The 72,089-nt window shown below is 38.2% G+C and overlaps 2 protein-coding genes and 1 pseudogene across 4 annotated transcripts; all 3 read right to left on the bottom strand.

The window, feature by feature from the left end:
* Positions 1-23,966: 23,966 nt before the first annotated feature.
* VIP (vasoactive intestinal peptide) lies at positions 23,967-32,591 on the bottom strand. Of its 3 annotated transcripts, none has more exons than XM_006093865.3 (7): positions 32,361-32,591; positions 31,059-31,173; positions 29,270-29,392; positions 28,223-28,327; positions 27,353-27,484; positions 26,463-26,550; positions 23,967-24,797 (listed from the first exon to the last, which is right to left on the bottom strand). In XM_006093865.3, exons 2-6 carry the CDS (start codon positions 31,163-31,165, stop codon positions 26,505-26,507), a joined length of 513 nt encoding a protein of 170 aa, XP_006093927.1. In that variant the 5' UTR covers positions 31,166-31,173; positions 32,361-32,591; the 3' UTR covers positions 23,967-24,797; positions 26,463-26,504. The 3 variants fall into 3 exon arrangements, with proteins under 3 accessions (XP_006093927.1, XP_014315589.1, XP_023613971.1); XM_014460103.2 differs by having other exon boundaries at positions 31,059-31,167; XM_023758203.1 differs by lacking the exon at positions 32,361-32,591 and adding an exon at positions 32,214-32,233 and having other exon boundaries at positions 31,059-31,167.
* An 8,768-nt stretch (positions 32,592-41,359) lies between these two features.
* On the bottom strand, positions 41,360-44,068 carry LOC111827060 (annotated as a pseudogene).
* A 5,121-nt stretch (positions 44,069-49,189) lies between these two features.
* On the bottom strand, positions 49,190-62,722 carry MYCT1 (MYC target 1). The gene is made up of 2 exons (XM_023758216.1): positions 62,488-62,722; positions 49,190-50,813 (listed from the first exon to the last, which is right to left on the bottom strand). The coding sequence occupies exons 1-2, from the start codon at positions 62,720-62,722 to the stop codon at positions 50,302-50,304; spliced, it is 747 nt and encodes a 248-aa protein (XP_023613984.1). The 3' UTR covers positions 49,190-50,301.
* Positions 62,723-72,089: the final 9,367 nt, after the last annotated feature.

Here is a 72,089-nt window from a genome sequence, read left to right as displayed (position 1 = left end):
CACAGATAGATTTAACTATGAACAGGAAGGACACCCCTCCTACTGAAATGATTGCTGTGACTTTAATTATGTTCAGTGGGAAGAGCTAGAAGTTAAGGACATTTCCCTGAAAAATACAAGATAACATTGTCTCTGAAAAAAACAAGGACAGAGGTAGAATTGATGGCTTGAGAATGGCTGTGTAGATATTATTCACTCTTGAGGGCTCAGTGAAAGGAGTTGGGAAGTAACTTAATTTGAGCCTATGATTGGAAACCATGATACTCCATTTGCACTATGTCAATGTGTTGCCCTATCATTTTCATCAGTCTGAGTGTAGAAGCAGAACTGATGGAGAGCAGGACTGGTCCAGATATTATGGTCTGGAGAGCAAGCAACGTGGGAAGGAGTTCAGGGAGAAGAGGGAGAAGACATTGATCAGAGAATGTCCGAGTGATTCAATATAGGTCCAGCTCAACCAGGGAGGATGTGAAATGGGAAAAGATTGATAAACTTCACGAAAAAGAGAAATTGACAATAATCAGTATACTTAAAATGGAAATGGGAGGACAGAAAGTTTGCATTAAGAGAATGATATATTGGAATTTAAAATTTCAGGTGAATAGAATTAGGTGATAATGCTATAGTCATGTAAGAGACTGTGTTCACTGAACATAAAAACATTTATAGTTAAAGAAATCAAGAATTAAACCATGCTTCTATTTCTAGAAATAGAAACCATGTTTCATTAATTTCCACCGCCCCCCCTCCCCAAAAAAGAAAGAAAAAACTAAAATGGAGTAATAAATCACCCAAGGTAAAAAATCTACATGATGAAAAGAAAGTAATGGAAGCAAATGAAGCAGTGAAGTCAGCTTCTGCCTTGAGGACATTTGCTAACCTGGGTTAAAAAGAACTTTGGATTTCATGAGTTATAGATACATGGGGTACTGTATATATGCAACTAAAATTTGTGAAACTATAAGGAGAAACAGTGAAAAATAATATTAAACTACAAGGATTGCAAATATTTTATGAAGATGAATAAGAAATTGACCCACTGCACTGAAGGGATCTGGAAAAAACAAGTATTTTCTAGACCCTTGCTATATTGGGAAGAGAAGTCAACTCTCATGGAGAGTTCATGCAGCCTGAATTCACCACACATGGGAGATGCAAACATTTAAGGTGGCCCCAGGTGCTTATTGCCTCTTAAGTCATCCAAAAGTAAATGCAAATGCTCTTGGGTTGAACCCTACCTTACCCCAAGCCTATAAGAGTTCTCACATATAGAAATTCAAGAAATAATATCATATAGTTTTTTAAAAAATGACCAGATCACAAGGTGATCTACACTAATAAAAGACAAAGATGCTAATTGACTTTACCTTCGCTACACCCAAAGCCATGCCCACCAGCCAATCAGAGCGACTATATGCAAATTCACCCAACCAAGATGGTGGCCGGCAGCCACGGAGCTGAAGCAAGCAGGAGGCTTGGTTGCCCAGGCGATGGAGGAAGCCAAACTTCCTGCCTGCCCTGAGCTGGCTGTGGCCTCTGCTCATGGCAACAAAGTTTCAATTATAGAAGACATATAAATCCCAGATATCTGCTTCCAGCCAGCCTCCACTGGGAGCTTGGGTGGCTGGGGGTTGTGGCCAGCCTGCAAACAGCTATCAGCCCCTCACCCAGGCTGGCCACAACCTCATGGGGTGAGGGTCCCCGCTGGGGGGCTTAGCCAGCCTGAAAATGTCCCTCAGCCCCTCACCCAGACTGGCCAGGCACCCCAGCAGGACCCCCCACCCTGAAGGGGCTGTGGACAGCCTGCAAACAGCCATCAGCCCCTCACCCAGGCTGGCCAGGCACCCCAACAGGACCCCACCACCCTGAAGGGGGTGTAGCCAGCCTAAAAATAGCCCTCAGCCACTCACCCAGGCTGGCCAGGCACTCCTATATAATAAAAGGGTAATATGCAAATTGACCCTAACAGCAGAGCAACTGGGAATGACTGGTCACTATGACACACATTGATCACCAGCGGGCAGATGCTCAATGAAGGAGCTGCCCCCTGGTGGTCAGTGCACTCCCACAGGGGGAGCTCTGCTCAGCCACAAGCTAGGCTGATGGCTTCCAGTATAGCGGTAGTTGTGGGAGCCTCTCCTGCCTCCTTAGCAGCACTAAGGGTGTCCAACTGCTGCTTAGGCCTGCTCCCTGCTGGCAAGTGGACATCCCCTGAGGGCTCACGGGCTGCCAGAGGGATGTCTGACTGCCAGCTTAGGCCCAATCCCCCAGGGAGCAGGCTTAAGCCAGCAGTTGTTCATCCCCTGAGGGGTCCCAGACTGTGAGAGAGCCCAGGCTGGGCTGGGGGATGCCCACCACCCCCCGCCCCAGTGCACAAATTTTTGTGCACCGGGCCTCTAATAGGAAATAAAAGACCTGAAAGATAAGCCTTTCAGTGGTTCTCAACCTTCTGGCCCTTTCAATACAGTTCCTCATGTTGTGACCCAACCATAAAATGATTTTCGTTGCTACTTCATAATTGTAATGGTGCTACTGTTATGAATTGTAATGTAAGTATCTGATATGCAGGATGGTCTTAGGCGACCCCTGTGAAAGGGTTGTTTGACCGGCAAAGGGGTCGCGACCCACAGGTTGAGAACCACTGCTTTAAATATTGGTTTATCTGATAAAGAACATAATATAGAAACAGTTAATTTGTTTTTTTAATAAAATATGAATAGGAGTAGAGAACAATAAAAAATTTCTACAACGGGAAAGAATAAAATCTCTTTAAAGGAATAACAGCCATTCAACGAGTGATTTCTTAATAGAACAATGAAAGCCAGATGACAGTGAAAGATATACCAAACTCTACATCTTTAATTATTCAGTAGGTACTTCCAGGTTTCACATGAGATCATCTATCTTTTAAGCTTTTAAGTGCCTAGAAAAAAAATCTAGTAAAATATGTAATGTGTGGATTCAGTACTCATGGTCATGCTTTTAGCCTTTTATTAAAAAAGAAGTTAAAAACTACAGGGAAGATCTTTATCATCAATTTCATAAACCTAATTCACTGGCAGCAGTATTGAGAGCAATAGGAAACTCAGTTTTCTCTTGGCTGTAATGAAATTTTGAATTTTGATAGACAAATCAATGTATAATGTCTTCCTCTAATGCAGTAAAATTCTGGGTCTTCTGCGGTTCTTTGTGCAAAAGACATTAACATTTGATTAAGACTATTCTCCTTGGTGTCATCTTATATTTATGATGGAAGAACTAATTCAGGGATGATACCAAATCCTTTGTTTATTTTTTTTAGAAATATACTTAATAGTGGTCTTTTTCTTTGATACAGTTTTACTAAGTATTGCTTTGTTTTGGGGGTTTAAAAAGAGCTGAATTACTCAAAGAAATCATCAACAAAGTATTCAGCAATCCACGATTTAGAACTTCTAGCTTTATATCCTGACTGTTCAGATTCATGGCAAGCATTTCTGCTGAAATGATGGGCCAGAGTTTCCAAGTTCTTAGTTTGGATCTATAACCAATTCTCCAATTCCCATACCTGTCAAATAGGTATCAGCAGCTCAACAGACAGGAAGGCTCTAGAATTATTTTGTTCCCTGTGACTCAAGCCAAAACTAGAGTCAAAAGAAGCAGCTCCCAAGAGCAGTAGGTCTGTTTATATTAAATAACATGTAGTTTTTCAGGGGGAAATGATGCAATATAAGCAGTAAAATGGGTCAAGACAATGGTGACTACACTTATTCAGAAACAATCTCAAGATTCTACCAGCAAATTAAGATGTAATATTTTCAAACCCTTAAAATTAAGAGTAATTTCCATTGCAAATATGTTCAATATAACCTAATGAGATTAGAAAATAGCAGAAATTAAAATCTCAATGAGTCTACTATAGCTTAAAATAATTTCAAGTGTTATTATTGAATAGAAAAAAATAAAAGAGGTAATCATCAAGTGAATGAGCAATAATGACTGACTGTATTTATAAGTAAGCTGATGAGAAAATATTACTTGTCTTATCTCATGAAAATCAAGTGTTATGTGATATTGAACTTTGTAATGATATTACATATAATTTTTCATTTTCCATTTCCTTTAGTATATTATATCACAAACAGCTTTCCAAGTTACTGCAAAGCCCTGAGTATGGTTCCACATATGATTCCACCTGGTGGACACACAATGTTTAGGTTGTTTCAGTTTATCATTGTAAATACTATGGTTTTCTTTGTGATTATTATATTTTACTTCCCTTAATTTGTTTCTTTGGACTAGAATCAGGAGTGGTATTCCTGAGCTAAAGATCATGGGAAAGGTCTCTTTTGTTTCCAAATTTTGCTTAAGAAAATAAGCATAAGAGAGTAGAAACATGTGGATGAGGGAAGGAGGGGGTAGAAGAGTGCTCATTGAGTTCATATGAACTGGGAAAGGGCAAAAAAAGGAGAGGCCCACATACAAGCATTAAAAGGAGAAATGAAAGCCCAGTCAGCATGGCTCAGTGGTTGTGTTAATCTGTGAGCCAAGAGGTCACAGTTTGATTCCCTGTCAGGGCACATGCCTGGGTTGTGGGCTCAATCCCCAGGATGAGGCATGCAGGAGGCAGCTGGTCAGTGATTCTCTCTCATCATTGATGTTTCCATCTCTCTATGCCTCTCCCTTTCTCTTGGAAATCAATTGGAAATATATATATATAATTTTTTTAAGAGAGATGTGAAAGTCATCACAGGTTTGCTTTGGGCTAGTCTTGAGCTTTCTTGCTCCAGTGTATTAATTCATAACTTGAATTTACACCAGTAATAACACCAGGGTAACATCACTTTTTCAAACTTTTAGTTGAAAAAAAATGATCAAAGAAATTCAGAAAGCTTTGGAACATGTAGGAAGCAAAACAGATGTATAAAGCCTATTCATCCACTGATAAACGTTTAATAAAGAATGCAGCAAAATAAAAGCACATGGGGTGATAAGTTTTAATTAAAGGGAAGGGAAAGGTTAGACAGATGAACCATTATAAGGAGAGTTTTTGGACACGTGAGTCCATTCAATTAATGTTTTAAACCCTGGGGAAAGATTCTAGAAGAGCAACTTTTCTGCCTGGGTTGACAGGGTGATATGCCTGTGCTGTGGTGCCTTCCACAGAAGTCTGGACATGTCAGCTGACTCTCAGCAGGAAGAACCAGGGAAGGAGAGCCATCTAACTGATTTAAACATAAAAAACGTTGAGGCTCCTTCGTATCATCAGAGCCCTCAAGCAAAATTTTTCATGTGAAATATTTCAGGGGACTCATGAGGGAATTGGTTTGACTGGAGACCCAGGAAGTGTGAAGTATGAGCATCAAGAAAGACTTCCTGTGCCCTCTTAGCAATGTGCTTTATTTGTCTTTGTGTCTGAGATGAGATGTGACCTGCACATGGAAGGTGGTGAAAGTCCTTGTAGAAAACATCAAACAAAAGACTTACAAAAGCTCTTCTGTGCTCATGCTTGTTGGAGAGAGTGAGACATCTCTAGAAAGAAGAAATGAACCAAAGGGAAAACAGGAAATCAAAACCAGCTTCAAGAAATTGCCAGCTATAGAATATGAGAGAGGAGAGAGAAATCTCCTAGCTGGTTTTGGCTCAGTGGATAGAGCGTACTATGCAATGATGATTTTACTAGTTACTAACATGTTTACTAGTTATGAACATGTTTCACTGTGTGTGACCTCTCCTTTTTTTTATGTGATCAAGCATCCCTTATGGGATTAGAAATGAGGAAATTAAGATTCATGGGTATTAGTTAATACAAGATCAAGTGGCTATTGAGTGACCAAGAGAAGGCTTGAACTCAGACTGTTTTGATCTGAAGAGTCTATTTACCACTCCCATAAAATAGTGAAGTTTTTGAGGAAGAAGATAAAGTCCATGCAGTATGTAAAAAAATTATAATGACAATTAGAAAGTCAGGAACCCTTAATAAAAGAGCAGACATGTGATAATGTATTTTATATCTGACATCTGGTAGCAAGACAGGAAATAATATGAAAATCACCATTGTCTAAAGGCAGCAGAGTTTCAGAACTGTGCTCTGTTACAGAGTGAAGTCATCAATCAGGAAAGAATGACTGTGTTAGGGAAATTTCAGAGTAGATGACCTATCCAGTTCCTTCCACTCAGAAGATTTTCAGATTCTAATGTTCCTTGAGACATGATCCTTTATAGTGACTCCTTGGCTCAAGGGACAAACATCATTATCTCCGTCATTGTAAGCCTGGCACTGTTTACCAAACTGGCTAAGCAATTTGGGGCTTATCTAGAAAATGAAGGCAGTAAGATCAACAAAATGTAGATTTTTTTTTTTTGGAAAGTATTCTAAGAAAATAAGGAAAAAGCATTCGGAGGAATAATTAAAAATACTTCAATTGTAGTGGCATTATGAATTAGGCACTTTAGTGGTATAATTTTTATCATGTATATTTATTTGAATATACATAATGTAGATGGTATGACCCCTTAAATTCTTTCCTTTCCCAGGCTTCTGTGGGATTTCAGATAAAATAGCTATGACTTTCACTCTATCAAGGTCATGAAGGGAGAATCATTTAGCACAGGATACAAAGAAGAGAAGGTAGGATTTACATGTTGGAGGCTTTAGTTCCTCCTCCAGTTCTGCCACAAACTGTGACCATGGACAGGTCACTGAACTTCCATGAATCTCCGTTTCTATATATCAAGAATGGCCTAAGTAGTGTTCTTTTTCATTACTAATATCAAACCACTTTTAAAAATCCATATATTTAGCCCTAGCTGATTTGGCTCAGTAGATAGAGGATCAGCCTGCAGACCAGTGTCCCAAGTTTGATTTCAGTCAAGAGCACATACCTTAGTTGCAGGCTCCTCCTGGCCTGGGCCCCGGTCAGGGTGCGTCCAGGAGGCAACCAATCGATGTGTTTCTCTCACATTGATGTTTCTCTCTGGCTTCCCTCTCTCTCCTACTCTCCCTAAAAATCAATGCAAAAATATCCTCAGGTGAGGATTAACAATACAACAACATTAATAAAATTCATATATTTAAAGGACTAGAGGCCTGGTGTACAGATTCATGTACATTGAAAGTAAATTAATTAGAAGGTGGGCAGCGGGGTGGGACTGGGCAACACGGGCCAGACATGCCCTGGAACCAACCTCCCCTGGTCCCTACCTGGCCAGCTGCACTTTGGGCAGCACTGGGGCTCAAAGGGCGTCTACTAAGCGAGTGGGGTCCCTCCAGCAGGTAGAGTCCCTCAGCCTGGCCTGCAGGGATCAGGCTGAAACCGGCAGTCTGACATCCCCTGAGGGGTCTCTGAGTGTGAGAGGGCACTCGGCAAAGTTGCTGTCACTCAGCAGCTCCTGTGTTGAGCGTCTGCCCCCTGGTGGCCAGTGTGTGTCATAGCTACCGGCTGGTTGGCAGGTCACTTAGGCTTTTATACATATAGATATTAGACATCTATTTTGTTAGACAATGTACTATATATATTATAGGCTATATTGCGGCTAATTAGATATTGTTTTTGCCTCAATTGGCTGAAATTCAAAAGTAAAGACTCTCAAAAAAGACTAAGCACTAATAACTTTAGAAGTATGGAGAGGACATAGGAGAACAGTGACCCAGATTCCAATGAAAGAGGAGTTTGGAGAGAGTATGAGATTATTCAATGTCCTTCCTATGATAAGTGTGGTCAAGTAGGAGGCAGATGGATTTTCACTGAAGGATTTAGATTGCATTTCATTTTGGGCTGTCCATGGTCAATTGGAACAGGAGCAGTTTTTGTTGTTATGAAGGGGAAAAAGCAATACTTAAAAGACTAGAAGAATAAATGTGTTCAAAGAAGAGAGGAGAGAAGGTAGAGCTGACTCCTGACCTAAATTTACCCATGAAGGGAGGGAGGAAGTTAAGATTACTTACAGAAGGTTTGGGTTTCTTAAAGGATTTTTTTCACTGTACTTACTCTGTCAGTGATTGCCTCCCTCTTTGAGATTGTCAATGATTTTTACTAATGGCATAATTAAACAGAGGCATTGTTTTTTTTGCATGGAACATTATAGCCAGAGAGATTGTAGCACTGCTACATGGAGAAATGCTATAATCTCAAAAACAACTCTTTAATGAAATCATTGTAATGAGTGGGAGAATATTTGGAGAGCGAAGCCTATTCATAAGCCTGACACCACCACAGTTATCCATCTCTGTATTTTCTTACTTGCATTACCACATTTTTTACTGTTTCTCAAAACAAATGTAAATGTATAAAATCGCTATGTAGTAAGAATTTCTTCTGTGCTAAGGATTAAGCTTGGAACTCCAGTGGGGAAGTGGCAAAGGGGGAATTATGGAAGTTCAAGATGCTATTGTCTATCTCAGACAAGACACACAAAATTTTCAGAGCTTGGAAATGTAAAACATGGAAAACCACAGTGTTCAATAGAAATTATTTTAGTATTTATCCATAAACATATTTAGTTATCTGCAAGTGTTCAGAAAAAGGACCAAGAATAAAGGCTACAGCAATTATACAACTGAGTAAACACAGCAGCCCCTAGAAAGACAATCTAATTACAGAAATGTCAGAGAAATAGAAGAGAAAAACAGAATACAGAATATTAAATATTACTCATCTTTCAAGTATAGCTTTGAGTAAGTGAAAAGAGACACATCCTACATGGAAATGCATATATTTTAATGTATGATATCAAATAAAATATGTTGTTAATTTTCTAAGATCCTCGTGTGACAATTTGGTCCTTGACTGGAGAGCAAGATGATAAATTGATTTTCTCTAGGGATTAAACAGATGTAGACCAAACACAGAGTAATCTAAAAACAAAAACATCTTTCATGTGCAAATGACAGTGTCATCTTTTGGCTTCAGGTGTGTGGTTTAGGCTACCACCTGGGGGGGGACCGCTAGTTAAATTAAACAGCACGGGCAGCACCTTCTGAGTAAAAGGCTCCTCTGGGCTGAGGGGAGGGGGGTTTCTCTTCCCCAACGAGCAGGATGGAGCCAATACATCTCTTCTGCACACCAGGGAGCATGTTCCTAGCTTGGTGGGCAAAGGTGAACTCCTCATAAAGACCATGATGTCTCTCCAATTAATGTATCTCACATTTTCTATCCTAAATTCATAAATTCTTAAGACAGAAAAATACATACCGTGTGTTCTTGTTTCAACCACATTTGTTAGCATAATTTTCCAAATCACCCTAGGAAATCAGTGACACACACTACCGTTTGCTTGTGTCCTATTCAGATTTTTAACTTAGGTTTATAGATCCAAGATGCTGGTCTGAGGTGGTGGCATGGGTGGGGTGTCAGGTTAGTTTCATGTCAGGCTTCAGGAATGATGCATAGAAAAGAAAGCTCCCTAAGACCCCATAAACCCAGAGTGAATGATAAATAGAAATGCTTATCCTTTTTTATTCCCCCAGAGAACTGAAGAAATACAGATATAAGATTTGCTGTCATTTCTGAATCATCTAAGCCTGAGATGAAATAATGCCCTTTATCTTGAGAGCTTTTCTTTCAATATGGACCCATTTGGCATCTACAAAGTCTGCATCTCTGACTAATGCCACCATACTTCTTAGACAAGAGTAAAAATTGTTAAAAGGGAAAGCATTATTTGAAGAAATAATGTTTTTCTGGCCAGCAGAAACAAGTCCTCCTTAGGGGATAACAATGTTTGGTGCAAGAAATCATATATGGACTTCCTTTGGATTAAACAGACACTACTCTCAAATAAGGCCCAGGTTGAAAACTATGAGAAGATATCAGAGAAGTGATTTTCTGGGCCAGGGGATGACAAATGGACTGTGAACTCAACATTTTCCATAAGGCAACCTGTTTCCCACAATAAGACATAAAAGACAAATCAAGGAGAAACAAGACCACTGATACCAACAAAATGCAATAGATCGTCTCAGAAAGTTCACAGGAAATATCCTGTGTCTCCCTGAAAATGTCTAATTCTGAATAGAAATATGAAAATATGTTGGCTTTTTCAAGGATACTTGCTTATGAAACAGGGCCCAGGGTCTGCAGCAAGAATTCACTTCTTCACTAGTTCAACAGCCATCTCTAAGAAAATCAGATGAAAAGCAGAAATGAAAGCTCAGAAACTGTCCCTAAACTCCACATCCACCTCCACCATCCTGTCTTTGATTGTGGTTCACATCCAAACATCTTGAAAGTACATTTTGCCCTCACAATGTCTGGTATGTGCTCACAGCATTAGCAAGTTTGAGTAATAAGGTCTTCATTACTCTCATGCCTACCTTTACTCTAGATTTTGAAACCTATGAGGAATTCTTAAAAAATTTATTCTTTAGCAAAAAAAAAAAATGATATATGGCAACTTTTACTAATAGAGAATGCATTTTTAAGGCCAAAGACCAAAAGATGATGTAAATTAAAACTTTACTAGTATTTTTTAGAACAACAGAAATTCTCTATTTTGAGATTATCAAATTTTTCTGCCTTTGTTTTCCACTATGAACTGAAGAAGAGACAAAGGCTTCTGCTTATGGCTCTGTGTTTGCGAATTAGCTGGATTTAGGACGTAGCATTCATCTGTGAAAGAAGTCAGATACTACCAAATTAGTTCACTGACATTTGAGACAGGGATAGAGAATTTAAAATGGTTAACTTAACACGTTAGCCACAGAATCTGTGGAAGGAGCCTCAAATAGAAGAAATTTCATTGTGTTAGGTCAGAAAATCTGAATTTAAAAAAGATAAAATTGAAGTAACAAAATATGGAATAATTTTTTTCGTACAACATTTCTAAAGTAATTGCATCTAAAAGTCCTCGCTCTCAAATCAGAGTACTTTGGCTTTTCTATAATTGATTGGGATAATCACTACTCGTACTTTTTTCCAACTTGTTCATTATTCCAGGATTTTTTGACCAAAAAACAACAACACCATATTAAGTAATGAAAAAAATACATTTGCTGTATTCTTGAGCATTCAAATTACACAATTTCAATTATATTTGTTTTCTCTCTTTTTGGCAATTAAAAATATTGTAGAATATATTTAACATGTATTCTATGTTACGGTAAATACTGTACATTGATAAATCCATATTTAGATATAGGTTGATATATATATATATATATATATATATATATATATATATATATATATATGTTTATATTAGAGGCCTGTTGCACGAAAAGATTCGTGCAATAGGCTTTCCCTTCCCCTGGCTGCTGGCACCAGTTTTCCTCTGGCACCCGAGACCCAGACCTTCACTCTGGCCACCGCCTTCCATCTTTGCTCTGGACACAGTCTTCGCTGTGGCTGGAGCCTTCAGTCTTTGCTCCTCACTCCAGCGGGAGTCTTCAGTCTCCGGCCAGAGCTGCTCCTGTAGCTCCTTCCGCCCCCCACCCTCCCCCTCATAGCTTGATGGCTGCTTCGCCTGCAGACCTCGCCGACAGGCTCCTGGGTTCCAGGAGCCGCCTTACCTCTAGCCCGGCTTTCCGATCAAGATCAGGGCCGCAGGCAAGGCGGCTCCTGGGTCCCGGGGGTGCGGCCTTGCCTGCGGCCCGGCTTTCCGATCGCAATCACCGGCTGGGGGGCGGGCAAAGGCGGCCCCGGTTCTCCAATCCAGGCTCTTGCCTGCCGCCTGGGTTTCTGATCACCTTTCTTCTGTCCTTCCCCTTTCGCCTCCCATCATTGCACCTATGTATGCAAATTAACCGCCATCTTTGTTGGCGGTTAACCACCATCTTTCTTGGTAGTTAATTTGCATATTGCCCTGATTAGCCAATGGAAAGAGTAGCAAATATACGGTCAATTACCCTGTTTGTCTTTTATTAGATAGGATATATATATACATATATATATATATATATATATATATATAGAGAGAGAGAGAGAGAGAGAGAGAGAGAGAGCAATTATAATGAGCAATGTATAATGGACCTTATGAGCAGCTTTAGGAAACTTTTTGAGATTAATTTTGACTTAATACTATATTTAACTTATTTGCTAACTTTTAAAAATAATCCTTAAGTACAATATAACACTATAACAAATATATCCTTGCAATCAGTTTATGCAGTTTCTACCACAATGCTACATTTATAAGAGAGTTTCCTCTCTGCATCTATGTGTTCCATTTTTTTTAGATTCCACATATAAGTGAAATCATATAGTTTTTTCCTCTTTCTGTATCTGGCTTATTTCACTCAGCATGATGTCCTCCAGGTTTATCCATGTTGTTGCAAATGGCTGCATCTCTTTCTTTTTCAAGGCTGGATAATATTTCATTGGATATATCTACTCTAATTTCTTCATCCAGTCATCTGTCGACAGACACTTAGGTTGAATGATGCTTTTCTGTTTGAGAAGACCACACCATTGGAAAGGAAATGCTCTTCATTTTTTAGCAGAAGGATGCTAGTGTTGAGAGTAGTGAGGGTGATTTGGGGGTTATGGAGGCTATTAAATAAGATCCAATAGTAAAATAGTAATGTCAACTTTCATCATTGTATATTTACTATAGTCATTAGGTAAATGATCAAAAATGAGCCAGCACATTGACCAAATTTGCATTTGTTATTGTTTTTCAATTAAACACATACCCCCCCCCATTGTCCATTTTGACTATTCACTTAATGAGATGTCAGCTGATGACCCCCTAATCTTTGAAATACAGGTAAGGTTGCCTTGGCATTTCTTCCAACCCAGTGTATGCCCTTTAAAAGTCCAAATCTTCCGTAAAATTTCTACTAGATGGCAACAGGTAAAATATACATGCACCTTGAGCTTTAATCTCCTGCCCTGGTCAAATTAATTCAAATTATGAGTCATCTCATTATCTCACAATCTTTATCTATGGTTATTTACTTATTTTTATTTTGTTTTGTTAATCCTCATGCGGAGATATTTTTCCATTGATTTTTAGGAAGAGTGGAAGAGAGAGGGAAAGATAGAGAGAAACATCGATGTGAGAGAAACACATCGACTACTGGTTGCCTCCTGCATGAGCCCTGACCAGAGCCTGGGCCCAGGAGGAGCCTGCAAACAAGGTAGGTGTCCTTGACCAGAATCAAACCCAGGACTCTTTGGTCTATAGGTCAATGCTGTATCCACTGATCCAAACTGGCTAGGGCCAAGCTTTGTCTATGGACAACACATTGATTCAAACATGAAATTTATCTTGATACTGCTATCTACGACTCCTCCCTCCAAACTCTTCTGTGGACCTTTGGACATAGAATAGACACTATAATATTTGGTTGTGAGGACAGAGGAATGGTCAGCATTATGACACAGTTTCAATAGATATGTAGTCATTCCAATTCTTGAAAGTCCTTTAATTGCCCCAACTCTGAGATTCGTGTTCTGCTTGTTGCTCTCCAAATAGTGCCCAGAGTAATGACTTCTTTCTCTCCCTTCTGTTGCTTTTTTTTCCTTTCTTTCTCATTTTCTCCCTCTCTCAAAGCATCAAAACAAAAGCAAAAAATAAAATCACTCTGCTGGAAAGCAATTTTGCCCTTTCTCATACAGCCGTGATTCCTAATAATATCTGGATCTTGGAGTTCCAAACTTTTATAAAAGCTGCTTTGGGCATTTGCCTCTACGAAGAATGTTACTTCCCTTGAAATAATTCTTATGCCACCCGGTTGGCATGACTCAGTGGCTGAGCATCGATCTATGAGCTGGGAGGTCACGGTTGGATTCCCAGTTGGGGCACATGCCCAGGTTGCGGGCTCAGTCCCCAGTGTAAGGCATGCAGGAGGCAACTCATCAATGATTCGCTCTCATCATTGATGTTTCTGTCTCTTTCTCTCTCTTCCTTCCTCTTGTAAATCAATAAAAATATATTTAAAATAATAATATTAAATGGTAAAAATTTCACCAGTAAACCTCTTTACCCCTCCTGCTTCTTATAAGGATCAACCCTCTGGATAACATTAGAGAATTTTAGAATGAGATGGTGAGCATACAATTTTTCCATATCTTTTCATTTGTGAGCAAATGGATTGTTAGATAAGAGCCATTTCCTAACATTACCTGATGAAATGTATGACTGTTTTTTTTTTCCATTTGGATTTAACAATATATAGCAAATAGTAGTAATAGATGAAGGATTAGTTAAAAGGTAAAATATCTTACTACCCATCCTCATAAAGTGCATATATACAGAATTTATTCTTTACTCAATGTAATAACCTCTATTTACCAAGCCTATTTTCAATTATGACTCTGCCTCATGGGAGAAAATGACTGCTTACATACTCATATTATTTCCACACAGTCTACAACTATTCTTTTAGCTGGGTGTCAGCACACAGTTTGCACTAGAGCATTCATACAGGCAAGCCTGCAAGAAATTGTCTTATCTAGATACATAGGAAATGGTATTTTAATGTGTCTTTTTTATCATCATCAAAAAGAAGTAGTTGCTAGTGCTTTTCTGCCAGACGTAATAGAGAAAGCTGGCTGATGGTTAAAGGACTATGAAAGTCTTAACCGGTTTGGCTCAGTGGATAGAGCGTCAGCCCGTAGACTGAAGGGTCCCAGGTTCGATTCCAGTCAAGGCCATGTACCTTGGGTGTGGGCACATCCCCAGTAGGAGGTGTGCAGGAGGCAGTGATCGATGTTTCTCTCTCATCGATGTTTCTACCTCTCTATCCCTCTCCTTTCCTCTCTGTAAAAAATCAATAAAATATATAAAATATATTTTTTTAAAAAAGAGAACTATGAAAAAGGAACCAACAAGGCTGGGAGCAATAAAAAGAGGGTGTGGCTTTAAAGCAGAAATGATGCCTGAGTTGGTTCAACCTTAACACAAAGGAGCTGGCCTTTTGTCCTCTTGGATCAGTCAGTTATTAACCTCTGACTCTCCTCTGAGAGTAGGGAGTGATGAATGACCTGTTAGATGAGGCAGCATCCATTCAGCCCAGGGCAATTCTCAGGCAAAGGATGCAACTGTGAGGTAAGCAGCCAACCCTCACAGAGTAGCTTGGGGTTGGACTCTGCAGCGATGCTGTTAGGACCCACCCAGATCACCGGCACCAGCTCAGTGATCGCTACAGATTCCATGATGCCAACCCCAAGCTGCTCCAGTCTCCATGGGTTTTTCCCAGCTTATAACTCCTCTACTCATTCTTCACAGAGTGTTTCAATTGGTGCATTTCACTATGCATATTGACAATTTTACATATGATACTTTATCCCACTCTATTTCTTGGTGTTTGAACAATAAGAATTGGGTAACATTTATTTTTCTCACAGTTGAAGTCATGTTGAACTAAGGTGTTAAAATGTAATACACTCAGTAATTAGTGAAGTTAACAAAGAACCTATGGTATGTAACTACTAATATGATGCTTCTTTTAGTCTTATCATACATACTTTACTTATTATAGACCAAAAGAATTGGATGAAATAGAAATAAATTGAAAATTCAGATTCAACAGAAAAATATGAATGAATAATAGAAATTCCATATTGATAAAGATCAATTATTTCATGCAAAGTTAAAACATTTGAACAATTGACAGGGGAATCTATTTACTATTCTCCATTTGGTAAACTGTGAAAGATAAAAGACATTAAATTTTTTTAAAAAATTTTATTGATTTCAGAGAGGAAAGGAGAGGGAGAGGGAGAGAAATATCAATGATAAGAGAGAATCATTGATTGGCTGTCTCCTGCATGCCCCACACTGGGGATCAAGCCCGCAACCCGGGCATGTACCCCAACGGGGAATCGGATGTAACCCCTTAGTTCATAGGTTGACACTCAACCACTGAACCACACCAGCCAGCTGGGCAAAAGACATTACATTTTTAAAAATCTGAAAACACTGTATATTTTATAATTGTTTGTATTTGCTTAATACATCCATAGAATGTATTCTTGGATTGTTTTCTTGTGTTGAACAAAAGCTAGGAAAGTAATCAGAATTGATAACTGTATTTTTAAAGGAAGCAAATAGAACTGGATGATCATCAGAATATATGAGGCAATTTAGATAGAAAATGCTAATGTTCCAGAAGGCTCAGAAACTGGCACCCCTGTAGACTAGGAGGAATAGGTCTTTATTCACTATAATGGAACAGAGAATTGCAAATACAATCATGTAATTCATAAGTGCTTCCCACTTGACCTTTTAAACTGTTAAATATTTTAGACATTGAGGCAAACCTTCAATGAGACTCAAATGCATAATTTAGGTGAGCAGGTGTTTGTTTCTGTAGTGTCATTTCAAAACTTCTCAGTGTAGAATCAAAGGAAGTATGTTCCGCTCACAAAGAATAGTTTAACCACTGCCACCAAAGTGCAATCATGCAAAAAAACTTTTATTTAATTATTAGCTTCACAAGGCCCAGCTCCCATGGGATTCTGTCCTGGTCCTCAAGGTAAGAAGTTCAAGTGAAAATAGAAAGTGCTATTGTGTTTCGGTATCTCTGAAACGCTGGGGAAAGAGGTGACAAGTTCTTAAACTCACACAGCTGGACAGAGCTATCAGTAAAGAAAACAGCAAGACTTCAGTATCTGAAGGTCCCAGGGAGTCAGAGACAATTTTGTCACGTGAAGGGCAGCGGACAGTGGCTACACTTCCGTGGCTCCATCATGCCCAAGGCACCACTATAAAGTTAAGAGGGCTGAATGGTGAACACACATGAAATATTTCCCAGGGTTTTCATGAAAATATTGGAAGCAAGAATCTGCAAATAATGCCTAGAGACCCAGAGAGTTTAAAACATACTAGAGACTATCTCAGTTAGGATTTTCTGTTTGGAAACTACTTATAGTGACTCGGGTTATGCAACCGAAATGAAAACCATCAGAGGAGCAATGAGGCTGGAGAGGGGGATACCTCACAGAATAAAAGGAAGGCAGAAGTATTGGGCGGGAACTGGTATAGCTGTGGGCACCTATAGACGGCATTTAATAGGACATTAAATAGATTGTATTCAATGGACAAAGAAGATTCTCCCAAAGATGGAAAACGTAATACTTTCAACAATAAAGATAAATTAAAATAAGTAAATAAATAAATAAATAAATATCAACAGAAGTGCAACTCTAAACTTACAGGATAACAAAGTTAACTAATTCCTGCTTTATTTTATTGGAATAGGGAATTTGGGATTTGGAAGGGCATAGGTATGGTGATACTGATGAGAGCACTGGGATTTTACTATACTAGAGCATGGCTTTAAAATAGTTTTAATGTTCTATTTACCACATATTTTCTATCAAGTTTCTTCATTTTAATTTTAGCTCTAGTAACAAATTATGAACTGAATTGAGTTCATTAAAATGAAATAGAACAGGATGAATTCATGTGGACGAATCCAAAATTCCCAAACAATTTTCTGAGGTCTGAATCATGATTAGAATTTGAGATTGGAGTCCTTTTCATCTGGGCTGAATTATACATTTCACACACAAACTAATTTGCAGATCATTCTTTCCACCAAATTCTACTTTGTGATTTCCTTGCCAGCATTTCTGGCATAATAAGTGAGAAATAGCTTTAAAAAAATGTATAGGAAATCTAAGCATGGACCCCTAGAGACAACCACTTGTGTGAACCCATGTAGCTATGTTTTGGGAAAAAATAAGTGCCGAGGGTCAATATTCACTGTGTTTTAGTCAAACTGGAGCCAGGAAGAACTATTTCTGTCTCTGAGTTGAGCTACGTTGGAAATAGCAAACACCGATCTTTGCGGTTTGTCACAGGAACAGGAATGAATTGTTGACCAAGGCTGAGGCAGGCTCTTGAGACCAGAGGTGCTGGCCCAATGCTGGCAAAGGTCAACGCCAAGAGAGACCATGTGCGAGTCCTGATTCCGGGAGGTCCTGAGCTGCAGCCTGGCCCTGGGGAAGGAGCCCTGATGCTAGCAGGCTCCTGCTCTGATACCCTCAGTGTTTGATTCCTGGAAAAGTCAGCCTTGCTTCTGTGCCTGCCCGTGGATGCAGTTGTGCAGTACCCTGTCTAAGGATTCATTCGGTGTCCTGAAGCGAGTTATTCTTGAACATTCTAGGCAGCGAGGTTGATGTCCTCATGACTCCTTGATTCCGTGGGGGAAGCTGGCCTCTGTTCTTTTTTGTGATACCTCAAAACCATAAGCAGGCAAAAATAAGTAGGCACTAAGTAACGTTAGCCTATGACTATGTGCTTCAATGATGTGCTGTGAAGTTCACTGTGGTTCTGGAATAGGTTCTGGTCTCAGTTCTATTCTGATACTTCATTTTCATAGTCATAGACCGAGGCTTCCTTATCAAACCCAAGACTGGGTTTCTGGCTCCCATTGAGGATGTATAGTGACATCAGAAGAGAAGAGAGGTCCCTAAAGCATTCACCTTGGCATTCCAAAGCCACTCCAGTCCATGGGCCAGCTCCTTCCCAGCACTGGGAAAGCTGGAGAGCACGTGCATTGTTATTTGCTGGTCATTCTTCCTTTAGACTCATGTTTTCCGGCTCATAGTGGGTACGGGAAGGAAGAGGCAGCATTCAGCAATTCTTCTCATCACAAACACAGTGAGTAATGACACGAATTTTCTAGTTTATTAGCTAACATGTAGAAAGATTTGATCACCTGGACGTTATGCAATGAGAAATTTAGCCCCCACTATTAGTACCCTACTGAGACCCATGGAACACTGAAAAAAAATATGCTATTTCTGCTGTATTGTTTGTTCAAATATATTTTTAATTACTGATATATACGCATTACTTCCCCCCAAACGTGGGAACTTAGGCAAAAACTCAAATTTGCCTTTTCACCCACAATTCACTGAATTTATGTGATCCACATAATATTATTTTAACACAAATTAGTTGTATTGTTATTCAGTTTCTAAACACGTTTTCAGTTATAAGCAACTTAGCAGTTATATCCCAAAATTTGGTAAATAACATTTAATTTGGTACATAATATACTACTTATATTTTATTTTTAACTTATTATATAGTTTCTTCTTAATGTTTTATAATAACATTATTATGGCCCATACATGGGACCCAACTTGACTATCACCTATATTATTTACATTTTTTTATTAAAAATATTTTTTATTGATTTCAGAGAGGAAAGGAGAGGGTGGGAGAGAGAGATAGAAATATCAATGATGAGAGAGCATCATTGGTTGGCTGCTTCCTGCATGCCCCCTACTGGGGATGGGATCAAGCCCACAACCCAGGCATGTGCCCTTGACCGGAATCAAACTGGGGACCTTTCAGTCCACGGTCCGACACTCTATCCTCTGAGCCAAACCATCTAGGACTATTTATCATTTTGCTTTTACTTTGCAGGTATATTTTCAGCCTAATACCCCTCTAGTAAACTATTTAACAAGAGCTGAGAACTTTAAATGGAAATTTTCTCAGTTGTATTCCATTACTACCTGCACACTATTTCAGACTTTCTCTTTTATACTATATTCTCTTTTTTTTACCTATGCCTGCTGCTCTAAACTTTTATCTCATTAAGGATGAGATAACAAGGATATGACTAACGTTTCTTTATCTGTATCAAGGTAAGGAGAAAGTATCTTTGTAGTCTAGGTATTTTAACCAAAAAGATACATAAAATGTAAATTAGAAAATATTACCTAGCAAGGCCTCATGGAAAGAACATTTAAGAGACAAAAGGAAATCTCGGGAGATTTACATACATTTTCCGTCACTGGAACAAATGAGGTTAACATGTGGGTAGGAAAAGAAGCAGAGCAAGTGGCCCCAGTGCATGAAGCCACAGCTCTAGAAAACAGAAGAGCCAAAGAGAAAGAAGCAACATTATGAAGCCAAGGCGAGTTTCCAAGGAAGAGAAATAGAAAGAGCACAATTGTGTGGGGGAAAATGAGAAAAGTTAAAGTATGAAAGGAGACACATCTTGCAGGAGACCTGCAATTACAGGAAGCAAAAGAGAAGGACGGAGTGAATGTTTTCTCCCGATAGTAGGGAGAGAAAGCTGTGGGCAGAGGGTAGTGACAAGGCAGATGCTTTAAAGGTGCCTGTTCCCCTCCCTCCGTCAGACAATGGCAGCCGCTATCAGTTAACCACAGTGTGGAGCACCGAGCAAACAGGCAAATAAAACATCGGAGAGCATTTTTCTAAAATCTAGATCTAATAAAGTGTTCATCGCCAAGGGTTCTCAGTTATTCATAGACAGTATTGGAGAATTCTTAGTTTCTGTCTTCAAGAAAGCCCGTAGAATGGACTCTGTATCTGAAAATCAGAAACTGTGTGGTGTGTGTGTTAGTTTAATATTAAGGTAGCAAGCGGTAATGTTGATAGTATATAGTTTTTTTACATGGTAAACAAAAAATGTTCTTTTGCTGATAGCTCTTGTACTGCAGATACCTTAAAATAAAATTGAAAGGATATTGTGTTGGTAATTGTGCATTAGATATTAATTTATAAATGTAAGCCCAATTAAAAATGAAAGTTTTTTTTCCTGAGTTAGAATGTCAAAGCCACAGAAAGTATTCCACTCAATAACCAAAGCTCTGAGATGAATGCTGTTTAATACATTAAACCAAGACCTTTATAATTCAAGTCATTTGTGAATCAAGAGGCAACATCTTTAGATTGCCATTTTAGAAATTATTGCTAAAAAAGACCATTTGTATTCTTTTAGGCACAATGATCCGTTAAATGGTATGCATTTTTATGGCAAATCCAACCCTCCCCTCACCCCCCCAAAAAATTCTGCTTTACCTAACTCACAGGGAGCGTTAGGTTGCAGCTGGAAACAAACCCTCAGGGAGCAAAGACAGGACACATTGGAGAGAAGGAAGATTGGGAAGTGGGTTATCATGTGGGAGGGAAATAGCATAGAATGAGACCATCACCAGTGCAGTCTTTCTGACCCTTGGCAAATTCTGTCCAATTCCAGACAGAGATCAAGTTCCAGAGAGAGAGCTGGGACACAGAAGGAAAAAGAGGGGCTCCAACAGGTGGTCTTTGGGGCCAATTCAGTGCCAAAAGGAATCCACAGTTTGGGGTGCAGTGAAGAAAGACATTTATTCCATGCAAACAGCTCAAATGGGACATAGCAGGGCTGCGAAAGCAGCAAGGCCCTGGGCCAGGCCCCTCTCTAGACAGCTCTGCTCTGCTCTGAACTGTTCCAGCAAGACATCTTCCATGTTTCATTTTCAATGTTTCAGCTTTAGCCTGGGAAATGCAATCTTCAGTCTTTGCTGGAAAGGGCAAATATGTTCCCTCAGTCAGAGGGGAGGGGGCTTATAAGGCCAGAAGTCCCCTCCTCTGATTCCTCATGCAAATGAGAACTCCAAATATGCAGTTTGATTGGTCCAAAAGGCACTGTCCTAATTGGTTAGAATGGAACCACTCTGATTGGTCAGTGAAGATGCTGAGGGGGCTACAGCTGTGCTCCCACTAACAGGGGAATAGAACTCCAGGAACGCTGTGTGAGGTCTGGCTCAGATGGGCGGGACACAGTGCAGTTCAGTGCTGAGGCAGGTAGTTCAGTGCAGGCTTCTCCCTGAAGTGGTTTGTGTGTCAGGCCCCTGTGTAGAAATGGCTGCTGGAGTCTGTTTTTGTGTGTACCTGTTTTGTTTTGCGCAGTTTTAAAAATATATATTCTTACCAATTTCAGGAGAGAGAGAGAGAGAGAGAGAAACATCAATGGTGAGAGAGAATCACCAATCAGCTAGCTCCTGCATGCCCCACACTGGGAATCCAGCCCACAACCAGGGCATGTGCCCTGACCGGGAATCCAACCATGACCTTTTGGTTCATAGGTCTAAGCTAAACCACTGAGCCACGCCGGGTGGGCTTTTTGTTGTTTATAATTTGAGCCCAGTTAAGCCACCAGGAGCCCTTCTTGTCCTGTATCCTCTTTCTCAGGGTCTACAGGGGCAAAGGCCATGCTCACAGACAAGGTAAGGAAAAGCAAAATTCAGCTCAGGGGAAGGGTCTGTAGAACGCTCAGCAGTGGCTGGGTCTCAGAGCTAGAGTTTTGAAAGCCAGGAGATAGGGAGGATGTGAGTACTCAAGAGAGTGAGGCAGAATGGGACCTATGTGATCTATGTGGCCTACCTCTTCATAACCTCTCTGGCTTTCTCTCTTAGATTGTATCTTCATCATTCTTTGCACTTCAGCTAAATTAGCCTCTTCTCTGCTCCTTGAAAATATGAGGTAAGCCCCAAACCAAGGGCTTTTGCATCTGGAAATTCTGCTGTCTAGAATGATGTTTACATAGAGACTCCCAGCTCATTTCTTTCTGGGCTTTCCTCAAATTCATCTTCTCGTGAGGTCTTCTCTAGGAACCTCATCTAAAGTTCCAACCTTTCATTTCAACACTCAATATCCTCTTTCCCTGCATTAATTTTCCTTCTTAGCACTTATCCCTTTCTAATACAACATGTATTTTCCTTAACTATTTTGTTTATCATCTGTTTCCCTCAGTAGACTATAAGCTCTCTGGGGGCAGGAATTCCTGTATGCTTGGTTCACTGTTATATCATCAGAACTGAGAACAGTGCTGGGCACATAGCCGGTTCCTAATAAATACTAGTTGAAGAAACCAATAAGTGAGCATTATTTTACATAGCAGCTGCTATAAACCTCTTAAAGATGCCTTCTTCCTTGAAAGAACTACACACTTTCCTATTTTTCTGCTATGTTATTAGCTTCTTCTTTCACTCCCTTTTACCCCATTTGTTCCTCAACATACCAGATACTTAATGTTGGAGTGTCTCAGTGTTGTGGGTTGAATTATGTCCCCCCAATCCATATGTTGTAGTTCTAACCCTCAGTACCTCAAAATGTGACCTTGTTTAGAGATAGGGTCTCACAGAGGTAAAAACGATAAAATGAAGTAATTAGCATGGGCCTTAATCTAATACAGCTAGTATCTTTCTAAAAGGGAAAAATTGGGGGCACACACACACACACACACACACACACACAACACCATGTGAATGTCAACAAAGAAATCAAGGTAATTCCTCTATGAGCCAAACATGACTAGGAAACTATCAGAAATCAGAAAGATCAGATTCTCCCTCATAGTCCTCAGAAAGAACCAACTCTGCAAACCCCCTGAACTCAGACTTCTACCTCCAGAACTGAGATAATACATTTTTTGTTCTTCAATCCCTGAGTCTGGTATGTTGTCATAACAGTCCTGGTAAATGAACACACCAGGGATCCAGTGTTGAGATTCTTTTATAGTTACACTAGAGGCCCAGCACACGAAATAGTGCACGGGTAGGGTCCCTAGGCCTAGCCTGCGATGAGGGCCATCTTCTGCCCGTTCGCCAGTCCCCAGTCCCATCCCACTGCCGACACCAACCCCAGTAACCCATTCACCATCTGGTGATCTACCAGAGCCTGTGGGCTGGGGGGAGGGACCAAGATGTTGGCTATTCCACCCGCTCGCCATCCTGAGTCCCACCCCACCACCGACACCCACCCCAGTTCCCCACGGCTCCCCATTTGCCATCTGGTGATTGGAGCCTGAGGGCTGAGGGGAGGGACCGAGAGGTGGTCAATGAACCTCAAAACGACTGGTTGATCAGTCGTTATGGTTGTTATACCATTATGGCCGCTGGCCTTTTATTATATAGGATTTGGTCCTTGATCTCATGACCTGTGCCTTTAAATCTCTTTTATATACTGAAGTCTACCAACAGTTTACCTCTAGCCCAGCATCTCCTCAGGACTCCTAACATATATCTTTAAAATGCCTAAATCTAAACTCCTTTTGCTCTGGAACCTCCCTCCTCCCGTCTTTTTCATCTCAGTTAATAGCAACACCATCCTTCAAGTTGCTCAGGTGATCTACCTTGGGAACATTCTGGGCTTTTCTCTTTCATAGCTCATACAAAGTCAAACATAATTCTACCTCTAACATCACAAAAACGATCTGGCTGGCACTTCAGTGCTTAAATGAGCTACTACTACTATATCCTTTAAAGACTCAAAACGACAGAAATTGTTTGCAATGATAATCAGATACCTTTATTTTCTACGTTTAATTTCTTACAATCATTTTGGAAAAATAGTTGTGTCTCCAAATGTACTTTCACTGACAGAAGCTGGTATGACCAAAACATTCTTTGAAGGATTTTGGGGAAAAAGTACTTAGCACTGGAAAACAAGTTTACATTTTACACATACTTTACACGAGATTAAAGGCGAGGTCCAATGTCAGAAGTAGAGGCCATTCTCCTTCATTGAATCAATAGATCAGAAGAGAGCCTTTGGCATTAGAGATCCAAATTTATGAGATTTTAATCCAGTTTAAAATAAAGGTTGCCTAAAATATGAAAATGCATTACATTTTTAAAAACATCTGTTTTGAAGAATGACTTTTTAACTTGGTTGGTATCCTCTTAGACATTTTGAGGTTTACTTAGCATAGCGTTCTATCTGCTTACCATTCAAATTTGGACACAATGATTATCTGGTGTACTATGCGAATAGTTGAGGAGGCTCTATAAATAAATAGATCAATTTTGCTCAATTACTACCCTTCCATAAAGCCTCTTATAATTGGAATTAACCTACTATTTTCTTATCATTTAATATGTTTTTGTTAGAAAGGGTACACAGCATATGAAATTACAGGATTTCCAGGAGTTAACGACAAATTTAAGAACTCTTAAATAATATTTGCAATGTAAACAACACAGTTATTACATTAGCTTAAAATAAATCACAACATTCACAACACAGTATTTTATTTGGTCTCAATATTGAAGATGTTTTCTTGAATTACTACTTATGTAGAGCTCAAAATGTAATTATATCATCTATCATTTTTCTTCAAGAATCTGAAAAGGAAAGAATTGATATGTAAGCATAAAAGTATTCTCATTGACAGCATCTTAATTTCATTCCCTTATCTACTCATTTAATAAACATCTATTTCTCTTTGCCCCTTATCACTAGTCTGTGACAAGGGATCATGTTGTGGGAAATCAGGAGCACATCTTTCAAAGGACTGATTGTTAGAAATGGCACAGGGATGGGAAGGGGCCCTGTGGCCAGTCAATCATTTGTAATTTTCACCAATGGCTGACCCACAAGATTTGTTGTGAAAAAGAATTTGTCCAAAACTGCACATTTAAAAAAAAAGAATGGAAGATATAATCTCATCAATAATCTTACAATTTACAAAAGACACAGTGAATAGTCCTCTTCTATGTGTTAGTGCCTGCTGTGCTGTATAATGGAATGGAGAGGCCTGCTTCTTATCAACAGTTTTTCAAGAAGCCATATGGGATGACCTCCCTTTTTTGAGCAAAGGAACTCATTTCTCTGAACTATCCATCTATGACCATGAACAGACATGCGCCACACCCCTGACCATGCATGTCCCTTAGAAGTGAAGGGTAATCAATGGACAAAGTCACCAGTTGTGCAGGTGTCTTTGCAGACACCCTGCCCACTGCTGAGGACTCTTATGAAAACCAGGACTGAAATAAAACAATAAATTATAGTCATTCTGATCTTGGGTCTCCTTTAATCTCCTTGACCCCTCCAGGGTCGTAGTCTAGCCTACCTTCATGTTTTAGAAATAAAGCTTTATTGTAACCCAGATACTCCCATTCATTTTACATATTATCTGTGGACAATTTTCTGCTACAGTAACAGACATATTTTTGAAAGAAACTATATATACCACAAAACCAAAAATATTTACTCTATAGGCTTTAGTGAAAAATTTTGTTAATCTCAAATGCTGATGATGTAAAATTTCTTCAAGCACTTGCCAAATATTGTAAATACATTTTAGGAGCTAATATAAGCATTAATGTACTCAGGAAAAATGTATGCCTTGTATCTACGTGTACATAAAAGTATTTGTGTTAACAAGCTTTTTATATAGCAAAGAGAAAACCTATTTGTGTTTTCTCTACTCAAAAAATTATTTTACAGTGAATACTACTGGAGTCATAGTACACTTACTTTATAGGTAAAAGAAGCTGAACTTGACTTTTGCTGCCTGAAGCTGGCTATGTTTCAGGGAATACAATTAGACCCAAAGTGCATTGTATTTTCACAATAACAAACCTTGCTGTAATTTGGGGGCATCTCCCTGTCCTTAAATAAGATGCTAGCAGTCAATCGTGGAATGAAACCTTAAATTAATAACAGCAGCCTGGCTGGATGCTTGATAAGAACACCAGTTTTTCTCATTAGTGTGAGTCAGTCTCTGCTGTTTTAAATCTTGTCAGAGGGTAGGAATATGTCTGGGTAAACTAGAAGATACAAAACTGTTTACTTATTGTGATTTTTCTCTGTTATGCAATCAGAACCCTGCATGAATTTTAAGCTGATTACTGGCTCATGGTTCACTTCTGGTAGGAGTGTCATTCTTACAGGATGTCTCACTGGGAACAAGTCTAGGATATCTCTTACCAAGCGGCTCTTACCTCCTGAAATAGCTGGATAATTGCTATAAGAATATGATAAGAATGCACAGATATACGCACCATTTGGGACGTTTTCACCAGCTTTCCTAAAGACCTTTCCCATCAGTTTTCTAGCTCTTCAAAAAAGTCAGGGTATTCTCCCTCCGTGCTGTACAGCAGACATAGAAAATTGTGCATGTTAAGGCTCTTAGAGAAGAAAGCATCTAAATAAATGATATTGTGTAACCTATGCTATTCTCTGTCCCCTGTAAAGTGCTCTGGGGGCTCAATAATTACCATTCAGTTTAGTTCTTACCAGTGAATGATTTGTTTTAAAAGTGTCTAAAATCAATCCTACACAATTACAATCTGGTGGGCAAAGAAAGTCATCTTGTATGGCCTCATCCAGCCAGGGTCGTCCTTAATACTCACTTTCTAACCAAAAATAATTGGAATAAAAAGAGAGCACCCCATTCCCTGTGTACTGTGCTCCAATATCTACACACCCAGACAGTCTTGGGCTTCACTGAACGTCAGAAGACAAAATAACTCAGAGCTTCATTTGATAAAATAAGGGAGTTAAAATGCTCATACAGGGAGTTCCATGTGATGCCAAATTGCTAGAGGACTGGGATTTCCATAGTTTAAAACCAGCACTTTTGTTAAAACTTGCTTCCAGATTCAAAACAGATACCTCTATAGTCATCAGTTTTAAACCTGGAGACACAATAGAATCAACCAGGGAGCTCTGAAGAAATCCGTATATCTAGAGCTATATCCGTAAAGGCACTAATTCCTGGCAATGGGTTTGGGTAGGGCTGTGTCCAGGGTTGTCTGATGGCAGCCAAGGTTGAGAATTACTGCTTCAGAGTATAGATACTGAGACAGGGACAGGGAAGGCTCCCTTCTGTAGCTTCTATTCTAAAAGTCATTTATAAGTTCACGTTTTAGCAAGTTATCTGTTTCCTTACCTCCTCTTCCCATTCAGGATTGAGTTCAAGTATTTCTTCACAGCCATTTGTTTCCGGAGGCGGGTGTAGTTGTCAGTGAAGACGGCATCCGAGTGGCGTTTGATTGGCCCCTGGCCTTCCGAGATGTCACTGCTAAGAAATGTGATGGAAATAGAATCAAAGCTTTTTAGCAAGAAATGATAAATACACCACCGTTCCCATTTTTCTTGGTGTCAAATAAAAATGAATTCTAACACCCAATTCATTTTCTATGACAAAAAATACATAGAAAAAAATACACTTAAGCCTAAGGATAGGAGAGTGAGAAATAATCCAATACATGTTGGCACTTACTGGGAGTGTTTAAGACTAAGTGAGCAAACATTTTATCAAATCATAGAGGGATATTTAAAGTTGTTTTCTGCCACTGGGAGTAAATTAATGCTTCTTGAGGAGCTGTGTCATCTAAATAGCGCCATCTAAAGATTCAACTATTGGTCATTTAAAGAAAGAATCTTCCAATGCTTGGTTTGAGCAGGAAGTTAAAAAACAACTACTATGATTAACCTTAACATTTGCTTCAATTTATCCTATGTGTTATTTATTTTTTACCGTGTCTACTTCAATTTGATTGCAGATTTACAAATGTTTTCTCCTAAAGGAAAATAAGTGTGTCTAGAGCCAGTGAGAATTTTACTAGTAAGCCTTATTTCTTTAATCCATGGGACTGGTATAGTTTATTGAATAATATGAATTATTTTTCAATTAAATTAAATATGAACAAAGTTATAAATGTGCAACAAAATTAGTAAATTAACAGTGCAAATATAATTTGCAGATTTAAAAAATCATAATGCGTTTGATAAAATAGTAATAATAAATGATCCTTACCCAGCTAGTTTTCCAACAAGAGAATCAAGATATTTTTGGGCAGAAAGCTGACCCAAGAGTCTACGATAGTCACTGGTGAAAACTCCATCAGCATGTCTGTTATTCCTAAAACAAGGAAGAAAGGATAGCCATTATTTTAAAAATGAATGTCTAAAATATTATTTTGGCTCAATCAATAAAAAATAAATTCATAAACTTATGAAAGCTTCTTATAAAAACTTAAGTCCCAAAGGAGATTTTCTAATAATCGAATTAGATTTCCTAATTTCCTAATAACCTATATTTTTCAGCCCCAAATTTTGAAAAGCAAGGAAATTAGCTTTTGTAGAAGTATATCTCAACATTAAATAATGTTCCCTGATAGAATCTACAAAACAAATTCTTCTCTAAGAAATATTGGTAGGAAAAATATGACATTTAAATTAGTTTCCATTTATGGTGCTTTATTTCTCCTACCCTTAATAATGATAGATATAAGGGGAAACAATCCTGATCGTAACCCCTATTATGTCTTTTGTTATTTCTTCTGCCAATATTTGGAAACAAAATCCTTTGAAAGAGAGGAGCTTAGGGTCTAGCAACCAACTTTTCTGTTCAAATGAGGAAGCTTCTATTCTTTGTCTTTAGTAGAGATCTATACTGTCTATATTTCAATGCTGCTCTTGACAAGTGTCTCTGTGAATGTAGCTTTTACTATTAGACATCTTTTCTTTATGTAGACATGAAACTTTTGCCTTAGAAATTCCTCTAACCTGGAATCCTAAATGGGAAAGTTTTCCTAGAATCAGTGTAATATCTGATGTTGGCGTTTTGTGCAACAGAATGCAAGTGAGTGGTTAGTTCACCCTGGCTTGTTCCATGTTACAGCCTCTGCATGCAAGTCATGTACAGGGGCACACGCTGCCATAAATGTGGCTGGATGAAGCCCTGACACGAGGAAACATGCACTGTTACACTGCAGAAATAGCTTCATGGAGACACAAAAATAAAACACTTATAACTCAAAATTGTGTTTTCTAAAATACTGCTTCATGGAAGTGAACTCACCTGGACGCATCATAATAGGGTGTGTCATTTTCAGCTAATACATTTTGCAGGATGTCAGTGTCTGCTTTTAATGAAGCTTGGTCAGGTTCATTTTCTCCTTCATAGGGTATTCTGTCACCCAACCTATCAGGGGAAAGTACAATAGAAATATAATACATTATTTTATCAGAAGCTTATGCTTATACAATTATTTTAAAAAAGATACCCAAAATCTTGGGAAGTATTGCCTATTCACAAAATATGTATAGTATATCTGATTTAATGGCTTCAGTGGTTTATGAGAGTGTAAATAATAAAATTTTATTTATCCCATAAAATAAATACCATCCCACTTTTACAAGCTGTATGCATCAGGTGTGAGAGCTACTCAGTTCCATCCTATCAGAACATTAAGTAAAGTACACTTCCTTGGTAATAATATCTTCAGGTTGCAAAGTTAAATATCATAAGCACTTAGAAAAAAACTTAATATTCAGTATGAAAACAGGGAGCAAATTGTATGTTTATTGATGTTTAGTATCATTTCATGTGATATGTTTCTCTCTATTGATCACGTCCAAAGAATCTCTACATCTCTGAATACTTACTCAAATTTCATGAATTCTGTGGGGCCTCTGGTTTCTAATCTCATGTAGTAACGTGTTTTAATGAATGATGTAAAGTGCTTCACTGAAAAACTAAGGATAGCCATTCCTATACACGGAATATAACTACACTGCATAAATGCATACACATTTGGAACACCAGCACACTATTAAAATTCTATGTATGTATGTTTTCTCTATTAGGGTAAGACTCTAAGGAATTTGTTGGCTCCTGGGCACTTGTGTATCTTTTGGTGATGTGGTAGCTGGTAGTCAGGAACAAGCAGTCCTCTTTGAGAATGAAGCCTAGTAATCAATGCAGACTTCAGCATTCTTGCGATTGTTCATCTGTGGTGAAATAGCCACTCAGTCAGAATCATTCCATTTAGTTATCAAAGCAGCAGAGATCTGGCTTTAAGCAGACCTTGTGAAGAACAAGAGTTAGTGCCTGTATATAGTGCCTGTAGGTATAGGACCAGAGGAAAGTTTAAGCTAATGTAGTTTTAATTTACCATTTATTTCTTTAAACATAAATTTATTTTATTTCAGATAAAGCTTTAAATGAGCTGTCTTATAATCTATGAACTTAAAATATAAAATACCACAAAGAGAACAGTAAAAACTAAGGATTTTTAAACATCAAAACCACATATATTAAAATTTACTCATTGGGAAAGAGGGTCTCAATTATTCCACAATTCTTAATAATAGCAAATTAATTCTGCATAGATAGAGCTCTCCAACATGCTTCTATATATGTTTTTATAATCAACTACTAAACTTATGATTATTTACTGACTGATCTTAAAAATGAAATAAAATGAGGCATGCCACGAAAGTTCTATTTTCCCATCAGATACTGATCTGAACTGAGATGCTGTATGAAAGCTCATTCCTTATCTAAAGCTGTTTTTGAATGAATGGAAAGTCAAATTCTCCTTCCACCTCGTTTGGAAATGTGAACTATCCTATCCCTAAGACCAGCCCCTGACGCTCTCTCTCTCATGCCCTGAGAGTGCTGCTGGGGCTCAGACTAACCATGGGGACCCGATGTTGAAAAAGCTTGCTTGACACATCAGCCAGGTATTTACTCTTTAAATGAATAATATGTAATTTTTGAAAGTTTGAGTTGTCCAAAACCCCAGAGAGAAAGTTCCCATTTAGATGAAGGAATGTTCAACTGTCTGCACGGAAAGAGAACTTACCTCAGAGCAGAAGGTGCTCCATAAAGAGGCCACGCCAATGTTTGTGAGAAGAGCACGCTGAACAAGAGCAGGAGCAGGAGGAGCCGGGGCGCCCTTCTGGATTCCATCTCTGCACCTCGAAAGGGGGAGCACATCAGACTTCCCATCCACAGACCTCACCTGCTCGGTGATTCTGAGTGCCCAGCAAATGCTGAAGACTCTTGCACAGAGTTTGGAAAGTCTTTTTCATCTTATAGAAACCGTTAAACTGTAATAGTTATTACTTTTTAAATGAAGAGGATTTCTCTTGGTGATGGGCGCTTGAATAAAAATTAGGATCCTTTTGAACTACTGCCTATCTTTCATAGAATGGCCCACGTATACATTGATTGGCTCACTCTTATCCTGCTGGAAATAGCCCTGGGGACCATCTTCTATTACAAAATGGTAGCATCCGATTTTAGTATCCTCTCTAACTGCAAAAGGTGATTATTTTTTCCTACTTTAAGTTTCTGCATCTGATTAATATAAAACTAGGTTATTATACATTTAATAATGAACATGTACATATAAATGTGTATATATAACAGTATAAAATGATTTTGTATATACATATTTTCTTCTTTTAATTGTAGATGTTACCGGTCACGTACTTCCTTAAGCCTGAACTTGAACTTAACACAATTACTGGTGAAAATTGATTCCCCCCCTCAAAAAATTTAAAGCACATATCACCATTGACCTAATTTTTGCCACAGAAAAAAAATATATTAAAAACACTGTGTGGTTTCAACATTTAATCAACTTACACATTTTATTTCTAAATGGTTTCTAGATAGAAACTTAAGACTTCATGGTCTATTTTCTTGCTCTCTATAAAAATCACAGGATTTTTATTTAAAATAAAGAGGAAAATAAGTGCTTCCTAGGTTCACATAACCAACATATGACAGAAAAAGAACAGAACTTAAAAACAAGTCTAAAACTTCAAAAACAAATGTACCCACTGAACCCTTCAGTCAAAAATTTATATACAAGCAAAAAGAAAACCCTACTTGTATGCATTATTTAAACAAATAGTATTGAATAAAATGGCAAGCAGGAAAACCATCCATTAAACAAAAGAATTCAGAAAATTCATGCATACGTGAGAAATTGAGGCATTTCTATCCTTACCAGGTGACTGAGAAACTTCTCTTTTTGTTGCTATAAAGAAAGAAAACTGTAAAAAAAATTTCCAGAGAGAAAAAAATTCAATCTACCCTGAGAAAAGTCCTAGCAGCAGAGAGGGAGTAAAAGAAGAAAGCTATAGTTGTCACTTACCTTGCCTGGGAGTGTTCTGTTCCACAGACTGTTGGAGCTGTCTCAGGTGCTGCAGTCCCGAGTCCAAGAAAGGCTGTACCAGTCAGAGTTGAACCTGAACTTGTACTGGCTAAGGGTTATTGCCAGCAGCTGCTTTCACTCTACCCTGACCAGCATTTCAAAGCCCATCATTTTATAGGGCTTGTACTCAGGGCTGAGCAATCACAAAACTCTGAAAGACGTCACAGCAGCTCTCCCACAGGATGAATAGGGCTTGGAATTCTTATTTAATTTCTGATTTATATAAATATATAGTGAGCATCTTCATGACGTAAAAGAGAGGAAATTTACTTTTCTTTAAACAAAAATAGCTATCAAGTTGAATGTGAAATAGAGTAATCTTTAATTAGCAGTAATGATGTAAGCAAATGAATTTGCGTTATAGTCAGGGACATTGAGGTTCTTTCAGAAAATAAGAATTTTATGTCCAGGAATAGATTTTAAAAGCAACAAACACTTATGGTCATTTTGCTTACAAATGTATAATTTTATTTTATTACAGAGCATCAATTCTTCTAAAGCCTTTATTTTATTTTTATGCTATTCGTGTAGATCCTGATTCATATATTCTTTCTTGGTATCCTCCCTCATTGTTAAAGCATTTAAAACTAATTTTTTATTTTCCATTGTAATAACTTCTTTATGTTGAAACTTCATGTTAATCTCAGTATAAAAGTTTCATAAAGGCTCCAGGCTAGGGTAATCCACACTCTGTAGTAGAAGGTGGTAGTACCACTGCTGTGTGACATTTCTATAGAATGTCATCCTTCCCAATGCACTCTCTCACACAGACTCTCAAATTATTTAAAAACTAAATGATCAGACTGTCTACCTCAAAGAATTCAATATTTCTTCTTTTTCAAAATTTTTACTCATCATTTTTATAAATATTTGCACTGTGCAGAATTACCGTGTTTCTCTCCCATTCTCCAACACACACCCACATCCACACCAACTTTTGAACATCTCCAACTCAATCACTTGAAGGTGGTTTCAAAGAACTAGTTGGAAAGCATGGAGAGAGTACTGTGCTTTGATACACACTTAATTTCTATCTGTGGGCTTTTAATTCACAGTTTAGTTTTACATTTAACCACAGTTCAAGATTAAAAAAAATAAATACAGCCACATGAACATCCTTCCTTGTATTTTTTAAAACTACCAGTGCATGTAGTCTTTTACATTTTTGTTCTTAAGTTCCTCATGGGAGAATGACTCTAAAGCCATGTTCTTTCTTATACTTTAAGATTTTAGTATCCGTTTGCTTTGTTCAAAGTCAGACTGATTCAGTAAAAGAATATCCTGCTATGCTAATCATACTTTCTAATCCAGTTACAAGAAAAATTAAATGAATTAAATTTCAAAATGGCTGGAAATTTGTTTCCCAGTTGACAGCTCTGACTTAAACCAGAGTTCCTGTGGCTTAATACCAGGAAATCATTTTTACCTGATTATTACCAACAAGAGGTTGAAATGATTCTCATATGGAATTTTTTATCCTTAGATCTTTGTCACCCAGTTCTCAGTAAAGCAATGTTACTTAAGAACATCAACAGCAAAGTAAGTTGGTTGTGAGTTACAGAAAAACTGATGCTGAGTGATAAGTAGAAAATTCTGAAAGAAAAAGGATAGAAAAGTGATTGTTATCTCATCAAAGGAAGTATTTAGCATTAACAAAAAGTAACTATAGAAGATTTTCCTAATGGTAAAAACAGTTTCTCCCATTATAAAAATAAAACACAAAAATAAAGAGAAATAATTCATTTTTTACCTCAAGATGAAAAGAAAACAAAGAACTGTATTTTTTTTCCCTATGAATATACCCTGGAAAGCAAAATTAAATTTTAAAATGGAATCATAGCACCATCTGCAGGTTCAAAGAGTTAATCCACAGATATTTTTTTAAGTGTTTCTCCTCTTTTTATTCAAAGAAAAGAATGCAAACCAGAGATCCTTTAACCAGATCCATTATGGATGCTTCCAGAAAAATAAGCATAAGAAAAATACGTAGTTGAATTTATTCTAAATACTTTACTATGAAACTCAGTAAATACAAAAATATAAATGTGAATTTACTGTTTAAATCTGCTTTTCCCCAACTTTGACATATCTTTCAATATTTTTCACACATCTTCAACAAAACTTACTTTCTAGCTTGAGGCTTCTTAGTAAAGGGCTGTTTATAAGAACTATCATTTGTTCATTCTGCCAGAACAAAGCTCTAAGATTCTTCTTGTACAGATAAATACACCAGAGACATTAAGTAATGTTTGCAAGCTCACACTGGGGTTAATTACAAATTAGGATTGAAAGTGCAATCATCTGATCTTCATTTAACTTATTTTTTGTTAAGAACTGGTGGTTTACTCTACCTATTGTTATCATTGTTGATGCTAACAGGTCAGGTAAGGACAACAAAAGCACATAAAAATATTGACATCTTCCCTCTCCCTTTCTCATCAACAGGACCATGGACAGAGAAATAGAATTTTCATTCTAACCCCAAACTTACTGAATATAGGGAAATGTAGTGAAAGGGATTTTCAAACTCAGGAGTCAGACAGAAACCCAGATTCACCATTTCTTCCTCAGTGAAAAGAGATAATAGAGGATCTTTAGCCTATATAATAAAAGCCTAATATGCTAAGTGTCCAGTCGGCCGATCAGCCATTCAACCACACAAAGCATAATATGCTAATGATATACTAAGGCTGCTCAACCGCTCGCTATGACCTACACTGACCACCAGGGAGCCGACAGTTGACTGGTAGGTTAGCTTGCTGCTGGGGTCCAATCAATTGGGACTGAGTGAGACGGGCTGGACACGCCCTGGAGCCCTCCCACAGTTCCTCCTCAACTGGCCAACTTCCCACATCCCTCCCCAGCCCTGATCATGCACTAGTGGGGTCCCTCGGCCTGGCCTGTGCCCTCTCTCAATCTGGGACCTCTTGAGGGATGTCGGAGAGCCAGTTTCAGCCCAATCCCACAGGCCCGGTTGTGGGACCCCACTGGTGCACAAATGCATGCACCGGGCCTCTAGTTGCTATTATAGATGAAATACCTTAGGGTGCTCTTTGGCCTCTGTGAATGACAGCTCTGTCTGCCTTACATCCTAACTCACACTCAGCCTGAAATCTATCCACTTCCCTAGAGGTGCCAACAGCTTCCTGTTGAGACTTGTCCATGGGTCTTTTGCCACCTCATTGGTTCTTAACATATTTTTAACTCTCTTCTATTAACCTGTGGAGGCAGATGTTTGTGTCCAGCTGGGTCTCTAACTCTTATTCTTCAACCCAAATAATACTTCTAAGAATATCTGGAGATATTTCATTTTAAAATTCAGTAGTTTTAGATGGATGGGCTGCTCATTTCTAAAGTTTTAAGTTTTTTAATTCAAATTGTGAGATTCCATCAAATAATCATCATGGAAACTTGGAGGAAGGTCATTCTAGCCTTGACCACTATGTCAGATTGGTGAGCAATTGGTTTTTGAAGATTGTGGCTAAAACAAACTGGAAGGCCATGCAGACACTTGATGCTACTCAAGTCCCTCCAGGAAAAGAGGCTGGATCCATTGCTAATACATGTCAGGAGGAAAGGTCAATGTGCTGGCAGATGCCAAACATCAAACCATGATCCAGTCTTTGCAGGGAGTAGCAGGATGGCCTTGGGGAAGGAGATCTGAGGCAACTGCACCCTCCACCTCCCCAGGGCTCCTGGCGCCTGGTCGTCAGGGAAGAATGCCTCACTGTCTAGGAAACAGGAGATGTGGCTATTTGATAAACTCTGTTTTTTTGTGTATTTTTTTTCTTAATCATTGTTCTAATATCCTGTATCTGTACTCATTTTACTGTCCTTCCCAGTCTGGGAGACTGATGTTCTATCTGATTCATAACACCATGACATTTAGCTAGAAAGAATGTACGAAAATTTAGTCCTGCTACTTTGTTTGGAGAAATTATAACAGCTCACCGTTCAAATGAGCCACCTGACTTCCAATGAGCAGCAGAGTTGGGATTGGGACTCTTCTTTCTCTCTACAACTTCACTGGTTTTTGCTGGGTTATGAAGCCAGTAAGTCCAACCTAGTCTTAGTATAGGATGTTTTTTGCCTAAAATTTCCCCCAATTTTATCTCTTTTAAAAAATTCTTTATTGTTTAAAGTATTACATATATTATTACATATGTCTCCTTTTTCCCCCATTGACCTCTCCCTGCCCCCCCTTCCCCTCTCAGCACATGCCCTCGGCCCCCCTAGTGTCTGTGTCCATTGGTTATGCTTATATACATGCATACAAGTCCTTTGGTTGATCTCTTACCCCCCACTCCCTCCCCTGCCTACCCTCTGAAGTTGACGGTCTGTTCGATGCTTCTCTGTCTTTAGATCTCAATTTTATCTTTTAAAAATCTTCTCAGACATATTGATTGTTTCTCTAGAGCTAAGATTTACTAAATAGTAACTAGGCTGCTTCTTAGTCCCTTAAAACGAATACTATATATACAGCAGCCCTCTGGCTGATATTTGATTAGTATATTGGTGTATTTTAATTTGCATAAACATTTTTCAAGCAAGTAAGATTCTTACAAAAACCAATATATTTTCACAAAGGAAAAGGAAATATTTTCTAAAATGGGAACGGCTCCTAATTCCTTTGGAATGTCTTCTCTCACCCTCTAGATTTGCTTTTTAGGACTTTATCTGTATCTTTGCTTCATAGCATTTTCTTCACTGCAGTTAAATGACTAGTTAATTTAATTTAATTTAACTGAATCTTATGCATCACCTGGTACATTATAAGTGTCCTCCAAATACTTGCTGATCAGAATGAAATGAATGATTTAAATGAGAAAAATAGAAAGGTTCTTATATTTTTTCATCAGGTTTTATTTAATCTTAATGTTGAATTTCCTCTATTTCTAACGCTGAAGCAAAAAGAAAAAAAAACCTAGGTGTTATTTTCTCCATCTTTATCAAGAAAAACATGCAATATAGAAAAGTTAATTACTTGGTACAATATTATCCCTCTGATGAGTAGAGAATCCAGTATTTGAAGTCCATTAATGACTAATGAAATTCTAAAGCCTCTAATGAAAATCCAGAAACTTGTCGAGGAATTTTCAAATATTTATTTGAAAAATAAAAATTACAAAATTAAGGAAAGTTAACAAAACATTTATAATTCCATAGCTGTCTTTATCCCCCTTAACATAAGGCCCCTAGGATTATTTTGTCTCTTAGGTTTTCTTATATTCCATTACAAATAAAGATGCACTGTATATCTTCATGAATATAGCTTTATTACTTCCCCTAAATAATTTCATTCCAATAAATTCCTGGAGTAAAACTGCTATGTCAATTCTGCTGTAACCAGTTGTAAAGTTGGCTGGAGAAATTTGAGAGTGAAGACTAATAAACCACTTAACTGAACTCTCTTAATTATGTACAAATGAAACAATACTTCCTACACTTAGAGAGTAACTGACTAAAAGGAGATGTCCAGCTATTAGCTTCTCTCAATAGTGGAACCTTAAATAAAATGCTCACTATGCAAATGCTCTTAATCTCTCAGTAATCAGGATAGTCTTTCTTTCATATTAATTTAGCTTTTTAATGATTGAATAGTATTTTGAGTGAAGTAGATACATTGCTCTTTTACTAGACACAAGCAATGGAAAGGAAATAGTTTTATAAGCAAATAGCAAAATTGTATTATTGAACTTGGAGGAAGTCTGGCTTAGTGGATAAAATGTACACTCTGGAGCTATACAGACTTGATTTGAATACTAGCTCCACCATTTGCATACAATGTAAGATCTCAAGCAAGTTATTCAATCTTTCTGAGATATATATTTACATATATGTGAATATGTAGACAGTACATTTATATATGTATGTATATAGGTATATATTTATAAATTAGAACTGCATATGTATTTTATAAAGAAAAATACATTAAGATGAATATGTTTACAATATACTTATAAACATGTTTTTCTCAATATATAAAATATTAATTTATGTATGCACACACACATACATACAAGATGCATAATACTTTTTATACCATGATCTAGCCAAGACCTTGAGAAACTGCTATCCTGACAATTGCCAGAGAGAAAACCTATAATTTATTTATGGTTAACAACCCCATTCAGCAAGTTATCTCATTCAGTTACAGAGGAATCCATTTTTCGAGCCATTTATCTTAGCATATTGTTCCAGGAAAGTGCATTGCTCAAAGCCAGTCTATGGATGATTTATTCAACTTCTCTTTTGTAATGTTCAAGATAAGTTTTTGAGTACACCTGCCTTAAACATACTCGTGTTAAACTTATCAACACACTATATATAAAGTTTTAAATTTATTTTATTTGGAACATACTCAGAATCATTTTTTAATAAAATCCTTATCTGTCCCAGGAACACTCCCTGGGCTTAGCTGCAATCATATATGAAATAGATTTCTCTACCAATTATTCCTCAATCAGCACAACTTTCACAACTGGAGGTCAAGCTGTCCCAGTGAGCTGACTGGTAGAGCATATATCTTCTCTCTTTAGTGGGCAGACAGAATTTTTTCATTCTAAGTAGGCAGAGAGAACATGCTGGGAGCCGGTCCATCCTTGCTGCTTGACACAGTCGCTGCAGGAAAGAAACATCTGCACAGCATATGTTTCAAGGGACCTGGCATATATAGCATATTGTTCTTAATATGTTTGCTCTCCTTAGTGCCATGTGTTTTAACCAAGGTCACCTCTCCGAGAAAGGTTGTTTCCCCAGGTGGGGATTTTTACCTGAGGTTAGGGAGGGGATACAACCCCTTAACTAAGTGCCAGGTGGGTAGTTAATCACTTTAACTACAAACAGTCATGCTTAAGCTACATAATCTTTACTCCCTGGAATGGAGATAAGAAATGCCCTAACCTTTGGAATAGAAATTGATAGGATTGGAATCAACTGGTATAAATACAGATGTAACAAGACAACAGACGACAGAACCTAGAGACAGGACTTGGATGGAGATCCTATACAGAACATAGAGACAGAACTAGCGAGAGAACATGGCAAAAGATCCTGGACAGAACCTGGCTACAGAACTTGGCTGGAGATCCTAGACAGAACCTAGGGACAGAACCTAGAGACAGAACCTAGAGAAACACAGAACCTAGAGACAGAAACTAGAGACAGAACCCAGACACAGAACCTAGAGACAGAACCCAGACACAGAACCTAGAGACAGAACCTAGCAAGAAAACATAGCAAGAGAACCTGACTGGAGATCCGGGCTATAACCTGGCTGGAGAACCTAGCAAGAGAACATGGACACAGAACCTGGCTGGAGATCCTAATCAGTTCCTAACCAGAACTTGGCCAGAACCTCGCTGGAGATCCTGTCCAGAACTTTGCTGGAGATCCTGACCAGAACTTGTCTGGAGTTCCTGGCTAGAGATCCTGGCTAGGCTGCTGATCAACTGAACGCTGGTCTCCGTGTCATTCCTTCTTCGCCGACTCCGTCCACACCTTTGGGAATCCCTGGACCCGCTGGGGTTGGACCCCAGCAAGAACAGTCTCAAAACTCATGTTTTTTAAAAGCTCATGAAGAAAATTATTCATCATGGATGTGAGGCCTCTTTATTTCTACAAATCAGTGGTTCTCAATCTTTCCTGAATCCAAAGGGCCTTCTGATACAAGGTACAAACCCTGTCCTCAAAAAAATACGTCCGTGGCCATGCATGACTGCTAATGTACACAATTTAAAGCAGTCCTGGAACTCTTCTTTCAAAGTTTATCAACTCCATTTGGGTTCTCAAAACTGGTTACAAAGGTTTGCTCAAGGTACTCCAAAAATCTCCGAAGCACGCTGAGTGCTGCTTACCTCGATACGAAGGCATTTGCCCCAATAGGTTTATTTTTACTGATTATTTTTTTGATGATAACAACCGACTAAATTCCCATAATACTCCTGGCTTTAATTATCCTAAGCCTACTGCTTGGGATACTGTAATGAGTGTTTTGCTCATTACATCACACAGGATCCTGTTCAGTATAAACTTCAAATTGGAAATGACTGAGCTGCTCCTGGATAAAGGATTTGCCTTTATCTTATGAGGACTTGAATGATCTGTCTGTTCATATTCCTTTCTTTAACTTCACAATCAGAATATTAAGAGATGTATCTGTGGCCCTTTGCTGGTGAGAATTTAGTGTGTAAAACTTTTTTTTTGAGCACTAACCTGGTTGCTGGCTCCACTTCATTTCCTCTTGGCCGTAACTTTATCATCTACTTCTTATTTATGATATCTTGGTTGGCAACCCTTTTATAAATATTAAGTAACAAGGCAAAGAAGAAAGAAAGAAAAGATGGAATAAAAGATTACAAAGAAAGAAAAGGTTTTGGAGTTTTTTTGTAGTTATACTTATATTCAATTTCTTTCAAAACAGGCAATTAAATATTTAACTTTAATTTAATTTTAAAGACTTTAAACATGTAAAATGAAACTGCTAAAGGTAATAGAAATTACCTTTTTTGTTAGTCCATGTGTTCCATTGTTGGTTGCAAAAGCTCAATTGCCAAAACTTTTCATCTTTTTTAGCTATAAGACATTTTTACATTGTTTCTCTTTGAAACTTTCAAATATATAGAAGAATAAAGAAAATGGTATCATGAACACTCATGAACCCATCACCTAGGTATTAAAAAGGTTAATATTTTTCCATATTAGCTTCTTTCAGTTTCCCTCTGTTAAAGTATTTTAGAGTGAATAACAGACACAAAAGAAACAAGGCCTCCCCACTCTATGCAAAGTCGGTATGAAAAGGCAAAGAGAACAGATTTTGGAAGATAGAAAACAGAGAAATCTACACACTAAGTAACGTGTCCACAATGACTTGGGGGAAAGCACGCATTTGTAGGGGGGCAAACAAGTCTTTCCCTAGGGAACCCACTTTCACGAGATGATTAGATGGACTTTGGTTTTGCATCTGTCACTTGGCAAATAATGCTCCCATCTTCAGGATGTTCCCTGTCAGCCATTTCATACACATATGATGACGCTATTGCAAGCGCAGTCCCATCATTCCTGAAGGCAAGTGATGTGATGCCGGGGAGGTATTGATGAAACTGGCACAGTCGCTTTTTATTTTAATAGATCCTAAATATTTACAAATCCATCAGAACCACCTGTGGCAGATGTGTTGTGGCAAAATGGCATTGACTGGGTAAATCTGCTTATTTTCTTTTAGTCTGGAAGCCATACTCCTTTTTTCTGTCCCTCTGGGCTTGGGTCCAAGCACTCAAATGCCACTTGGCCTTCAACAGAACTTAGCGTACTGGTTTGGAAATGTCATATGCAGCCATTCCGGAATTGTAGCTTTGACCCCAGAGCTGCTGCAAGTAGCCCATGTTCCTTAAGTCCTCCATTAAAACTGCAGGCTGCCAGATGCTGAGAGGGTATGCGATACCTTTTCAGGCTGAGACCAGGTCCCGGCATTACAAGGAGTCTGGGAACCCACAATTTAGCTGTCTGATCCCAACTCTCACTTCTGAACAGTATTCATCACATCTGACAGGAGCACCATGGATTTCAACAAGATTCTTTTTTACATTTTTGATTGAATTTATTGGGGTGATATTGGTTAATAAATTTACAGGTTTCAAGTGTACAACTCTATAGTACATCATATTTATATTGTATTGTGTGTTCATCACCCAAAATTAAGTCTCCTTCCATCACCATTTATCCCCTCTTTAACCTCTTATACCTCCACCCACCCTTCCCCTTTCCCTCTGGTAATCACCATACTGTTGTCTGAATCTATGAGTTTTTTTTCTTAATCCATTAACCATTTCCACCCAGCACCACATATTCTTGATCCATGTTCAATCATGTAGTTTCTTTTTATAAAAAATATAATTTTATTGATTTCAGAGAGAGAGAGAGAAAAAAAGACATCAATGATGAGAGACAATCATTGATCAGCTGCCTCCTGCATGCCCCACACTGGGGATCAAGCCTGCAACCTGAGCTTATGGCTTGACTGGGAATCGCACGGTGACCTCCCAGTTCATAGATTGATGCACAACCACTGAGCAACATTGGCAGGGCCCAATCATGGATTTTCAATGGATGGTCTAATGCCCTGCTCCAGGCCTGTGTTCAGTTGTAGAATGAACCATTCAGGGCAGCATTGGTGTGCTGGTCCTGAGCCACATGTAGTTGGCCAGGAAACTGTGGTGTCCATGGATGTGTCCCAGGAGAAGACCAACAGGAACTGGTGTTAGGGTTCAACTTCACTGAAGAGATCCATCCTCTGGTGGCTGGCTCATTTTTAACTCATTAGAACCACTCACCTTGGACTCCTCTCAGAAGCAACTTTGCCACTCTGGCTGCCTCCTTGCTTCCCTCAGAAATTAGAATAGCTCTCCTCTGCAGGTTTTAGTATGCATCTCTGAAAAGTAAACACCTGTTTTTACATAATCACAATAACATTTTTCACACCTAGCAGAATTCATAATACTCTCCCAATAGTTAATACCTAGTCTACCCTCAAATTTCCAGTTATCCTATCCCCCCAAAATAGTTTTATAACTGTCAGAACTTCTTAACCTTAACATGTATGAAGTAAGCATACTCAAAGTTCCTCTTTACCTCTATTTAGCCACGTTGTTTACCTCTGAATGCCAACATGCATGGGTATGGCTAAATGATTAGTAAAAATAAAGTGTTGGAATATATCATACCATGATCCCATTTAGTAGCAAGAGTTAATCATAGACTATTTAAATCATTAATAAAAATTATCTTCCAGGAAAATTTCAACTTTCTTTTATAAAATAAAATGTTATTTGTTATGAAATATCCAAAGGTTCTATTAATTAAAAATAATATGAATTGGTTTTTAAATATGGGCCCACTGTACCTAAAAGCTTACTTATTTACAATATTTATACCTTTGAAAGAAAGAAAAGCTCTTCTGGTTCTTTCAACAATGATAAACATTGCTACATTTTTAGCATTTGATTATGTTCTCTGCCTCCCTTTTAGAAAACTGAATTCTATGCTAATTTACACTGTTCTTTGTATAATTTTCTGTTCCTGTTGAACATAGTGATAGTCTTTTATATGCTTTAGAAATATTAGAGATAAATTTCTTTTTAAAGATGTTCTTTCGGCAGCATTACCTCATAAGCATCGCCTAATTGTATAAAGCATCTGTAGATCAGGGATCTGGCAAATGTTGTTTTATTTTTAAAAACAAATTTCCAGTAAATCCAGTTTTCAGTTTACACTTATAAAGTCAAAATGTCAAGATGTCTCAAAAACAGTACATTAAATTGCAAGTGAACTTTCCAGATTTGATTTGGTAAAGATAGCACAGTATTCAACGAGACTGTGTGTCTACAGTATGCCTGAGTGAGCAATCAAAGATCACACAGGAACATACTGTCAAAGGCCAGACCGACACCACTTATGCAAATACCTTGAGGTGGAATTGGCCTAATAGAATAAAACTTTTTTTTTTCCTCAAAAATGTCAAAGCATGTGGGAAATGTTACTGAAGTGTCTCCTTTAATGAGAATTTCAGTGAGGAATACACTGTGGAAAAGCATGTATTTAGGGGTAAGGCAGAGGTCAAAAAAGTCACGACATGCCGAACCATGTCTCATTTCTATACCACTCAGGCGAATGGAAGTATCTAAATAAAGACTGAAATTATGTCAAGCAACACATCTGATCTTGATGGGTATCACACATGAGCATCTCTCCACTCCAAGACCTTTATGGAAGGGATTTGAATAATAAATTACACTTGTCCAGAAGAAACATTTAATGAAGTGGGAGACTTTCTTTACTATATTTTACGAAAAAGGTAGAAACATTAATACATATATCTTTCTGTTTAATTGCTATTAAAATTTAAAAAAAAATAATTTCCAGGGGGCGCTGAGTAATATTTTTTCTGGAAAGGGGGCGGTAGGCCAAATAAGTTTGGTTAATTCCTTCTAAAGGTTAATCTTCACTCCTGCCTGTCATTTACATCACAAGGATAGTACAACCGGGAGAAATCACTACCGTATTCTAGTGGAGAACTGATGGGCTCTCAGATTCTAATTTTTAGGAACTATGCGCTTTATGCCGATAGATGTTTATAGCATGATTATCGAAACACCAAGATATCAATGAGCAGAAGCCCTGCCGGAACGATGGAATAAGAACCTCTGGAAATGTTCTCCTTCATAAAGACAATGAGAACCCTGGCAAAAAAAAATCTCTCTGACATTTTCAGTACTCTGGAAATTAACCAAGGATTTGTAACAACCCAGGAGCATTTGTTCAAGAAAAACAACAGAATCTTGATAAGGACAATGGGCCCTGTGGCATTTTAACTTGCCTATTCTTAGTTGTTCTTGGCAGCTCTGTGGTAGTTTGAAAATCAGCAGCCCTGCAAACCCAGTCTCTGTGAAAACCAACAGCCTGACAGTCACTGGAGGAGTCAAAATGAGTTTTGTTGAAACACACACACACACACACCAGCTAGACCAGTGGTCGGCAAACTGCGGCTCGCGAGCCACGTGCGGCTCTTTGGCCCCTTGAGTGTGGCCACGAAGTTTCAATTGCACTGTAGCACTGTACGTGCGCGCTCGCACATGGTATTTTGTGGAAGAGCCACACTCAAGTGGTCGCAGTTTGCCGACCACTGAGCTAGACAGTAATTAGAGTGGTAAAAACATAGTTTACTGAGAAAAACAATTACAGTAGGGGAAAACAGTCCTCAGTGTAGAAACTGTTTCAATTCTGAATACAATAAGGAAAAGTGAGAATTTATAGCCAAAGACTCAAATAGAGTGAGGCTCAATTGAGGGACGATGACTAACAGGAAGCATCAGAGGTAAAGAGGGATTCTGACTAAATTGGTCTAACACGATTCTTACCAAAGGCAGGCCAGGGAGATCAGACATCACCTGGGAAGATGGTGGAGGATAAGGAACCTGATTAGATATCAAGAGTTATCAGATTGCCGTAGCCAGTTTGGCTCAGTGGATAGAGCGTCGGCCTGCAGACTGAAAGGTCCCAGGTTCGATTCCGGTCAAGGGCATGTACCTTGGTTGCGGGCACATCCCCAGTAGGGGGTGTGCAGGAGGCGGCTGATCAATGTTTCTCTCTCATCGATGTTTCTAACTCTCTATCCCTCTCCCTTCCTCTCTGTAAAAAAAAAAAAAAAGAGTTATCAGATAGCCCTAACTGGTTTGGCTCAGTGGATAGAGCATCGACCTGTGGACTCAAGGGTCCCAGGTTCGATTCCGGTCAAGGGCATGTACTTTGGTTGCGGGCATATCCCTAGTAGGAAGTGTGCAGGAGGCAGTTGAATCGATGTTTCTCTCTCATCAATGTTTCTAACTCTCTATTCCTCTCCCTTCCTCTCTCTAAAAAATCAATATATTTTAAAAAAAAGAGTTATCAGATAGTGCCTGACTGGTGTGGCTCAGTGGTTGAGTGTTGACCTATGAAGGGAGGTCATGATTTAATTCCAGGTCAGGGCACATGCCTGGGTTGTGGCCTCCATCCGCACTGGAGGGCATGCAGGAGGCAGCCAGTCAATGATTATCTCTCACCATTGATGTTTGTTTCTCTCTCTCCCTCCCCCTTCCTCTCTGAAATCAATAAAAATATATAAGTTTTTTAAAAAGAGTCATCAGATAGCAAGGATGGAGTATTATAGTTAAACTTAGCAGGACTCTTGCTAAAAGTGAGTAATGCGGAGACAAACATGGGGGCTGAGAAGTTAGGGCCTATTTGAGAAAAGACTTCAGGGGGGCTAGAGTGGAGTTTGGTCAAGAAGAGAGTCTTTGTCACTTTAGAGCTTCTCAAAAAGCCGTCATGCCCAAGGAATAGTCACTGTTTAACCTGACTGGCAGCTCCTGGAAGCCCCATTCACAGAGTGTGCCCTCATATCACCTCATTCAAAGGTCACTCAGACCTAACCTTAACCCTACCCCTACCCCTACCCCTAGCCTTAACTTAACCCTAACCCTAACACTAACACTAATGCTGGAAGCCGATCCACCCTGGCTGCTTGAGGCAGTCTCTGCAGGGATGTTTCAAGTAACCTTGAAATGGAGATGAGAAATGCCCTAGCCTTTGGAAGGAATGGATGGGATTAAGATCAAATAGGATAAATGCAGACGTAAGAGGACAATAGGGGGAGGAACCTGGCTAGGAGAAGAAAGGTTGTTTCCCCAGGTGAGGATTTTTATCAGTAAACCCTTTAACTGAGTGTCAGAGGGGTGGTTGGTCGCTTTGATCTTTGCTTGGAGTGACCTCCTTCAGTTACTTCCTTGTAGCTTGGTGGAACAATAGAGTCACCTTTGAATGGAGATGGGAAGCCCCCTGGCCTTTTGTATAGAATGGATAGGATTGGGACCAAATAGTATATATACAGATGTTAGATGACAATAAGGAGAGGTACCTGGCTAAGAGGAACCTGGCTATGACGATCACCTGAACACTGCCTCCGTGTCTTTCCTTCCTCGCCGACTCCATCCACACCTTTGGGAACCCCTGGACCCGCTGGGGCTGGACCCCAGCACACTAACCACTGTTTGGTCCTTTGTTTCAATTAGGAACAACTCTGAAGGGACATTCTAGCTCTCGCTATAGGATTGGCTGATGCCTCTTTTGGACATGCCACTCATTTTAACCTCTTCTTCCCAATACTGTCCCCTCACTCATTCACGGATATTCCTTGCTGAGAGCTCCCCAAACCCATCAAAATTTCTGCACACAAATGACCATTTCAGTCTGTTTTCAAGGGCCCCAACTTAAAATAGTACTAATAATATCAGAGAGAGAAGAGAGATTTTTAAACAATAAAATCATTAAGAAGGCAAAAAGGAAATGTATAGTATTAATTGAAAAGGGGGAATTTTTCTCCATTTTGATAAACAGGAAGGAGGGGAAGAGAAGAGGTGGGGGAACATTGACAGAGAGTCACAGTAAGACTGTGCCACATGGAAGAATTATTCCCCTAAAAAAATTAAAGTGTTAGCTAAGCAAAAATGGAAATATGTGTTGGCCAAGCAAGACAAAAACTTGTCCCCTACCAGTGGAATTTAGGAGCACAAAAATAAATCAGAAAGATCTGGAAACCAGAGAGCCAGATAACTATGGAAAAAACAGAAGATTCTCTCTCTGTCTTCCCACTGAATACCTTTACTCTGAGACCCCCAGGAACATTTGGTCATTTGTTACTCACCAGCTGCCAGCCCTACTTCCTCCTATCTTCTTTGTAATCAATAACGCAATTTAAGTATCCGCCCTCCCACTCTCTGCTCTTAGCTAAGCTGGAGCTTACCTACAAAGCCTGATTTTTGTTGTTGTACACATCACTATGTTGTACAACTGAAACTTAATACAATTTTATATGTCAATTATATCTTAATAAAAAAAACTTCATTCTCTAAAAAAGTTAATTAAGTAACTTTGGGATATAAGCTAATGTTTTTAAATAAATAATATTTTCCAGATGCATTAATTCATTGAAAAATCCTGTTCCATTTATTGGTGATGTCACCCTTTTTTGAAAATACATTTTTATATAAAATAAAGTTTGTGTCTCAGGAATAGATAAAGAAGGTCTAGATTGGGTTAAAGGTTAAAGTAAATAGGAGATACTCAAAGTTATTCAATAAATAACCCATTAAGCAAAATTAACATCAGTTTAATTTTGTTTCATAAAAATATTAAACATTTCAAATAAAAAATACAACTAAAAAAGTCTGCAGGTTGTGCTTTAATTTCACATTTCAGACATTGCACAATATTTACAAGACACTCATTTTGATTGTGAGATATAAAACAGTTTTTACTCCCAATATAAAATCTGTTTAACTTCTCATGTTAAACAATAAGAATGACATACATGCAAGATAGCTTTGTTACTAAGTTAATGATCCCTTGAAATTTTATGTGGCTATATGATGATTGCTAAATGTGTTAAACACACACACACACACACACACACACACACACAAAACAACAACAAAAAAAACTTAGAACAAATTGGTTATCCTGTGAGCTTTTTTTCTTTCTTTCCTTCTTTTCTTTCTGGTATATTGCATTAAAGAGAACCTATCTATAGACATCATTAATAATAATTGTCCTTAAGGAACAATATAAATATAAGCTAAATAAAAATAATAAAGAAAATGCTATGTAAAAAATCTTATTATCTAAAAGTCATTGCAATCTTAAGCCAGATGTAGACACTAGTAGCTGGGACCACTGCATTGCAGAAAGTAAAGTGAGAGTACGTTTTTCTTCACCAAAAATCTCAACGTTCATAGGAGCAAACAAACAGCGACATAAGCAAAATATTCACTGTGTCAGAAATAAAGCACAGGCCTTTAGAGTTATTATCCAGTGAACTTGTGTCCTTAAATGAAAAAGGGCAGCCACAGGCATCTGGCCCCTGAAGTTCTCTGGTACCCACATTTGGGGTGTACCTTTCTTTAAGAAGATGGCCGTCTGTGAAAGTGAACTCCTTAAATAACTGCCTGCAGTTATGGCATGGTTTAATCTATAGATATAAAAGCCTAATATGCGAAGTGTCCAACCGTTTGACCATTCAATCGGTCTCTATGATGTGCACTGACCATCAGGGGGCAGATGCTCCGACCAGTAGGTTAGCTTGCTGCTAGGGTCTGGCTAATTGGGACTGGGCAAAACGGGCCAGACATGCTCTGGAGCCCTCCTGTGGTTCCTCCCAGTCTGGTCAACCTCCTGCGGTCCCTCCCTGGCCTCTAAAATAGTTCTTCTAATTAATTTCCTTTCAGTGTGCACGAATCCATGCACCTGGCCTCTAGTCATTTATAAAGACTCTTCACAGAATCTGAAGTTGAATTCATAGAAATGCAAACAAGGGATGATGCCTGAGGAGTCAATCCAGGAAGGAGAATTCTTCATGGGTGTAACATCTATTTCAATGACAGACTTTGTTCCCACTGACTCCAACTTCTTTGTTTCGTTTGTGAAATTACAGGAGAAAGTCTCTAGATAAAGTGCTTTCCCTATTGCTAGATTTAAATCTAAGAAATAAAACTTATCCCTTAGAAAAAATATAAGCTCAGTGTTAACGTGTGTTTTTAGGTTAAATGAATTGGATTTGTGGCTGTTGCTTTTCTAAAAACATAAGTACAACAGTGAAGAAAGTAAATTATCATGTGAGTGAATCCAGGGATTCTGCCTCCGTGATGTGTGGAAAACTATTCTGAGGAAAAGCACAAAAGTAAAGGTTAAAAATGGAAGTATCCTGTAACACCCACCGAGTTCAACTTCTTTGGCTTGATTCCCATACTTTGCATAAGTGAGTGGAATCAGGGAACTTTGGAATCTTCTGTGTTCTGTCATTTTGTGCCCATATAATTCATTAGAAATCCAAGACTGTAAAATCGTTCACTCGTCATTCCAAAGAAAGCAAAATTAAAATTCCTTAGGCCAGAACACGTTTTAAGTGACACTGATTTCTTTCACCCTAAGTAATCACATTGGACAGTGAATGGGGATTGTAAACCACCACTACCTTGTTTTTATTTTAGTCTAAAATATATATACTGTATTACTGATGATTCCTAGATTAGAATCACTACCTTTAAAACCCTCACATTGAGCACAAAATACATAAATATATAACGATTTGCGAAAATATTACTTATTTGTGAGATAAGGAAAAAATGGGATCAGAGAAAATGTACATTGTAATGTCCAACTTGTCTGAGCATTTTCCAGTTTGGGAACTCCTTGGTTGTTTGGGCCATGTCCTCAAAATTCTGTTTAGTCTGTTTTTGATTTCCTTTCGAGAAAAGACAAGGAAAGAAAGAACCAAGTTAACAAAAGCTCCTTGTCAGAAATCTGGGAATGCCTTTATGATGGACTCGTAGGTGGGCGGAGGCGGTGGGGAAAGGCCCACTGGAAGGCTGCTGCTGGACCAGTGGAAATCGGGGCGCCTCAGGCTGTGAGCGGTGAGGATGGTGGGGGAGGTCGGGGAAGAGGGCAGAGTCATCACCTGACTGTCAGTCTCCACGGGAAGCGGTGGACTTTGCAGAAATGGATGGAAGGTTGAAGCCCTGAAGCTTGATTTTCTTGGAAAGGAATTGCCTTGTTCCAGGGAAGCCTGCCGCTGGAAGGTGAGACTGGCCAGGCTGAGGTTGCTGCGGCGTTCGTAGCCACTGTGGCGGTAAAATCCGGGCCTGTTGAGGCCGTGATTGTAAGAAGACCTAGGTCGCCGACTTGAACTCCAATGGGAGATGCGGGCACTCGCTCTTCTTCGAGACAAACAGACAAACAGAGCCCAAATAAATCCTCCGATCACGAGCCCGATAGCCATGGACACTGTGAAGGACATGATAAGATCCTCTGAAACGAAGAAACAAAAAAAAACCAAGCAGGTAATTTGATTTGTAAGTAGGGACTCAACTGAAAACAGGGCAGAATACAAAGAGTAACCATGCGATTGTGTATTCAGGGTGCCTCCTCCCAAACATGTATACACACTTTAAATAATTATTAATTCCAATGGGTTAAACCTGAAAAGAAAGAAACATTGCAATTAATTATTCAAAGTGTGTATACACTTTTTGGGACGCCCTATATGATTACACTGATTTTAAGTTGCAGCGGTTCTCAACCTGTGGGTCGCGACCTCTTTGGTGGTGGAATGACCCTTTTACAGGGGTCGCCTAAGACCATCCTGCATATCAGATATTTACATTACAATTCATAACAGTAGCAACATTACAGTTATGTAGTAGCAATGAAAATCATTTTATGGTTGGGTCACATGAGCAACTGTATTTAAAGGGCCAGAAGGTTGAGAACCACTGAGAAATAGAAAATTGTACTAGATGGATATGAACAAGTGAAAGCTGTTATGTTTCCATTTAAACAAAAGGATATAAAGTAACATTTTATCTGTATCATTTCATGTTACTTACATTATTTTATCATCTTTAAGAAAGAAGTCATAAATATAGTCCTGTTGTTTTTTTTAAAAGGCCATTATTTAGCTCATAAAATTTTTATAAGGTTGCAAATGTAGTTGAAAGATTATTTCCATTTGAGTTACAGTAGTAAGTAACGTGCCGAGTGAGTTCACAAGGAATTTTGTAATCATATTGATTTTGCCTTTTCCTCTGTCTGTTCTTATCAAGCATCAATGTCTCCCACCTGCAGGGTTCATGCTGTCTCACTTTCTGAGCTCATTCTGAGAGAGGAAGTGCTGGGCTAGAACCACCTGGTGGGCTGACGGATTTATGTTCTATTCCCTGAAATTCTGGACTGTCACCTATATCTATGACTCATTGATGACATGACCTATACAGACTACTGGGCAGTTTCTTGGACCCAAAGTTCTGGTTCATGCTGCCATCATGTCCTTGTTTCGATAATAAAATTCCTGTCCCCTGAATTTCCATAGAATCCTGCTATACACCAGTATCCTTCAATTCACAGAACTTGTATTTGTTCAGATTTCCTCTTCTGGTGGGAAATGGGGGAGGGCAGAAAACCTTACCAAAATGGAAATTCTAGCTTACTGCTCCTTTGTGGGAACTACACGCATATTCTTGAATGAAACTGGGTAACAGAGCCCCTGCTTTGAATGGAAAGACACCCTGGATATCAGAAGACCCCTCCATCCATACTACCCACCACATTTCTCCATTCTCTACCCCACGATCTAACCCATGAGCCATGTTGATTTTCTCACTAACCCAAAGCCTGTCCTTCTCTCTTAAATTCTGTGCTTTCCCATGTTTGTTTGTTTGTTTTATATCTAGATACAATTTTTACATTTCTGTCTGGAAAACTCATTCTTCAAGCTCCATTTCATGTATAACCTTTTGAATAGAGATACCTACATTTCATTAAAAAATGTTACTCTTAAGTAGAGGAGTAAGCTATCTTATCTAATTGCTTATCTGGAAATTAACTGTGTGGGGTTGTGAAATTGGGAAAACAAAAGAAGGGGGTGTTCAAATGCTTTGAAGTTCCTTTCAGGAAGAGGTAGAATCTGCTTCCCCACCCCTTGAATCTGGTCGCCTTCGTGACTTGCTTGGGCCAATAGGACTCAATGGAAATGAAGCTGTGCTAGCACAGGTCTAAGTCTCAAGAGGGCTTTCAGCTTCCACCCCTTCTGCTCTCAGGAACCCTGCAGTTGCCAGCCTGTGAACTCATTCAGGCTAGCCTCTTGGTTGTTGAGAGATACATGGCCCAGTTATCCTTGTGGCCATGGCCAAGAGCCTGTCAAACTCCAAATATGGAGGTGGGATCATTTAGGTAATTCAGATTCTAGTCAATCCAACATCTGAGTGTGATACTTGCGAGAAGGCCAGCAGGAAATGCATTAAGCTGATCTGCATCCAATTGCCAACCCCAGAATTATGAGCCACATCAATGATCATTTAGGCCATTATGTTTTGGGTTGGATTGTTACACAGCAAAAGCTAACTGATTCAAATTCAGCTTCATCCCTAACATGTTTGTGATTTTTAAGAAATTTATTTAGACTCATTTGTTTTATTATTTTTTTAATGGAGTTAGACTTTATGATTGCCACGGTTTGTTTTTTTACCAGTTTGTTGTTGTATTCTATGAAAATCAGTAATTCAGAAATAACAAAATAAGCTAATGTTAATGAATTTCTAAGACTGATTATTGCTCCTTAGTTTTAAGATATATTTCATGTCTTTCTACCTTTTATTGTTACATTTATCTCCCAAGGAAAGATTATATTTGTTATCTCCTACTTTCACAATTATCTTTAGAAATATAAAAATCCTCTAAGACAATTCTTTATATTAAATCTAAACAGTAATTTTTTTATAATAGGAAGATGACTTCTGAATTACAAGATGATTCAGGAAACATCTCTTAGACCCAGTATTGTTCTTCCAAAATGTGTCTCACAAAAATAATACTGAGTCATAACCTGAAAATGCAGTCTCTTGAGATGAGGATTTTATTGCGTTAGACTCTATCTGGAAAAAGCAAATAAATAAAGTTAGAACCTAACGTAAGCCTTGCTAGTAATATAGTAAAATTCCAAATTAACCTCTATCAGGGCCCCAAATATTTGGAGCCCAGAAAAGAAGTTATAGGAATTCAGAGTTTCCAAGACAATGGCAGCAATGTAAATAAGAATTCTCCAATATTTCTTCCAAAAGGAAAAACAACAAACACAAAACACTAAGAGAACAACAAAATGAACAAATAAAACTATACAAAACCCATGCCTTCAGTATAATTAGAAGACAGTGACATCCAACTTCAAGTTACCTAGAAAATGAACTATGAAAAACAATAGAGATGCCAATCAATTATCTTCCATGCTTCCACTGAAAGCTTTCATGGAGAAGAAAGGCAATTCTGTAAAAACTAAAAATGATGAAAAGGTGTTCCGGTCCCTGAACACAGTGCTTTAGGAAAGAAGCTTTCGGTGCAAACAGACATGTGAGGAGGCACATTTCTTTGGAAAGACTGCCAAAGGTCACCGCTCGTATGATTGCATTTATATGAAATGTCCAGAACAGACAAAACTGTGCAGATAGAAAGCAAATAGTGATTGCTTAGGGCGGGTGGGAGAGATGGGAGGGAATGGGAGTGACTGCTAAGGGAACAGGGTTTCTTTGTGAAAGACAAAATGTTCTCAGATTAGATTGTGGTGATGGACACACAGCTCTGTGGCTATAATAAAAACCATTTAAATGTACCCTTTAAGTGGGTAAATTCTGTCTCAAAGCTGCTTAAAACAACAAAGGAAGAAAAGGAGAGGGGTTTTTGGTGACCACACAATGAAGGAGAAAAGAAAGAGTGAGGGGGAATGTAGGGCCCTTTGAAACAAAAGAAAATTAAAAGCCATTGAAGGACACCCAATTCCTCTCCCATCTTCAGCATCTAGAAATAAAAGTCAACCAGTAAAAACATCATGCTTTGCTCTACTGAGGAAAAGAGGATTCTAGAATGACTCCCAGGATTCTGGCGTGGGAAGGCCAGGGTGGACACCAGATTTGAAAGTCTGCTATGAACAAAAATACTTGGGAAAGTTATGGTAAACAATATTATGTTTTCTATTGATATATTTCCCTGAATCAACAACCTCCATTAGAGAATTTTAAATAACAACTTCAAATATAGAAACTGAGATATGGGGTTTTAGCTAAAACAAACTCTTAAAAATGCCTTGGACTCAAATTTCTCATTTTATTGATATGGAAAGATTGTAAGATTTATATAGTAGAACTAACATAACTTTTTAAAATCCTCACTAAGGATATGTGTATTTATTTTTAGAGAGAGAGGAAGGGAGAGAGAAACATTGATGTGAGACAGAAACATGGGTTGTTTGCTTCTCCTGAATGCCTCAACTAGGGATCAAACCAGCAAAGGTATGTGCCCTGACTGGGAATCAAACCCAAAACTTTTCATGTATTGAGCGGCATTCCAGTCAACTGAGCCACCCAGCAGGGGTGGAACTAAAATGATTTATTTTAATAATTGAACATTGACAGCCAGCACCGGTCAGGAGACTATGGCTTTCACTCATGCACAACATAAAAGGAGGAGACAAATAGTCAAGTTCACAAAGTATATGCCCTGGCTTTTGTATATAAACTTATATAACCACTAGGGTCTGGTTGAGGATCCTACACATATCAGGATATAAGCAGGTATAATAGATGAGGTCAAAGATATATATTTACTATAGTGAGAAATAGCATCACATTCAATGTCAAGAAAAACAAATTAGAAACTTTCAAAATATATAACCAGGGGGAAATAATTTCTTCTTGTTAAAGTGATTGAGAGAATTAGCAAAGGAAACCAAAATACATGAAGTGAGAAATATATTTATATGCCCGGTGACTTTGATTTTCAAAATCTATTGTTGTTCTGATAGAAGAAAACAAGGGTCATATACAAACTCCGGTAGATAAGTTGTTAAAGAATATTTTCAACCACCACAATCTTCTTAAATGAAAAATATAAATGTTGTGAGTAGAAAGATTATTATTTTTAGTGGCACTAAAAGTAGAATAATAGTCTCACAAAAGCAATTTGATAATATATCTATTTTAAATTATTATTTCCTATGGGTTGTTAATATTTCTATTTGACATTGTAGACCTAGTGTCTGGGCCCACAACGTAGGCAGAATAGATAATTTTGATTCAAAGTATGTTGTTATTATAAATGAAAGACTGTCTATGGTTATATACATATCTGAAGAGGATTAAATATTGAATGCTAAAAGTACCTGAGAATAATATGTACATATTAATAATAAATTATTTAAATTTTGAAGGCATATAAATACAAAAAGATGGAGCCACAGAAATTATAAAAATGAGAGAGAAAATTATTCTGCCTTAGATATGGATTTGCCTAATTTTATTGTTCAGTTGAGTGCACATGCCATGAAAATGACTTCCTTTCCCATGTGGCCAGTCAAATATCTGTTTTAGAAGTTACTGCACTAATTCTTATGTCCTTGCTATATATGCAGAATTGTTTAATACTTACAAATGAGTGTAATAACATAAGACTCTCTAAGACTTGCTGAAATATATGGTAAAACACTGATCTGTCTGGCTAAGCACCCTTAAATGCTAACTGCAAGAACAAGTATGGAAGTGCAGAAAAGCAATAAGAAAGAAACATCAGGAATCACAATTATAACAGCTTGCTCCAGAATGGTCTTCCATAAGGAGACTTTTTGTTATAGTGAATGATTTTCTGACACAAACGGTGAATCCAGAAAATATCTAATAAAAACAGCATCTATTGGCCATACAGCTTTAAAACTATGTAGTTCAATTCTGGCAGACTTCTGCCCATAAATTTTGGGAGCTTTTTTTTAAAAAAAAACTTACCATAGAAAAAATATACCTGAAAAATATATTGGCTCAGATATTTCTCTTTTGAGGACAGTTTGCTTCTTATTTCTCAGCATTCTTAGGGGGGGAAAAAAATAAGCCATGACTTCACTTCACATAATTACAATATAATGCAAATAATGAGACCAAACAATTACTTTTAAAAATGCAGATATTCATTTGAAGGCAAATAAGAACAAATTCTAAATCAGTAAAGTATATAGATGATGTATTATGGAATTATACACCTGAAATCTATATAATTTTATTAACCACTGCACCCCAATAAATAAATTCAACAAAAATAAATAAACATAAAAGCAAGGAATAATAAATAAATAAGATCAGTAAGGTATGGCATATAAATTAGGTATTGTTATTCTAATTTGTATTGTGTTTCTATACAACCAGCAAGGGACTGGCCCATACGTCCTCAATGAATAATTTTTATTATAATGGGTATTTAACTTACTCAAGTCATGTTATTCATTTTGGCCTAATAACAGTCACTACAGTGCCTCCCAATTCTAATATTCTAATCTTGAATCTGGTTTTTAGTAAATCTAATCATTGCCTCAAATTTTATTAGTATTAAAATTTAGTAGAGGCTACCATCTAGTGGCCTTGAGTTGAATCGTTCCAATATCTGAAAAGTAATTTTTGTCTTTGGTAACAAAATAGAATGTTGATCTAGTCACAAAATCCTTTACAATTATCTATAATAATAAAAGCGTAATGTGCTAATTAGACCAGACGTCCTTCCGGATGACCTTCTGGACAAAGCCAGGGCTGTGAGGGAAGCCTGGGTCCCAGGTGTCAGAGGGGAGTCAGTGCTGGCAGCCAGGGGAAGGAAGGCCTACTCTTGCACGAATTTCGTGCATTGGGCCTCTAGTAAGAATAATAAAGCTTAACTATTACCAAAGCAGGCTATGTATGCTGTTCTTGGTTCCCTCGAGTATAGAGGAGAATGTTTCAAGCAATAAGATGTTGGCAAAAGCTTTTTAGAGAGAATAATATTTAGGGCACTGAAAACTCAATGGATTACAATAATTTCAACAGAATAATTACTTTTATGAGTATATTATCTGCCAGAAAATCCTCTTTGATCTGTTTTCACAATGCCTCTATATCCAGAATTCATATTCTTATTTAACTGCTCTGCCACCTTTGTGGTCCAAGCAACCACCATCTCTGACCTGGAATATTGCAGTAGCCTTTTATCTGGTCTTTTTGTCCTACTCTGCCAATTATGTTCTATTCTCAATATAATAGCCACAGTGAACCTTTGAAAATGTAAGTCAAATCACACCACTCTTCTGTTCCAAACCCTCCATATTTGAGTAAAAGCAAACTCCTACAAGTGGCCTCTGTAGATAGAGGTTCCAAGTTGACCTGTATTTAATTATCTCTGCTCACCTCTACTCTTCTACTGGCTCATCCAACTCCATCTGCACTGCCCTCTGCCACCAGACTCCTTCCTGACTTAAGGCCTTGCATAAACAGTAGAAACATCCTATATAATAAAAGCTTAATATGCTAAGTGTCTGCTCATCCAGTCAGCCGTTCAACCAATCAAAGCATAATATGCTAATGATATGTTAAGGCTGCTCAACCGCTCACTATGATGTGCACTGACCACCAGGGGGCAGACAGTCGACTGGTCGACCAGTTGCTATGATGTGCACTGACCACCAGGGAGCAGACACTCTGACTGGTAGGTTAGCTTGCTGCTGGGGTCTGGCCAATCAAGACTGAGCGAGACAGGCCAGACATGCCCTGGAGCCCTCCCACAGTCCCTCCCCGGCTGGCCAACCTCCTGTGTCCCTCCCCGGCCCTGATCATGCACCAGTGGTGTCCTTGGCCTCTTGCAATCCAGGACCCCATGGGGGATGTCGGAGAACCAGTTTTGGACTGATCCCGCAGGCCAGGCTGAGGGACCCCACTGGTGCACGAATTCATGCACTGGGCCTCTAGTGTAAAGATAAGATTCCAAGTAAGCTTTTGTGGATTGATCCTTTCAGGTATACTGACTATAAATACTGGTTAAACCTTCCCTTCCCCTAAAACAATTCCTATCTGCAGGCACTGAAGAGTTGACCAAACATAGGCAGTTACTAGAGGGAATCTGACACTTGGAAGAAAAGAAGAGCAAGCACTAGATTATTTTTCTACTTTTCAAAACTTCTGGTCAGAGCACAGTTTCCAGTCTCAGTTATGTGGGGCAGGTGAAACTCCAACTGAAAACCTGTAGCATTTCCAGTCTGAAGAAACAGTGGAAATGAGGATCCCTAAATTTTATTGATAAACATTTCCTATATCTATGGTGGACTCTTGAACTATATTGCAAATTCCAAACAGCACAGCTAGAGAAAAAAACAAACAAATCAAAAAACCAACAAACTAAACTAATCTGAGATGTGAACTGCCTTTCAAGAGACAGGCTTTATAGGGATTTTAGTTGGAGTTCTAAACATGTATTTGCTTGTGAAAACAAACTAGAAAAAGAGACTCTTCTAGGTAATATAAAAGAATCCAAAGGCCCATTTAAAATGTTCCGAATACAATGTAAAGCTGCTTGACGTGAAGAAACAGGAAAATGTGACCCGTTCTAAGAGAAAAGAAAGTCAGCCCCTTAAGACACTAGGATGACCCAGATGTTCACATAAGCAAAGACGTCATAGCAACTGATATCTATGTTTAATGATGTGAAGGAAAATGTTCATAATGAAAGGAAAAGTAGAAAGTATCAGCAGAAAATGGAAACTATAAGAAATAACTAAGTGTACAAAGGAAATATCAGAACTAAAAATATTATCTCAAGAAACAAAGGCCCTCTTTCTCCAATACCTTAATAGTATGACCCCCCCCCCCGTGTTACCCCCCCGCTCCAAACACACACCTTAGAGAAAAAGTCTTAGGGAAGAGGAAAGAGGGGAGACCTCGTTCATGAAATTGAGGATTATTATGTTAAACTTGCTCAAGCTTTTATACTGACATCCTTTACACAATTCTGCCTCAAGCTATTCACTTCTCAACAAATGTGGCTTGTGGGTACTTACTTGTGCATATTTGCTGATAACATTTCTCCTGAGTGCCCGGAAATTCTCCAGCTATGCTGCATTTCTGCCCTAAAACCTCACACGTTGCCTGTTATATAATGGGTGGCCAATCAATGCTTCTGAGTAAACTAATGAAGTAGATAGATAAGTATATGAATGAATGAGTTAATGAGTGAATGAAGGAAAAATGAATGACTGAAAAGTTCTTCCTAAGATTATCTTTCTATTTGAACTTATCTGGTCTCCTTTCTTCTAAAAAGGATGTAGGAACCCTTTCTGCCATAATTTTTAAAAACTTGTACTATATTATCAATCATTGCAATTTTACCATATATTATCTTGCATTAGTTCACAACAATAAAGGCATTTATTTACATATGTATGAGCACATAATCTTCTCCAAGAATGTAATCTTCTTGAGGACAGTCATTGCCATTTGGTAGAAGATTGAGGTAAATAAATGCAAGCTCCTAAGCCAATGATGCTAGCCAAACACACACACAAGCTGGCCAAACACACACACAATGCTAGCCAAACACACACACAAGCTAGCCAAACACACACATACTGCTAGCCAAACACACACATACTGCTAGCCAAACACACACATACTGCTAGTCAAACACACACAATGCTAGCCAAACACACACAATCCTAGCCAAATATACATGCAATGGTAGCCAAATACACATACACTGTTAGCCAAAAGAGAAAAGCCACATGGCAAGACAGGAAATTTAACCACAGTATGTATTCTTTAGGACTCCAGGTACCAAGAGGGCAACTCAGTTTAAGGATACTTCCTTCCTATCTCATTACATTAGGGCACAGCAAACTTTCCCTAGTTGTTTCTTGCAATGTTTATAGCAATAGTTTTAAGCAAAACTGAGAACTGCAAGGGGGTGTCTTCATCTAGGTTGTCCCTCTCAGGCTAATTGTGTTGCCCACCCTTGCACTAATTGCTTTAATACTTGCACAACATGTAGTAAGTATTGAGGGGCAATTACTATGAAAATGCAAGCTGTCATGATTGGTAATAGCCATCACCATTTTATGCAGCTTGAGTGTGTTAAGTCTGGGAAATTGATATGCTTAACGCTCAAGTTTTGTTTTTCTAAGCTAGTCTTTCTTTACTTCTCCAAATTCAAAGTGAGAAGCAGCCAGTTGACTTTGGTAGCCATGGATAATGCCTTGCACTGCATTTTACAAGATTATCAAAATAATATGTCTGTGGAGTCAGTGATCAAAATAGATATCAATTTAGATACACATAAGACAGAAAAAGAAAAAAGATGGGCATTTGTGTTTTAAGAAACTTTTATCTTTTATATATTCACATTTACACTTTTGCATTTTCCACTTAATATTCCTTACCTCAGAAAAAAATAATGTGATCTTTTATATATTTTCCCCAAAACATTATATCTGCTCAACATATTTGCCCTGATTTTGTTAATGCTTATCAACATAACACTCCCCTTCCTGGTTTTCATTATTTTTATATATTTTCCATTGTATTCACATACTAAGACAAAGAAACTCTAGGAACCATCTTTGGGACAGTAAGTTTGAATTCCTTCTCAAGCACAGATTTCTATATTTAAAAAAATTATCATTTTTTAGGATTGGCAAATAGACTCCAACTAACCGTTTGCTCTTACAGATTCAAGTTTTCTTAGCGATTACCGTCCAAGTTTTAGTCAGTGGATAATGACTTCCTTTGCCTAAGTGAGCCTGGCATTTAGTTGTTGAAAAAAAATAGATTTGACTTTAACAATGAATGTTTGCAGTAAGAGTTACTTTGCTTTTGAATTCATTTACACTGCTACTTAGATTTGTAATGATGAATTTAGTGTAAACACACTTTCTAGCTGTTTTTTGGACATTCACTTGCCCTGTTATGAGGACACCAAGTAGTATTGTAACAAACGTATGATTAGATGTCTACAAGTCTACAATCCAAAGGCTTAGCATCTATTGGTGTCTACCTGAATAAGCCTATCAAGCCATTTCTTAGATATGCAAATATAATTTATTTTTTTCTTCCTAATTTTGTTATATAATTATTGTAGGATGTTCCCTGATATAATTTACAAATTGAAGCAAACATAACTGGCTGATGGTAGAAAGAATTATTAATTCCCTTCATGCGAGTTTCCGTGACGGTGGACACGTAGGTGAGGTTGCCAGGAGCAGCCGGCCACTGCTGCTCACCTTTCCCCTCATTGTTCCCCAAATACCCCCTTGAATTGCAACAGAGGATTAAAAACTTGTTCTGGATTACTAAACAGGGATATCCATCTATCCATAAACTCCATTTTCTCCTCTAAAGTCTTTTTCTGGATGAAATCCAAATTGCCCCCTTGATTTTTAAAATTTCCCTTGAACCCAAAGTCCATGTCAAGTTCACATCCCAGTCCTTCCCTGTACCTCTAGCCTGAACAACTGGTGATACTGACTCCATCGGCCGCCGGTATTTGAGCAGCAGCTGTGTCCGAACACAAGGCCTTCTGTGTTGTGCCTTCTCTCCCGTGCTGGGCTTCCTCTGTCATGTTTTATGTGGTGTTATTCCCACTTTTTCTAGTTCAGTTTCCCCCTCTAAGTTCATAATACGATTCCTTCTTTTCTCTGTGGTATCACCCTCCTTAAGTACTGATTCATTAGTTGGGTTCACTCGGGAATTAAAAAGTGTAACACTGACCATGTATGTTAAGGCAACCTCTGTAGGAATTCTTGGTTTCATTAAATAAAATACATAACCCATAACCTTAAACAAATAAAACTTCACTTTCCAACAAAAGCCACATTATCATATTCCGAAGAGCAATTCCTGCCGCCTTGCTTCTCATCCTTATTCCTTTCTAATTATATTTTGTGACACCAGCCAATCTAGGCCTGTTGCCCAGATTTTTCTTGAGTGTTGGTACAGCCCACTTTAAAGACACTTTCTATTGATATATCTATTATAATCCATCAATGAAAACAGTCAGTTTGCAGTGAACAAAAGGTCTCAGAGATATCCAATGTTTTCGTAAATGACACAGTACATTTCTCTGCATGCTAATTTTAAATTTAAAACAGGTAAAGAAAATATCTTACCCCAAAAGTTTTCTGGCCACGGACTTCCTAAACTTGTTGTGTTATTAGCCATAGTATCCACCAGAAATAGAAGAGAGAGGAGAAAGAAGAGAAAGAGAGAAAAGCCAGCGTGGCCAAAAGAAGCACTTTGATTCTGTCTTTGTGGTTCCGCAAGAGAAAAATAATTTCCACACATCATGTTTCCTGCTTTTATACTCAAATTAGCAACTGTTTTTCTTATCTTGGAATTCCACATGGTTCCCGAGACACAAAACAATTTCCTTCTCGTCATTTCCTCAGCGAATGTACTGAATACCTCCTCTTGGCCACCCCCAAACTGCTTTTGGGATAAGAGACTTTGTTCCTGCTCCTTTCGCAATCTCCTACTGACACACATAGGGAGATTCCAAACTCCTACTGACACACATAGGGAGATTCCAAACTCAGCTACAGCTCAGGGTGACACTTACACAGGAGAGAGAGAGAGACTGTTTTCCAATGGTTAAAAATTACCTTTAAATAGTAAGTTATGGAGGGGAACAAATTCAGAAACCCATGTCCTGTTCAAGGACAATTAATTTTCGAATACCTCTTTTTTATATACATCTGTTGCTTTTCAAAACTCTTAACATGGTTCATTCTATTTGGTATGTTAATTTTGAAAATTTCTTATTTCATAAATATTTATCTAATATGTAATTTAGATTTAATTACAATTAGTATTTAAATATGAAAAAAGTTTCTAGAGTGAAAGAACCTATTTCTAAAAAGATGATAAAAAAATAAAAGAGATGCTCTTTTATTGGACAAAGAGCAATTTTTCAATTGTACAAAATAAAAAATAAGCCCAAACAGTGTGGCTCAGTGGTTGAGCATTGACCTATGAACCAGGAGATCACGGATCAATTCCTGGATTTAACCCCTAGAGTGGAGCATGCAGGAGGCAGCCAATTAATGATTCTCTCTCATCATTCATGTTTCTCTCTCTCTCTCCCCCTCTCTTCCTCTCTGAAATCAATAAAAAATATATTTTTAAAAAATAACTAGTAGGAGAAACATAAATACAAACATTTTATTACAACAGAATTTTAAATGCTATAGCAAGGAGTACGTGGAGCACAGTAATTTTTTCATGGGGAGGTGTGGAGAAGGGATGACCCTGGTATTGTGTGTGAAAGTATGAAAATAATTTTACCCAGTAGTGAGTGGGTGCAAAGGTAGAAAAGGCAACATAAAAGGAGAGGATTGATTACAGTCCTCACTGGGGATGTTCTGGGGATGACAAGAGAGTATGCAAAGTGTGGCCATAGGAAAGGCTGACATGAGACTTTTCAGGAGATGTGGGTTAGTTAACATTTCAAGTCTCTGTCTACAATCTTTACTAGTTTAGGCTAGACCCTCTGAGCACTGGGAAGTCATTGTAAGTAGGGGTCAGTGCTAAACCATACTTAGTAACCTCTCTAAACTGCATTCAGCGAGCTAGTCTCCTTAATCTTTGCTTAATCTAGCACTAGCTCTTGCACAGCTTGCATTCACCTAACTGGCCAGGGACTCCCTAAATGGAAGTGTGAAGCAGCAATCATCTTTGTAAAGTAAGATACTCCTGAATATCTGAAACAAAAAACATGAAGCTTATCCCATATTAATTTTTGTACTCCCAATTCTCTAAAAACTAGGTTGTTTCTGCTCATTTAAAAAATTTTTTAGACTTACATTAACTGTAAATGTACTGGATATTAATATATAGGCCACCAAAAGGAGAATAATAGAGTGTTATAAAAATTCAGAGACATCATTGGGAAAATATGAAGACTCATCTCTATGATATTCTTGCTGAGGTTTATTTCCGTATAATCAACTAAATAAAATATCCATACTGTTGCTTAAGGACAGCAAATGTGGGGTCTCATTTTAATAGTTACTTTTCTCAATATTTTGTCCAGTCAAAATTTATAAAAATAGAAAAGTAAAAGAGCATTTTTTTTCTAAAAATATATATTATGTGGATAGAACGATATTGAGATACTTCTAAATTATTCCAGAAACAGTAGGATTCTTCAATTACTGTATTCATTTTAAAACCCGCATTTGGTTGTATTATAGACAAACAATTCAATACATAATAATTGCAAAAATGGATGCATTTTGATTCGGAATTATACCAACGGTATTTACTCTGAAACAAGAAACCCACTGGGTAGAAAGGATGAGCCTGGTTTGGTCAAAACTGCCTCCTGGGCAGAAACAGAGTTCGCTCCACCTCAGGCCTGGGATACAGGCTGACTTCCTCTTATTGTCTCATATCTGAGCATCTAAATTTTCTCCCATAAGTTTCCACTTTTGCAGATGTTCAGAGCTATCAAAATTCTGAAGGAAACTTGTTTTCTATCAATATTTATAACCTAGGAATACTTGTCTGTTAACAGCTTGTTGATAGCATTCGTTCTTATCTGTGCACGTAATTTGCTGGGTCAGGATTCGTACTGTGTTTTGGCAGAGATCCGTGTAAATGGGTGTTTATATCTATGCGATTTTCGAGTCCCATGACTTGTAATGCCAAAACAGGAAGTCAGTTTTTATCTTTCCAAAACTGTGAGGTCTGCTTTTCTACTCTTCGTTATTGCACAAGGTGGGTCTTTAGATCTGGATTCTCACTCGTCTTAAAACACATTGGGAGGCTTGTTCCTACCCCATAGTCACAGGGCCTCCTCCCTCCCTGCATTTAGGTCTCTTCATAGTCCCCTGGTCTGAAGTGTCCCGCTAACCACGCCCTCTCCCCTGGTCTGAAGTGTCCCGCTAACCACGCCCTCTCCTCTGACCCCGCGTTACCATTTTCTTCAGAGCATGTATCAGGCCCTGACTTTGTGCTATATGTGTTTTTGCTTTTTCTTTGTCTCTTATGCTCTTCCACGAGAGTTAAGCTCTACGAGGACAGAAATTTTACTGATCTTGCTCATATCTCTATCTACATGGCTAATATAGTTCTCTTAATAACATGTTATTAATAAATAACTCCAAGGGATCTGAAGATGAAATTGTTTTAGCCATTCCATGTCAGGTTAATAAAAAATGCCATTTACCACTTAAAAACAAAAGTTGAAGATCTCTATTTATAGGCATTCAATAATTTAAAAGTGTGAGTTAGTACTTGATATAGAGTCAAACAATACAAAAGAACATTGTCAGACAAACTCAGACTTAAGATAAACATTTGACTTTAAACTTTCTTTTGTAGCTTTACTTTTTTTTAACTATCATGGATTTGTCTTCCTCATAATAAATTGATCCAAGCAATTTAGTATTTTAGAAAAAATCCAGATAAAACTAAGACCTATGTTACAGTTTATAAGTAAAAAGTACAAAATGAATTGATTCAAGTGCCTTAATTGTTCAGAAAAGAGATATTGATATATACACTGAGAAAAGAATGGAACTTCCTTAACCTGAAAAATAATATGAGTTAAAAACAAATTCAAATATCATAATTATTAAAGAAATATTAAAGCATTCCCTTCAACAGAACATTTGACCACTGTCATGATTTCTATTCAAAATCAGTCAGCATGACCTTGCTGGGACCATGAGAAAGACAAATAAATATACTATGTAAAGGATTGCAAAGATAAAAATGAAAGCAAAATTTGTTGTAGGTTGTAAAATTGTCTACATTGTCACAAACAATGTAAGATGTACAAAGGAAAGAAGTCATTACTAGGAAAAAATTGCAATAAGTAAAAAATATAACAAAAATATACAAGATTTATGTGAAAAATGATTTTATTGAAGGATAAAAGAAAATGTGCTGGTATAATAAATAATATGTTCGCAAATGGGAACATTCAGTACAAAAAGATGTCAATTTTCTTCAACACAGATAATTTTTAGTTCATAAAAATATTCTAATATCACTCTTTAAGAAATTTGGCAAGCTGATTCTAAAATACAGAGGGAAGGCCAAAGGGCCAAAATTTTTTTTAAAAAAAGTTTTTAAAAAGGCCAAAAATTGCTAAGACACTTAAGAAGAAAAAGGACCTTAGAGGACCTGTAGGTACTGTGACTTTTTAGAATGCTGTAGTATTTAGTACAGTGTATTTTTTTTTCTGTTTTAGTAAATTTTGGGGGGTGGCACTGGTTAACAAAATTATATAGGTTTCAGGTACACAATTCTACAACACATCACCTGTACACGGCATTGTCTATTCGCCACCCCAAGTCAAGTCTATGTGTCCATCACCATTTATCCCCCACACTCTCCTCCATCTTCCCTCATTCCCCTCCTTCCAGCATTCACCACACTGGTGTCCGTGACCATGAGTTCTTTCTCCTTTTTTTTTCTATGTTGCTCAAACCCTTCCCACCTTCTCACCTTCCCACCTTCCCACCTTCCCACCTTCCCACCTTCCCACCTTCCCACCTTCCCACTTTCTTGCTCAAACCCTTCCCACCTTCCCACCTTCCCGACAGAACAGTACAGAACAGTACAGTATATTGTTGACTCAGGGGGAGATGAGCAGACTAATGATGCAAAATAGGAAATCCAGAAATGGATCTGGGACACATGGAACCTTGACATATGATAGGTAACAATTGCCAATCTATATTGAAAGATGGTCTGTTCAGAAAACCATGCTGTTGTTCAACTGAATATCCACATGGGGAAAAAATGAATTCCTCATTTGCACCTTACAAAAATAAGAGGCCCAGATAGGTACTTTTAGAAGATAATGTAGAGAAAGACCTGTTAAAAAACATACACCAAAAACACAAACCTAAAACAAAGATTGATTAAGCTGAATATATTAGAACAAAGGACTCATGTCCATCAAAAAACTTCAGAAAGAAAATAAAAATACAACTCACAAACTGGCATAGAAATTTAATTGACTTAGTATATTGATTTTATATCCAGTAAATGTTTGTAAGGCTCTTATCATTTCTAAGGCTTTGTCAACAGTCTTCTGAATGTTGCATGTAGACAATCACTCCATCTGCAAATAGTTACAGTTTTATTTTTATATTTCCAAAGACATTGTAGTATATAATGGAATGCCACATGTTAGGTACCAGATGCGGTAATTCTTCTTTTACTTTGGAAGCCATAGGACTCTGTGGGAGGATTCAGGAAACTTCTCCTACACACACCTGCCACAGCATTACAGGTTGTATCCTCAAGGGGACCTGAGCTCTGCTTCACATGACAGACTCTGGGTCTAAGGGGCTAGCTCAAGTCTCCAACCCAAGGGAAGGATCATGAATTTTCAATGGCAGATGTCAGCCAAGAGACTTAACTGCTTAACCCTGAGGAAAAATAAGACTGTTTGGTAATTTTACTGAATAAAATACCAACATACTAAAAATCAACGGTGTTCTTAAATATCATAATCTAGAGGCCCAATGCACAAAATTCATACAAGAGTAGGCCTTCCTTCCCCCACCTGCCGGCACCAGCTTCCCGCCAGCACCTGGGACCCGGGCTTCCCTCGCAGAGGGAGGCCCCGCCCACTCACCGCAGCCCAGGCCTCCCTCTTTGGGCCGATGTGGAGCCCCCCGATTGATTGCCCTGCCGGCCAGTACCTGGGCCTCTCTCTTTGGGGTGATCATGGGGCAATGGCCAGGCCCCCGACCAATTGCATCGCACCTGCCTTGACTGGCCTGGCACCAGGGGGTGTCATAGCCGTGGTCCTGGATGGTCATCAGGATGGTTGTCCGGATGGTCTTTCTGCTGTTCGGCCTTTCAGTTGATTTACATATTATGCTTTTATTATATAGGCTAACCAATAGAAAATGTAATAAAATATAGCCATCTTAATGAGAAAAACTATAAAATACTTAAGGATACACTTAATAAGAATTATATATATATATGTATATTTAGAAAATTATAAAATCTTAGAATAGAAAGAACATGTAAAATAAAGAGTCCTAAGTGGTTTTGCTCAGTGGATAGAGCATCAGCCTGTGGACTGAAGGGTCCCAGGTTTGATTCTGGTCAAGGGCACATGCCCAGGTTTTGGGCTCAATCCCCAGTAAGGGGCATGCAGGAGGCAGCCAATTAATGATTCTTTCTCGTCGTTGATGTTTCTATCTCTCCCTCTCCCTTCCTCTCTGAAATCAATAAAAATATATTTAAAAATAATGTAAAGTAAAGATATCAGTTTCTTCCAATATAGTCTAAGCATACCAAATATTGATTTATAATATCTATTTTAAAAGATCTTATTAACAAGGTTTATCTATTGGATTGGATCAACTGATTCTAAAATTCACATGGAATGTGCAAGGATGGGTAAATGAATATATACTTAGACATGTAAGCATCTCTTTAAAGATACAGTTCATAGAAATATATCCACCATTCACTATAGCATAGGTTGTGATCAGAAAATGCAACATTTTTTTTGTGGAAAAATTTTTGAATTAGCAATAAGAGTTCAAAACAGCCTAAATGTCCTTAATAAGATCAGTTAAACTATTTCATACTATGGAATACCATGGATTCATTTATTATATTGAGATAAATCTGTATGAAATGAAATAGGAAAATCTCGAAGAGATGTAATTAGATTTAAAAAAAACAAGCTTCAAAACAAGAATAATAATAATTTCAATTTGGTTAACAAAAGAAACCTAGATATAAATATTTATAATATATAAGTAACTTATATAAAATGCATGGAAGAATGAATCAAATGCTGACAATGGTTACGTTTTTAGAGGGAAATGAATATAGAGTAGAATGTTAAGAAGACGTTTTATACTTTGCTCTGTATTTAAAATTTTTACAAATAGATTTTAATGTGTGGCTTGTGTAATTATCTTCAAAGACAAATGTGAGGCACTGGTTAAATAAGGTTCAATTGCTTGTTATCATAAACTAGAGGTGCGATGCACGAAATTCGTCTCCAATAAGTATTCTCTCTTTGTCCTTAGAGAGAGAATATTTAACTTGACATAGCTTCCTAGCTAAAGCCTAAAGAGTCCCAGTATCCTATGTAACCAGGTGTGTCCAGCCAATGAAGTGCTGAGCAATTGCATGTGAATGGAAGTGAGAATAGCCAGGTCCTGACCCTGCCTTAAAGTTATGGATGAGAGCCCTCTATTCCCCACTTTCCTTTCTTCTTGCTGGAAAGAAGATGATATAGAAGTTCCTGGAACAAACATGGAGGACCAGGAAATGAAAGCCACAGTCAAGAATGGTAGAACCTCTGGGAGATCAATCAAAGGACTTGTATGCATGCATATGAGCATAACCAATGGACACAGATGGGGGAGAGAAGGGGTGAGGGCATGTGCAGTGGGGTGCGGGCGGCCAGGGAGAGGTCAATGGGGGGAAAGGGAGACTTATGTAATACTTTAAACAACAAAGAATTTAAATTACAAAAAAAAAAAATGGTAGAACCTAAATAGAACAGAATATCTCCATTTTCAACAATATGGATGGTATTATGTTAAGTGAAATAAGAAAGACAAGTATGACATGATTTCACTTATATGTGGAATCTTAAAAAAAGAAACAAACAAGAAGATTTAGAGAACAGACTGGTCTATCAGCATTTTTACATGAGCAGCACACTCAACTCTATGTATGTCTGTCACATTGAGAACCAGCCCAGCGGGGTTCAGTGAGGCCTGAAGGGTTCCATGCTGCTGAGAAATCAGTGATGTTTCACTAATTTTATCTCACCCATAGGAATGGTTCACTTTGGTTGATACGATCATAGTTTATAATAAAGGTCCTACAGCCTGGATATATTTTAATAAGAAAGTTAATTTAGCGTGGCATACTTGCGATTATTGCAATAACACAGGCTCTTACAATGATTAGTGTTCATTTGCGAGTACTCAAGGCATCCATTCAAAAACACATTCTAAAACCTATTAGGATTTATGGCAAATATTTATCTTAAATTTTAGGAACCAATTTCATTCTTTTTAGCAATAAAACTTTCCTATTCTCCATGATTCATCTGTAAACTTACATTTGATAAATTGATATTCAAACTCCCATACACTAGAGTCCAAATTGCCCAGACCAGAAGATATTACTTGTTTAGAATAACAACATATTAATTTGCAATCTGTCTAGTCACCAGGGACTTCAATTCTTTCTTTTCAATCATTGATGGTAGTTTTCAACCACTGACCTACTTATACTTAATTAGAAAGAAAGAAGTGAAGACAGAATAGAAGAGTACTCTTTCTTCACTATGTTATTGGCCTCTATTTCATTTGATCTTCTGGCTTGAATCAGAATAAACCATTTATGGTATCGATGATAACAGATTTGTAATATGTTTCCATGTGTTTGACAAATCTAAAGAGTGTCAATGTAAGTAAAGTCCAAACCTGTAGAGAATTTTTATAATAGTTTATGTTTCAGCCAAAACCAATGACAATTGCCAGAAAACATGATCTCAAATTCTCCGGAGAAAGTTTCTTTTATGCATATGACATAAAGGAGGGAACTTCAGGAAGATTACGTGAAGGTGGGAGAAAACAAGGTGGGGATTGGATTACAGAACACAATCATATGCTGTCTTGAGGGTGGTCTCTGTCCCAGGGGTATCGCTTCTGACATTGCAAAGGTATGTTAACCCAGGTGCACAAAAACAACGGACATGGCTTGCTTAAAGCAAAGATAAACCGTCTACTAAAAATGTGATACACTGTGACCTGCCTATTTCGGAATTTATGGTTAGATCACCTGGTGAGGTTACTTTTTGTAGAACCCGCTTTTCGTCCCCAGGAGGAAAGAGTAAACCGGAGAGGAGGCCTAAATATTGTAGGGGGCAGTAAGGTGAGAGCATAGAGGAGATGAAGGTGTTGTATGTTCTAGGCTTTTCTTCTCAAGAAGGCACCTCATGCTCTGGCCCTTCTGCTCTGGTGCAGGCTTCACTTGGCCCAAAGCACTGCAGGGTCTCGCCTCCCACTAGAACTCACGGTCCTGTCACCTGCCAAGATTCTTTCTGTTCTTGTCTGCCAGGACATCAGGGAAGCTGTTGAGAAAAGAATCAGGAAGCACATTCTGCCTCTCACATATTTGAAACAGGAAATGACTGCAGCGTGAGGGAGATGAGCATGCCCTCTGCTTTTCCCTTCCCATGATTCTTCCTCCCAGGCCCCAGGCCCTGCTCTCCACATTCTTGTCCACATTCTGGCAGGAGAGGAGTCACTCTGTGACCTTGGCCACATTATTTAACCACGAAGCTTTCTTCCTAACCTGTACAACTGGAGCCGACATTTACCCTGAAGGCAGGATACCGGCTGCCTTGTTTTAGATGGTGATCAGTTGTCCACTGCCAAAAGGATTGCATGGTACAATGCTCCCATGAGAACGCACGAGAGCTTCATGTTTAACTTTCAGATCATTTCTAATAGGACAGATTAGAAACTGCATTTCCTCTTGCCTGGCACATGTCACAGGCACTTGACTCCTGTGTTGGTTTGCCCATTGATTTCCTTCTATCACTCCTTCTATACTTTCCCTGGTCTTTCCCTCTCCAAACTCTCCCATGACCAGGAATTGAACCCTGACCTCCTGGTTCATAGGTCAATGCTCAACTAGTGAGCAACACTGCACTGCCCAGGCCGAGCTCTGATGTCTTCATGTGTTCATTGAGGTG

This window comes from Myotis lucifugus, unplaced genomic scaffold, assembly GCF_000147115.1.
Source record: "Myotis lucifugus unplaced genomic scaffold, Myoluc2.0 scaffold_125, whole genome shotgun sequence".
Classification (NCBI taxonomy): domain Eukaryota; kingdom Metazoa; phylum Chordata; class Mammalia; order Chiroptera; family Vespertilionidae; genus Myotis; species Myotis lucifugus.
The sequence above is the reverse complement of the archived record's forward strand: the minus strand, read 5'-3'. Positions and strand labels throughout refer to the sequence as shown.

Excerpts from the sequence above, each read along its gene's own strand:
- VIP (XM_006093865.3), bottom strand. The coding sequence starts at position 31,165 with ATGGAATCCAGAAGGGCGCCCCGGCTCCTCCTGCTCCTGCTCTTGTTC. Across the intron at positions 28,328-29,269 it reads CCCTATTATGATGCGTCCAG|GAATAACAGACATGCTGATG; the intron begins GTGAGTTCACTT and ends TCCTTGTTTTAG. Across the intron at positions 26,551-27,352 it reads ATCCTGAATGGGAAGAGGAG|CACGGAGGGAGAATACCCTG; the intron begins GTAAGGAAACAG and ends TCTGCTGTACAG.
- MYCT1 (XM_023758216.1), bottom strand. The coding sequence starts at position 62,722 with ATGTGGAATTCCAAGATAAGAAAAACAGTTGCTAATTTGAGTATAAAA. Across the intron at positions 50,814-62,487 it reads GTGGCCAGAAAACTTTTGGG|AGGATCTTATCATGTCCTTC; the intron begins GTAAGATATTTT and ends TCTTCGTTTCAG.